At 40.8% G+C, this 64997-nt stretch overlaps 2 protein-coding genes and 1 long non-coding RNA gene across 7 annotated transcripts; 2 read left to right on the forward strand and 1 right to left on the reverse strand.

The window, feature by feature from the left end:
- Nucleotides 1–10867: 10867 nt before the first annotated feature.
- Nucleotides 10868–30830, forward strand: dnajb2 (DnaJ heat shock protein family (Hsp40) member B2). Of its 5 annotated transcripts, XM_057336282.1 has the most exons (12): nt 10975–11314; nt 11931–12017; nt 12489–12598; nt 12715–12768; nt 13221–13337; nt 17845–17937; nt 18351–18465; nt 18571–18641; nt 18757–19017; nt 26627–26691; nt 29702–29763; nt 30115–30830. In XM_057336282.1, the coding sequence occupies exons 2-11, from the start codon at nt 11953–11955 to the stop codon at nt 29741–29743; spliced, it is 993 nt and encodes a 330-aa protein (XP_057192265.1). In that variant the 5' UTR covers nt 10975–11314; nt 11931–11952; the 3' UTR covers nt 29744–29763; nt 30115–30830. The 5 variants fall into 5 exon arrangements, 4 of the variants coding, with proteins under 4 accessions (XP_057192264.1, XP_057192263.1, XP_057192265.1 ...); XM_057336283.1 differs by lacking the exon at nt 26627–26691 and having other exon boundaries at nt 10979–11314; nt 30115–30823; XR_008963142.1 differs by lacking the exon at nt 30115–30830 and having other exon boundaries at nt 10869–11314; nt 18757–26691; nt 29702–29759.
- Nucleotides 30831–30942: 112 nt separating this feature from the next.
- On the reverse strand, nt 30943–56741 carry ptprna (protein tyrosine phosphatase receptor type Na). Its single transcript, XM_057336279.1, is given in 23 exon segments — nt 30943–31952; nt 32036–32109; nt 32184–32248; nt 32342–32395; nt 37401–37567; nt 37667–37786; nt 38014–38091; nt 38234–38307; nt 38471–38618; nt 38990–39202; nt 39759–39968; nt 46428–46492; nt 46659–46738; nt 46854–46940; nt 47699–47979; nt 48265–48296; nt 48634–48759; nt 49047–49359; nt 50039–50192; nt 50338–50431; nt 51638–51748; nt 53973–54023; nt 56375–56741. Coding segments are annotated over 23 exon segments (2742 nt in total). The 5' UTR covers nt 56448–56741; the 3' UTR covers nt 30943–31880.
- On the forward strand, nt 33554–37385 carry LOC130555810 (uncharacterized). The gene is made up of 3 exons (XR_008963143.1): nt 33554–35007; nt 35493–35550; nt 35932–37385. It is a non-coding gene; the product is annotated as an uncharacterized LOC130555810 (long non-coding RNA).
- Nucleotides 56742–64997: the final 8256 nt, after the last annotated feature.

Raw genomic sequence — 64997 nt, forward strand, 5'->3', positions numbered from 1 at the left:
TTCGGTCTCTAGCGAAGGAATGCCGCCTTCTAGTAAAACGAGCCAATCGTCTTATCGTTAAGGACAAACATTCTATGAGGGGAGGTGCCCTGCACTGAGCAGCTGTGTCTCGTTTCGTAAGGCTGCGTCCTTGTGTCCTCCAGAGGTATCATCCTCGCTCACCTGTCAAATGAATTAAAATTATTTCTACATGATTTAAGAGGTAACAAGTTGGTTACTTTCTACCCTAAACAATGCCAAAAGAGTTAAACAAATATACAAATTTTGCCTTACTGTTTCAAAACGTTTAAAAATCACTAAACACTTGTAAACCTATTTACTACATATGCCTGCTAAGATTAAAAAACGTGACACAAATTGTAAACTGTTAACATTTAAACACCACATATTTGATTGCAGCTGTTGCCGTTTATTCAAATAACAGACGTTGGCCGGCGCAAAGAAATGTGGGATATCTCTAACAACGAAGGATACAGCTCATGTGTCCTCCGAATTCCTGTCAAAGAAGGTCGCATTTGAAGGGTGCCTCCGGAGAGTCCTACCTGATTTTATGAAACGAGACAGCCTTGATGACGTAGCAGGCTTCTAATGAGACCTCTGGAGGACGCAGCCTTACGAAATGAGACACAGCCACTGTTTACCAACATTTGCGCACGGGCAGTAGCTGGTGCCACCTGTAAAGGCGTTATTTTTTGACACAGTTTGAGCTTAAGAAAAATATGGTTCAGTTAAAGTCCTGTTTAATTGGCAGTAAAATTATTTATATATTAAGGTATCTGTCATCACACATGACAAGATTTAGTAGATTTGGTCTTGGGTTAAATAGTTACCCAGATGCGTTGCAAATATGGCCGCCGAGTGCGGGTGTTACAAAGGCCCTGTCCCAAATGGCGCACTCCGGTCTTGAGGACCTCCTCTGAGTCCACACTTGGTGACGTCAGGAAGTGCAGACCTATAGGCACTAGGCACGAGTCCATACGGGTACATGAGAGTGCATTTTGGGACAGACTTGAGGTCATCACACCGGAAAAAGCAAGCGGTGCTTTCTAATCACTCTCGTGGTACTTTGTTGTCATTCGCTGATCAGTCTGCGCAGCGCCGCGTGAAGTCGACCACTTGTTGTCCCACTGTTGTTATTTGGGACTGGAGCTGCCGGTTTTTATTGTTCTGTATTTCATATGTTTGTATTTCATATGTTGATATGCCACCCGAGCATTATGCAATAGATACTTATGTTTGTAATGCATTCATTTGTCATGACGTCATGAATGTATATTTATTAATTTGTTTACACTATACTTAATGTGCATAATGTGTTCTTAATATGCATATATGTTGTTATTTAATATTTCTCTATAATACAGAAGCTGTGTTGTTCAGCTTTACAGAGCCCAGAGACAACTAGATATGAATCTACAACAAAACATGGCTTATTACCTTAAGTAAGAAAATGCACTGCATTAAAAGTTTTTATTCTTAAATAGCTGGCTTAATAGAAAATAAATAAGCAATAATATGAATAAGTAACTAATTATTAAATTAATTTAGAATTTTATCAAAACATATATTTAAAAATGTATCCGTCATGTTTACGTATATGTCTGACATCAACGACACTCCTCCCATCCGTTCTGTGATTGGGCGTTCGCAAGGATTCCTGGGTAGGGGACTTCAGTGGAGTCTCACTCAATGCGGGCTTCGCCGAAGACCGCATCGAGGCCACAAAGGAGGCGCTCGCGAGCAGACTTCTGAGCGCTAAAAAGACAAATGGGACACTCTACAGACTCGTAGACTTTGCGAGAACGCGCAATTTAAGTCCACGAGACCGCAAGTGCGCCATTTGGGACAGGACCAAAATATTCTGTTACCCGTGATATTTTGTGACCGCAGTAGGCGCTATTGTCACTGCCGACAATTCTCTACGCAAAGAGCGTAAATTCGCGCGAGAATGCGCTTTGTGCTCCTGCGCAGCTTTGTGCTCCTGCGCAATAACGCGCTTTGTTCTCGTGCACGTTATCGTGAGCGGGCTATTGGGGGAAAGTCTGTTGAGAGTGCTGACGTGCTTCAGTGGCTGAACACGCCGATTGAACTTTACAAAGCAGGTTCATTTAATTCTTATACTGATTGCGTTTGGAATTATTGTGATTGCCATGGTAATTGTTTTATAGCCTATATGTAGGTATGTACTGTATGTATATGTATATATGTGTGTGTGTGTGTGTGTGTGTATTCACTTTTACCCTAATAATAGAACAGCAATCACGATAATTCTAAACATTGTCCATTTAAGAAAAATGAACATAAATGAGCTTTGTGTTATACATACATACATTATATATAATGTACATAATAACATTATATTATAAAATGATATGTTTATAATGTACCTTATAGTTGTACAGCAGGTCACCATATCTCATGATGCATCGTAACAGGCTAAAAAATATGTTACCCTCCTCTGTTTTACACAGAATAGCCTTATTGTTCTCCATATTCACTCTATCTAATGCCTTCTGTGTCTTATCCTGAAAAGCATTTAGGTGTGATGAGAACATTAACAGTCGTACACCAGTTTAACACATAACTTTTAGGATTAACTTGTTTGATATGATGTGAGTAGTGAAATACAGCAGTGTCACTAGATTTGTGCTATCTTGAGTTATTGTTATTATCATAAATATTTCATACTATTTTATATAGTTTAATGTCCTGTTCCGGGTTTTCTCGGGGTCTGTGACCTGTGGGGGAGTGTGCGTGTGTTTTGTTTTTGTCGGACACGTGGAGCGCCGTCTGACAGCTCTCCGCGTGCCTGGTGTCTGCATCATAAGCCCCGCCCCATGTTTCCCTACCAGGCTTTTCCCACTCACTGGGGTTCATCACTCTCACCTGTAGCTCCTTAGCTACTTAGTACTTACCACTGCTTTCTTATTACCCACGCCTGTAGCCAATTATTAGTTTGCTGTACTCCCTATTTATTCCCTCGTGTTCTCTTGTCTGTTGTCAGCTCGTTGTGTTCGCTTCGTTCCAGCCTGACTGTGGTGTGGTGTGGTGTGGTGTGGTGTGGCGTGGCGTGGCGTGGCGTGGCGTGGCGTGGCGTGGCGTGGCGTGGCGTGGCGTGGCGTGGCGTGTCGTGTCGTGTCGTGTCGTGTCGTGTCGTGTCGTGTCGTGTCGTGTCTTAGTTATTTCTAGCCTGTTCTTTTATAGTATTCCCAGTCTTAGTCAGAGTCTTAGTTTTGGTCCTGAACCCTTGTTCCTTTGGTTTCCTTTCCTTTATTTTTGCTCCAGAGTTTTGGCGTTCTATTTTTTTCCCTTTTTGTTTTGCCCTTTTAGTCCCCGTTGGCGCCCAGGACCTCTCTGCTTCTCTCGCCCAGTTCACACCCTCACCCGGACGGCACTCGGCAACACCTCACCTGCTTCGGTCCCGGACGGTCTACGAACTCTCACCCACCCCGGACGGGGAGGACCCTCCGGGGCGGAGGCGTGGCTTTCCCGTGGTATCGCCTGTTCTGGTCACTTACTCACGGACGCTTCCGGTTGGTCGAGACTGCTCAATAGGACTCTCACACTTCCAGGGTGGTGCTGCTGGTGTCAAGAACCGGATTTCTCCTCTCTGCCTGCATTCAATAAAGACTTTTGATTTACCCGCACTTGAATCCCCGCCTCCTCTCTAATAGCCATGACAGTTTAATAAATCTGAAAAGACAGTTTTGTTGGATTCAGCAGTTAAATTGGAGTTCAATTTAATTGATTATTTAGATATGTATACACTTCTGTATGGTATGCCTAATGATAAGCATATATACACCGGAATACAAGCATGCATAATTTCATTTTGCCTAACTAGTTTATTATTTTAAGCTATGAGGGTTTTATTTTACTTTTATCTGGTCAGCATAATTTGTGTTAAATTTATTTTATTTCTGTTCATTTCATTTCTGTATTGCACAAGTTACTTAGGCTACTGACGTTTAGCAGTTTTGACTAATTTTACCATTAGAAAATGTATAAATTAAATTTACTTAACTCTAGATAATTATTTTCAGTTACATGAAAAATCTTGTTTTTTTAGTATTTTACATAAGGGAACGTTCTGTATAAGTTATTTTTTAGTAATGTATAAGAACAAATACAGAACACAGAAAGCAGCTAGAATACAGAAATACCTCTATATACATAAAACAGCTGCCTGACAATATTTTGTTGTCCACATTTCCATACCTCATCACTGTATGTACATCATTTTACACAAATGTATATTATGTACTGTTTGGTCCCCACTGTGCCTTACAGTATTTAGTACTATATATACCTCCTGTATATATATATATATATTTATGTATATATATACAGTATATACCTCCTGTTATTATTCCACTCATATTACCATAATCAGGTTTTGAATTTGATTGAATCTTATTGGTAAAAGGTCAAGCATATTGTTTTTCCATACTTGATTCTGTAAATTGAAGTTGTTTCAAATAAAGAGAGGAATGGTACGGGAAACAAAAAACATTGTCCATGAGCATCCTCTACTTTCTGATAATGGTATGTGTAACGGTTTCAGCACCATCGGCCACGCCCCCCATGTCGTCACCGCCAGCTCGCGTCACCCGTTCCCTCTCCCCGGAGTTCTGAACTCAGTTTCCCAGCATGCACCGCACATCCACCATTTTTGATTAGTCCACACCTGCATCACATCATCAGGATTCTATTTAAGTTTGCACCTTTTTGTTCTTCCCTGTTCAGTCTTGTTGTCTTCACTGCAATGCTTTACCCCGATAAGTATACTTACCTGTTTTTGAAATACTTACCTGTTTTTGGATATTCCTGTTTTTGAAATACTTACCTGTTTTTGGATATACCTGTTTTTTAAATACTTACCTGTTTTTGGATATTCCTGTTTTTGAAATAAACTCCTTTTTCTTATCTACCTCCGTGGTGTGCTCTCCGTCTACCAGAACCCTGACAGTAGACTGAACCCCACACCATGACCACACCACAGACTTCTCCCGGTCCTTCACCTCCAGCTCCCTCTGATCCCCTCTCTGAACTGGTCACCCTACTCCGGAACCAACCCGCACCTGCACTCCTTCCGTCTAACCCACCATCGGCGTCTAGTCCCATGGCCCTACCCAACCGATATACTGGCTCCGTGGAGGAGTGTAGCGGGTTCTGTCTCCAATGTGAGCTCTACATACAGTTGCACCCCGGTCAATTCTCCACGGACAAATCCAAGGTAGCCTTCATCATCTCCCTCCTGAGCGGTAAGGCCCTGAACTGGGCATACGGGATTTGGCAGGCCGGAGGACCACTTACCACTAATCTGAAGTCTTTTCTTGAGCACTTTAAAGGGGTCTTTGGCCAAGCAATGGATTACCTTTCGGTGCACGATCTACTGCTGAGGCTTCGACAAGGACGCCTTTCAGTGGCGGATTATGCCCTCCAGTTCCGCACCCTTGCGGCGACCAGTGGATGGAATGAGCCGGCGCTTGTCTCGGTCTACCGCCAAGGGCTACAGAACTCGATCCGATTACACATGGCCATCTACGATGACTCGGTCGGTCTGGAGGCTCTCATACAACGATCCATTAGTATCGCCCAACGTCTGTCAGCCTGTTCGCCGTCATCACCCGGTACATTTCCTCCACGGGTTACGACCTCTGCTTCCCGGACTCCTTCAGACCCAGAACCCATGGATGTGGATCGTTTTCGACTATGTCCTGAGGAACGTACACGGAGGCGGAACCTTAACCTTTGTCTGTACTGTGGAGGGTCAGGTCATCGCCTAGCCGTCTGCCCCGTCCGTCCGGCTCGACCAGCGGTGAGTTCTATCCATACACCGGCCTCCTTACCTCACCTTGCTCTTACCCAAGTGGTCATTATTGCACCTAACTTCTCTGTTCCAGTCCACGCCCTGATTGACTCTGGAGCCGCCGGGAACTTCATTTCTCTGAATCTTCTTACTCAGTTGGGCTTCCCGCGCCTAAGGAACGAGAGGACCATGTTTGTGCAAGACATCCTAGGAAAACCGCTGGGCCGAGGTCGGATCACACACCATTCCCCACCCATCACCCTTCACATCTCTCCCAGGCATACGGAGAAGATCTCCTTCTGGGTACTGGAGGGGTCCACCTCCGATATCGTTCTGGGACGACCCTGGCTGATGGAACGTCAACCTATCGTGGACTGGCGCACTGGCATCATATCCGGATGGGCGGGTCGCCCCGCCAACACCAGGGTCCCGATCAAGGAGGAAACTTTCCTAAAACCGGTACTACCCATCCTAGCCACTACCGTCGAGAGTCCTGAGGTCCTCAACTCCGGGGAGGTTCCCGTAGATTATCGGTCGTTCCAGGACGTCTTCTCCAAGCTGAGGGCTACGGAGCTGCCTCCTCACCGGCCATGGGACTGCGCCATTGAGCTGCTGCCTGGGGCCACAATGCCCAAAGGAAAGATCTATTCCTTGTCCATCCCGGAGCAGAAGGCCATGGAGGAGTATATCGAGGAGGCATTACAACAAGGTTTCATCCGACCGTCTGTCTCCCCTGCCGCGTCAAGCTTCTTCTTCGTAGGGAAAAAGGATGGAGGTCTTCGTCCCTGCATAGACTATCGGGTTCTCAATCGTCACACCAAGCGCTTCGCCTATCCTCTTCCCCTGATACCTGCCGCCCTGGAACAGTTACGCCATGCCACATTGTTCACCAAGCTGGATCTAAGAAGCGCCTACAACCTGATTCGGATTCGCCCAGGTGACGAATGGAAAACGGCCTTTGTGACTCCCAACGGTCATTACGAATATAAGGTCATGCCCTTCGGCCTGGTGAACGCCCCAGCAGTGTTCCAGAGCTTCATGAATGAGATCTTCCGGGACCTGCTGGGGAAATTCGTTATAATTTACCTCGACGATATTCTTATTTACTCCCGCTCTCGACCCGCTCACATTACCCATGTCTCCATCGTCCTCCAACGACTACGCCAACATAAACTATACCTGAAACTCGAGAAATGCCAGTTTCACCAATCCACCATACAATTTCTGGGTTATATCATCTCTTTCAACCAAGTTACCATGGATCAGGGGAAGGTAGAGGCGGTCCAGAACTGGTCACAACCCCATACGGTGAGGGAGTTGCAGCAGTTTTTAGGAATTGCTAATTTCTACCGGCGCTTCATCGCTGGATTCAGCTCTATTGCAGCTCCCCTCACCGCCATGACTGGAAAAGGCTCGAGATCCCTGTCCTGGAATCCCGAAGCTCTCAAAGCTTTTGACCAGATGAAGCAAGCCTTCTGTACTGCTCCTACCCTACTTCTACCCGACCCAGACCTGCCTTTTCTCGTGGAAGTGGATGCCTCTTCGTCCGGGGTAGGAGCGGTGCTCTCTCAGCGGCAGGGGAAGCTTCCTAGACTCCATCCATGTGCCTACTTCTCCCGCAAGCTATCCCCGGCGGAGTTAAACTACGACATCGGGAATAAAGAGCTCCTAGCCATCAAACTGGCTCTGGAAGAATGGCGACACTGGCTGGAGGGCGCAAACTATCCCTTCACAGTGATCACCGATCACCATAACCTGGAGTACCTCAAAGAGGCCCGGAGGCTGAATTCTCATCAGGCCCGTTGGGCACTCTTCTTCTCACGGTTCGACTTCAAAGTGACTTACCGACCTGGATCGCAAAATGGCAAAGCTGATGCTCTCTCCAGACAACACTACGTCACCCCAGATTTAACCGAACCTGAACCAGTGCTTCCTCCAGCCCTGTTTGTCTGCCCCATCCAGTGGGCCCTCGACTTTATCACCGACCTGCCCCTGTCTGACACATTCACCTGTATCCTGGTGGCAGTGGATAGGTTCTCCAAAGCATGCAAGTTGATTCCCCTCACTCAGCTCCCCACTGCACTAGAGACGGCTGAGGCCCTGTTTACCCATGTGTTTTGCAATTACGGGCTTCCTGAAGACGTTGTGTCAGACAGGGGTCCCCAATTCATCTCCCGGGTCTGGAAGGCCTTCTTCGGAATACTGAACATCTCGGTGAGCTTGACCTCCGGATATCACCCTCAGGCAAACGGCCAGGCTGAGCGGAAGATACAGGACATCGGGAGGTACCTGAGATCATACTGCCATACTCACCAACACAGCTGGCATCGTTTCCTACCCTGGGCGGAGTACGCCCAAAACTCCCTTCGACAGACCTCAACCGGTCTCACCCCTTTTCAGTGTATCCTAGGATATCAACCTCCTCTGTTCCCCTGGTCTGGAGAACCCTCATCGGTGCCAGCTGTCGATCACTGGTTTCGGGAGAGCGAGAGGGTCTGGGACTCAGCTCACCACCACCTCCAGCAGGCTATCCGCAGGCAGAAGCTCCATGCGGACGCCCGAAGATCCCCAAACCCCCAGTATGCCCCAGGACAACGGGTCTGGTTGTCCACCAAGGACTTACGCCTGCGACAACCCTGCCGGAAGCTGAGTCCCAAATACATCGGACCATTCCTCATCACTCGACAGATCAATCCCGTCACCTTCCGCCTCCAGCTGCCCAAACACTACCGGATCTCCCCCTCTTTTCACGTTTCCCTTCTCAAACCCTTTATTACTCCTGTTTCCTCTACAGACCCTGCTGTAACAACTGATCTGCCTCCTCCTTCACCACCTCTGGACGCCGCCCAACAGATCTTCAAGGTAGAGGAGATCATGGACTCCAGGAGACGGGGAGGTCACCTCGAGTACCTAATCAACTGGGAGGGCTACGGACCTGAAGAACAATCCTGGGTACCACGGATTGACATTCTAGACCAAGCACTCCTACGAGAGTTCCACCAAACCCATCCTGAACGTCCGGGTCCTCGACTTCGAGGTCGACCCCGTCACCCTGGTAGGTCCGCTGGAGCGGACCATGGAGGAGGGGGTACTGTAATGGTTTCAGCACCACCGGCCACGCCCCCCATGTCGTCACTGCCAGCTCGCGTCACCCGTTCCCTCTCCCCGGAGTTCTGAACTCAGTTTCCCAGCATGCACCGCACATCCACCATTTTTGATTAGTCCACACCTGCATCACATCATCAGGATTCTATTTAAGTTTGCACCTTTTTGTTCTTCCCTGTTCAGTCTTGTTGTCTTCACTACAATGCTTTACCCCGATAAGTATACTTGCCTGTTTTTTGGATACTTGCCTGTTTTTTGGATACTTGCCTGTTTTTTGGATACTTGCCTGTTTTTTGGATACTTGCCTGTTTTTTGGATATTCCTGTTTTTGCATACTTACCTGTTTTTGAAATAAACTCCTTTTCCTTATCTACCTCAGTGGTGTGCTCTCCGTCTACCAGAACCCTGACAGTATGTTATATTGTCTGAGGCGTGTGTAACAACAGCTCAGTTGAAATCCATTTAAAACCTTTTATTTTGCGGTGCGTGGTCATAACACATTTTTTTAAATATGAATATTGAATTTAACAATTTAAATTGTAAATATTGTATTCCTGTATCAACCTGTGATTATAGTGCTTTTTATTATACTTAAGTATATGGGTCAGTGACGTGACGCTCATTTTTTGTGTTCATTTGATTTAATCAAATTCAAAAGGTTTAAAGATTCCAAATAAATTCAAAAATAAAATGAATGTGGAATAAAAGAGAAGCATTAGCGTGTTAATATGGTTTTTGACCATTTTTACAGGATTTGTCAAAGATTATTTAGGAAACAAAGGCGTTTTAGCATATGTCCCAATAAATGCTGCAATGTTAAAATTTATATGTTGAGAACTCAAAACAAATCTTTTGTGTGCTATTTCAATGTTTAAATTCCATGTAGGTGGATAAAATAGATAATGTATCTGATTTTTTTTGCAGTTACACCAAATTGACATTTTCAGATACCTTCAGTCTTAACTTTCATAAAAAGTGCTGCAAATGTTATTTTAATTACACAAAATCAACATAAACACACTAAGGACATTTTAAAATACCTGATGCATGCGTTTAAAACCACTTTTTAAAAGATTTATTGAATTTCTCATCTTACCAACCTTGTTTTGTCACTGACCCATATACAGGTTTATCTCAAAAAATTATATGAAAAATGTCAATATTTTTTGTCACTCATTTCAGAAAGTGAAACCCATATATTATATAGATTCATTACACATAGAGTGAAATATTTAAAGCCTTTATTTCTTGAAATTTTGATGATAATGGCTAACAGATAATGAAAACCCAAAATTCAGTGTCTGACAAAAGAGTGAATATGGAGAACAATAAGGCTATTCTGTGTAAAACAGAGGAGGGTAAGGGATTTTTTTAGCCTGTTAGGATGCATCGTGAGATATGGTGACCTGCTGTACGACTGGCACTGTTCTCATCACACCTAAATACTTTTCAGGATAAGACATAGAAGGCATTAGATATCAAAAGAGTGATCATGACGAACAATAAGGCTATTCTGTGTAAAACAGAGGAGGGTAACAGATTTTTTTAGCCTGTTACGATGCATCGTGAGATATGGTGACCTGCTGTACGACTATGAGGTACATTATAAACATATCATTTTATAATATAATGTTATTATGTACATTATATATAATGTATGTATGTATAGCACAAAGCTCATTTATGTTCATTTTTCTTAAATGGACAATGTTTAGAATTATCGTTATTGCTGTTCTATTATTAGGGTAAAAGTGAACACACACACACACGCACACACACACACACACACACATATATATATATATATATATATAGGCCTACATACCTACATATAGGCTATAAAACAATTACCATGGCAATCACAATAATTCCAAACGCAATCAATTAAATGAACCTGCTTTGAACAGTTCAATGGGCGTGTTCAGCCACTGAAGCACGTCAGCACCCTCAACAGACTTTCCCAAAAGCCCGCTCACGATAACGTGCACGAGAACAAAGCGCGTTATTGCGCACGAGCACAAAGCGCATTCTCGCGCGAATTTACGCTCTTTGCGTAGAGAATTGTCGGCAGTGACAATAGCGCCTATTGCGGTCTCAAAATATCACGGGTAACAGAATATTTTGTACCGGGACTTTCCTTCAAGGGACTTTGGCGTGACGCACCGCTTTCGCTGCAGAAGGGTGAAGCATTTACAGATGTAGAGGGCTAGATTACACACTGAAGTCATGAAGCCCAATATGTCAACGGTAAGCAGGGGATTCTAACGGAATTCCGCACTCACGCGTGCGTTAAAGAGCGTCAGTTCCAGCGATCAGCGTCTCGGGACACTCGTTCGCCAAAATATTTCAGTTCTGTTTACAGAGGCACGTCTCCAGGGTGAATACTTCTAAAAAAAGGTAAATGTCACGTTGACCGTAAAAACTCGCGTAACGTTATAATAACGAATGTGTTAAACGCCGTATTTGTATGGAGTTGTGTGAATGATCGACCGTAACAGCTCCGCAGCTGTCAGTGTACATATGGCCACACCAATCGCTTTTCAAGTTCGAGCTTTAAATAACATCACATTGTGTCCGGTTTCCAGTGACTTCCAGACACGGGCAAGCGAGACTCCAGGGGAATACCGGTCTATGTTTGTGATAAACTGTCGATATCAACAGTTTATTGAACTGTTGCTATCGATATGCGTTAGAACATTTGTTTATGGTTTGAAATCAGATCTGAGACTGAAAGAACTTTGTTTACATAGATGGTTTAGTATAAATAATCATCAAAATAAAATATTACAGTGCTGTGTAAAATGTTTCCCAAAGTCATAAATGTCCATGTTGCTTGGCATCTATGGCCTGTTATGTTTTGACATTATGGCAATTGATTTGAATAATTACATGTCCCTGTGTGACAATAACAGTGATTGATATGTACAAGTAGCATTTAAAAACAAAAGCATTTATTAACACATTGCCATTATTAATCACGATGTCATTTCACATACACACATGTGCGCAACAGGTGTGTTGAACTCAGGGGCGCAATGGTGGATTATTATGATGTCCTGGGAGTGTCACGGAATGCTTCTCAAGATGACATCAAGAAAGCGTAAGTTAAAAGTCCCTTTACTTAACAAAAAAGTGGCTTTTTGAGAAGTTTGGCTTTGGTACTGTTGAACAGTACTTAAATTGTCCAATAGAGGCATAAAGTATTCTGAGATTACTGTTTGTCTATATTTAATTATCATGTATGTCTCAATGGTCAAGTGGCTTGTGTTGCCTCACTAAAAAGTTTAAACATAACTTAACTTTGAAAGTATTTTATTATGTCTGTTATTAGTATGTTATTACGTTTTACTTCCAACTTTATGTCTAACTTTCTAGTTCTGCTATTTTCAGTAAAGCCCCATTGACAGACAGAATGACGAATCATTTATGTTATCAGTTTTTTCATTACTCTTGAGTCTTGATTACACTAGTAAATGACTAGCAATGTTTTCACTTTCGGTTTTGCCTAACACCATATTGAAATTGCACTCAAGATAAGTTTGCTTACATGTTTATTTATTTGTTTGTACAGTTACAGGAAACTGGCTTTACGCTGGCACCCTGACAAAAACCCAGACAACAAGGAGGAGGCAGAGAGAAAATTCAAAGAGATAGCAGAGGCTTATGAAGTTCTTTCAGACAGTAAAATATTCAACATTTTTACATGACTTTCACAATGCATGTTCAAAAAGTATTTCTTCTTTCTTCAATGTTTGGGTCTTACTTACATTGCACTGTTGTGTTTTCTCATTTCCAAGAAGGCAAACGGGAGGCTTTTGACAGATATGGTAGATCGGGCGTGCCAAGCTCAGGTAAGCAAAATTTGCTTGTCGTCCTTAAAATGACAAGCAACTCATTACAACCAATAGTTAAAATTTAAAGTTTACCTCACTCTAGCTGGTGTTAAAGAAATGACAGACGCTTTGACTAAGCGACTTACAGTGCATTCAAGACTTGCATGTTATCATTATGTTGATTATCTTTATATTGCTATTGCAATGCCGGACCAATTGAGCAATGGTAATCCCAATCATCATGCAGATTAAAACCCACAATGCCTTAAAGTGTATGTTTTTGTTGCATCTCCTGCTACCAGTAGAGAACATAGTAAACACTCCTGTTGGTCGTGTTTGATGGATGTGACAAACGGTCTAGACTGTTGTATGATGGGTTGAAGGATATGTTCTCAAAACCTCATGCCACTTTGTTTTTTCTTTGTTGTGTGTGTCAGTTTTTTACTCATTATCTTACATCTGTCTCTTAGGCTCTAGCAGCTCATCATTTCCTGACGACTTCCCAGGATTCACCTTCACATTTCGCAGCCCAGATGAGGTTTTTCGAGAGTTTTTTAGAGGGCAGGACCCATTTGCTGACTTCTTTGGTGGGTTCCCAGGGAGTTAGTATTTAGATCAGGGGTCTTCAACCGGGGGGTTCGGAACCGCAAGGGGTCCACTAATTACTGTTTACTCACAGGCAACTTTTTGTTAAAAATGTAAAGGCATGGGTACAGAAATATTACAACCAATGTTCTCTTTAAACTGCGCACGTGCGCAGCCGCGAGGACTCATTGAAGCTCCCGTGCATTGCAATTTTAACCTTCGTGCGTGCAGAGTAAAACATCCATTCAGGCAGCGGAAGCAAGCAGTTGAAGAAATGTTACATCTGCATCATAAAAACCGGTAGGGTTAGAATCAGTGCATTCTCTGTCTCCCTTCCGATAAAAGTACGCATGAAAGGAGTTGCGTGCAAATAAAGTGCATTCTCATATGTTTCTGAACGTCTGTTCAAATTTGTTAAAGCTGTAAAAATTTATAGTCAAATGACACCACACCGCTTCTGCATTGTAAACTATTACAGAACTATCGTACATGTTTAAAATCAATGAAACGCGCACCGTGTACTCGTTGGACGCGGACTCGTTGCATCATGTTGCTCTCCTTAGTCTGATATGGTGCTCTGCAGAAAAAACCTTGTGTTCATTTTCGTGTAACAATGCTGATCCACGAGAAAGACAACGGAGCTCAGAATTACAAAATAGTGGTGTATTCTGCGACACAGAGAAGCGGAAGAAAAAAAAGAGAATGACACTTAATAAAATGGCCTGATTTTACAACAGAATGCTTAAAATCTGCACTAATTTCTTTCGCATCCAGAGACAACCCCTATCTCCACTTGTCACGCGATTCTCGGGTACAGAAGGAATGTCACCACCACGGGTAAGGTTTGCAGGTTTAATAAATCCAAAGCCAGACACAGGCAAAAACAAAACGTAAATCCACAGGATAACAGATTCCTTTGTAAAACCGATAAGAAAACAAATGGTATAATCCAAACGGAAACAGGAATCAACGTATCCAAAAGTCCACAGAGATAGCGAAACCGAAAACAAGCGACATTTATAACTTAAGATCTTCGACGACATTAAACCTTAGACAACCTTAATAACAGACAACTGAATACAAACCAAGATGAAACTTAAATAGTGTCCAAATAATCAGTGAAAAGGGGAAACAGGTGCGGGTGAAATCAACAATGTCAGGTGTGCGTGCAGGGAATGGTGGGAATTGGAGTCCAGTGAGGAACGTGCAGACGGAGAGTGTTACACCACTAGAATAGTCTTTGTGCCATTAACCAGGGTCAGTCATCTCATTGAAGCCTTAATTGTCTTGATTGCGGTGTGGAGAACCCAGTAGCAGGCAGCGGTAGTACGGGAAAACAAAAGACTTTTATTTTAAAACACAAAACAAAGACCCGCGATGGGGTGTAAACAAGGTCACAAAATAATAATACAAACAACTACTAAGAACTAACTAATAGAACTAAACACTTACTAAGACTGACGGGAAGTAACAACAGGAACAGGAATCACGGAGAATACTTGAGGAACACAGTAACACCGAATACAGGGTACACAGTAGCACAGGCTACATCAAATACAATGCACGAGCACAAGACAATAGACACGAGGGCTTTTTAAAGGGAGACAAACAAATGATAGTTAACAAGGGAACAGGTGTGGGGGATGAAACACTGATGGAAAGCTAACGAGGAACGAGAGGGCGGGAACAGAGACGTGGACCGGAGAGAGAGTATATAAGGCCGAAAGGGTCAAAATCTCTCTCCCCACATATAACCTAAGGCTTTGCCATGACTCTGCCTCAAGACCAAGAATTGACATGACATGATGAGGCAGAATCATGACATTAATAAAAACTAAGGTTCAAATAAATGTTTAATTTTCCATCTCACAGTAAAATGAAAATGTATGATGTTGCAAATCCCTTAAAATAATCAAACAATCTATATTAAAGACAAAAATAATACACAGAAAAGCCTATGTGCAACAATAACATAATAGTGTCTGTGCATAAGACTAATGTCTTAACATAATATTGCTGTGACAATAGGGTTGTTTCTATTTAAATAGCTCCGTTTACACATTTAGTATAAGGGGTTCCCTGCTCCATGCATTCGAAAAATGTTGAAGGCCCCTGATTTAGATGATTCAGAATGTTCTTTCTGTACTTCATTTGTGCTTTTTCTTGATTTTCTTCACTACTGGTCAAAAGTTGTTGGTTACTTGATTAAAAGGGTTCGTGTGGTCTTCAAATTCTTTTAATCTGAACGCGTAAAGGAGTAGTTCGCCTTCATTTACTCACCCTCTTGTCATTTCAAACCTGTATGACTTTCTTTCTTCCGTAGAACACAAAAGAAGATATTTTGAAGAATTTTGTTAACTGCCCCCCATTCACTTGCATTGGTTACAATAGAAGTGAACGGCGGGCTGTGCTGTTCTGTTACCAACATTTTTCAAAATATCTTCTTTTGTGACAGAATTTTAATTTTGAAGGTCAACTACTCCTTTAAATGTTTGAAATTTATTTTGTAGAGAAAATTTTAATTGTGCTAACATATTAATTTATTTAGTTACATTTTTTAATGCGTGACTTGGACTGAATAATGAAGAAAAGTAGCCAAAAAAAGCATAAATGAGAAATCCCATGTTGAGACATCAAGAAGCTTGATGATAAAATGCTGATAGGACACACATTTATGCAAATTCTAGGCAAAGGCTGGCTACATTAAACATGACGAAATATAATTTGCTTTATTATTATAGTCACACAAAATTACGCAGTTACAGTACATTTGTGTTACTGAAAGTTTACTATTATTCAAAAATATGCAAAACAATAAACTGTTGAACTGTAGTATGCAGTATACTAATTACAAAACCATAGTAAAAACAAACCATAAGTAAACCCAAAGTTATCTTTTTGGTTCTTCAGAACATAATTAAATAAGAATAAATAAGCAAATAGCAATATAAATTAAGAGAAATAAGTAAAAACACAAATGCAGTTTGTGTTTTTCAGAAATATAAGTAGGGATGCACCGAATGTTCGGAAGTGGCCGAATAAATTTTACCGAACATGACTCGTGATACGATCAAGCAGCAACCAGCGCAGAGAGAGAGAGAGAGAGAGAGAGAGACACACAGAGAGAGAGACACGCATGCGCTTTATTACTGCTGCAAACATTTTGGCAGTGCGTGTGTGGAGCATTTTAAAGTGTCGAGAAAGACACTTGCCGCACGGAAGTAAATTTCCAAATGAAAGCGTCTTTACCGGTCGGTAACTTTACTTCAGACGGAAGCGGGCGGTCTGACAGTAGCCCCGCCGCTCGCGACATCCTTTGACATCATACAGTGGTCACGTGCACACAGTTCCCTGTACTAAACAACTTGTCAAAGTATGTTCGGTGCACCTTCTGAGAGAACAGTCAGCTTTTGTAGGCGGAGTTTGGAGGAGAGACGTGAACTGAAATGGTTGTCAGTCAGTATCAGTCAGAATTGCTTGCATTGGATGTTTTTTTTTCTCAAATCATTTTGCAATGTAGCCTATAATAATCCAACAGTTTTAGTTTATTCATATTTTTATTTTATAGGCCTAATGTGGAATGACACTTTTTAATGAAGTGTTTTGTTGTAGGGGTACAGAATAACTTACATTACATTCTTTTAGAAGTCAGTTATAGGCCTAATTAATATAGGCTATTCACAGGCTCAATTTTTTGTTTGAATTTACTTTGTTTTGCTCAATTTTATATTAAGCTGTATTGTATTTTATTGAAAAACAATACAAATTATAAAAGTACATTTTGACTATTCAGTTTGTGCAATAGTGAAAAAAATGGCTTAATAAATAGAAGAAATGCAAAAAACTATGTTCGGTGTTCGGTATTATTCGGCCTTCGACCAAGTGTTTCGAACATCATGTTCAGCTTCGGCCAAGAATTTTCGTTTCGGTGCATCCCTAAATATAAGCATTGTACCGAATGCACAGGCATAATGCAAAGATCCAATATTTGGATACATGCATTTTCTGCCTCTCTGTTTACATTGACCTACAGTGTTCTTACATTAATACTTACAAAAACATGTATTGGTCTGCATTATTGGGTGACCTTAACAGAGCATGTGCACACGTAAAAAGCTTTCATGACACAAGATTTATTGTTAAAGTTACAGTACAAGTACATTTGCATTGAAAATGTTTCTCTTCAGGATTATACGTCCAGTTGTACTCTAAATGTAGCCAATTATATAAAATGAGATATTTATATATTTACAGAACGATATGTAATTTAGAAAGGTGATCTCTCGCAATAGGTTAATCATATTTAGGGTCCTTGGCTGGCATCATAAAGTCCCTGGAATAAATCATTTTAATTTAAATATCGACCTGGTAATATAATCATTTTAGGATTTTCCTCATCCACTCACAGTTCTCACCAGCTCACCACATTCCATTGCAATTACTGCCGTAGTATTTTGCTGGCCTTACCCTCTTTAACTGTCTGTCATTCTCTACCCACTCTCACATTAGATGATTTCCCGTTTGGTGGGATGCACAGTGGATTTCACAGCTCCTCCTCCAGGCTTGGACCCAGTCGCTTCTTCTCCTTCCCCTCAGCAAATGGTTTGTATTTTTCACGCATAATAGATTGCATACTCCTTCTGCACAGTGCATACACCCAGATTAATACTTCATTTAGATGAATTTTGCTTCAATACATTTGGTTACATCAAAGGGATAGTTTACCCAGAAAATAAATATTCTGTCATTTGATCAACCTCAATCATTCCAAACCTATATATGACTCTTTCTTCTGTGAAACACAAAAGAAGATATTTTGAGAAATTTTGTGTCCATACAATGGTTGTGAAAGGGGGACAGTGTTGTTTGGTTATCAATAATCTTCAAAATATCTTATTTTGTATTCTTCAAAAGAAGTCATACAGGTTTAGATTGACACAAGGGTGGGTAAATGATGAAATTAAATTGTTAAAAATGAAAAGCTGCATTTGTGTTTATTTTTCTGATGCCAACAGTTGATTTTACATCCTTCTCCTCAATGGGAGGCATGGGCAGTATGGGAGGGGCAAACTTCAAGTCTGTTTCCACTTCAACCCGCATTGTCAATGGAAAACGTATCTCTACAAAAAAGTCAGTTTGCATCTTTGCAAACTATTGCAAACTACTCACGATTTATATGACAGCACATATTATATGATCAAATTCCTTGTAATAAAAATTCAATTTCCACCACAGGATCAATGAAAACGGGCAGGAGAGAACGGAGGTCGAGGAGGACGGGGTTCTAAAAACTGTCCTCATCAATGGTAATCTTTAATAACAACATGAAACTAGATTTGCCTCATTATTTTGCATGCTTTCTTTATTTTATATGTGTTCATGTAGATCCGATTTGACGTTCAGCTGTGTTTGTGTGTGCAGGTGTGGAGGATGAGATGGCGCTGGCTTTAGAACTGAGCCGTAGAGAAGAGTCCGGACAGCCTTCTGGACAACCCCAACAGCCACGACTCCACCGCTCTCACAACACCCCTACAAACCCCGCCATGCGCTCTTTTAGCGCCGCCCCTTTATATCATCGCCCCGAAGCCAGTGAAGATGAGGAGGACGAAGACCTGCAGATGGCGCTGGCCTACAGCTTATCAGAGATGGAGGCCCAACAGCAAGCGGAGGACATGATATCAGGTGCCGGGGGGACACAACCAGGGGCTGGTGGGGGTGGGAATAGGAGGGATGCCCCTCAGAAAACCAAATCTGAGAGTCAAAAGACAGATGATTCAACAGGCAGCACCTCCCCATCTTTAGACGATAGAGAAACAAGGCCGGTTCACGGTTCAGAAAACATGCACCAGGAGAATGTTGTTGTGAAAGAAAAGGAGAATGTGAAAAGTATGGCCAATGGGACCGATGCGGTAAAAAAGAGGAGGAAGTGTCAGTGTGTGGTCTGTTAGTACGTTTGCGGGGAATAATCGTGCGTGTGACGTGTGTTTGATCTTAGTGAAGTTTTGGACTGTGCCTTGACTTGTAGCTCTTTCTATGTGTTATGGCAGGGCTTATGACAAAGCACAAGGATGATGGTACTATTTTTATATATTATCTTGCCTGGAGGTTTAAATAACAGGTGCCAAATATGTGTTTATTTACCACATAGAAATCTTCCCATACAACAGCTAACAATACAGTAATATATACTAAATTTGAGAAATTATAGATTCTGTGAGCATTTTTAGGCTTTAAAAACATAGGTAGCCCTAAAATAGGTATTTTGAGATATGTTTTTGGAGGGCTTTTGCAGCAAAGTAATGAAATGGCAAAATGGTGAAAGTTAGCAATATGGCTAAATTTGCGTTTAGCACCTTAAATCCAGCATTCAATTTAAAAAGTTTTAGCTCATAATATATATGCTGGTTTAGATTATTTCCCGCCAAAATGAACATTCTTTAATAATTTATTCACTATCATGCCATCTCACAAACACAAACATATTTTCTTTTTTTAATGAAAAATGTCTCTCTTTATGACTATAGCTTCCAACTTGTTAAAGCCCCAAAAAGTGCAAACACCATAAAAGTAACTCAAACGGCTTCATTGGGTTTATAAATGTCTTCTGAAGCAAATTCATATATTGTGTGAGAAAATTATTAAGATTTTAAGATCATTTAGCCTAGCTGAAACCCATGAAAAAGTGCTAAATTCAAACACGTCGATAATCTGACTGGTTCTCCTGTGTCTCATGAATGGTTGTTATATGACACTTCGTCACAAGACACACATGTACCAATGATATTTCAAGTTTTAAACATGTCACCATATTGCCCCGGTTTCACAGACAAGGTTTAAGATTAGTGCCAGACTAAAATTAATTTTGAGCTGTCTAAACTGAAAATAACTGGCCCTGACGTATCTTAAAATATGTCAGTGCCATTGTTTTGTTTCAAGATGGACATCAGTAATGTTTTTTTCTACGGCATTTTAATAAAAGCGACTTAAATAGCCTAAATTAACTAAGGCATAGTCCTGGTTTAGGCTAAACCTGAAACCGGGCCATTAGATTTGAACACTCTTACGGGTTTGTTTGATTTCAGTTTCACTAAAGATATGAATATCCTAAGCAAAAGGATGGCTGCAGTCTAAAGAAACACAACGAGACTGTCAGTGTTTCAGCTGATGCCAGTGTTGTAGTCGAGACCAGCTCATTCGAGTCCGAGTCAAGACCGAGACCAGAGAGGGTTGAGTCCGAGTCAAGACCGAGACCAGAGAGCAGGCCCGGATTAAGAATTCAGGGGCCCCTGGGCACAAGACCTCCATCCCCCCCCCCATACGCACGGGCGCACAATAAAGTTTTGAAATAGCCTATAGGGCACTACGTGTACCTCTATTTTATACAGGATTACATTGCCAAGTTACAAACTATGATCACAACCTGAAGGACAATATCAACACCTGTACACATCCTCCATCATACAAGATTTACACCACATGATTGCAATGCTTTTCTGGACCAGCAGCAACAATATCAAGACATTTCCCTACATACTGTAACTCACTGGCATTTGTAAGCACACACTGCCTCACCTCTACCTATTAATTCAGTTCTATCAGATTCTTCCATAATTCACACACAAACACGCCGGATTCACAAAACTGTTCTTAAGAGAAAATATAAGAACTTTATTAAGATAAATTATAGGACGTTCTTAAGAATATTCTTAAATGTAATTCTCAAATATTTTCTTATAAACATTTTAATTTTTCTAAGAATAAAAGGGTAGACTTTGTCATTGATTATACTATAAGAGTAATTTGTCCTTTGGTTAAACTTTATTTGTGTACCAAGCACCTGGCGACTCACGTTCTTATATAAGCGTGTAATGTGTTAAACGGCATTAACGAATATTATAGGTATACTTACACGAGTCTGTGTAAGTAAACATTTTGCAATGTATGTAAAAGCACTCTGGATTTTCTAATAACGAAGGCTAAAAATCGGTAAAGTATAAGGCAGTTAGACCTGACCAACATTATATCAAAATTCATTATTGGACAAGAAACACCACCAAATACATGTAAAAAACTCTTACCTTTTGAGATTTTAAAGACAACCAATATTCTAGCCTATAGATTATATTTACATCAATAAAGCCGTTTTCATTGACATATTTTCAGTTTCTTGACTTAGTGACTTAGCGCGACATCTAACAAATCACCATAAAAAGCGGCGATTCAGTCTATATTCTTTCACACAGACTCTGTCTATAACCATGTGCGTATTTAGGCTACAGACGAAATGTGTTCATGTTTATAAATTCAAACAGTGGATAACAGTGACATGTTGTTGGAAACGCTGTTTTGTACTCATTTCATTCGGGAGTCACCTGTGGAATGTGCTGCTTCTTTCTGCCGCTCACTGAGACGATCCCTGCGCGGGGAAAAAGAGACCTTGCGCTCGCGGGACAGCACTGGTGACATTTTCCAACTGAATTAAAACTTTATCGGAAGGTCGCTGGATATTTCGCTTTGTGCTTCTCCTGAACAAAAGCTGCTAAAGGGCTTGTAAAAGTTACTAAATCAAGAGACAGACTTGGGTATGTTAGAAACACTGTTTGTGTGCGCACTTGCGTGTGTGCGGCCAGAGAGACGCACGGCAGAATGAATATAGCGAAAACATGGTTATGTTAAATTTTTTCCCCCTTTCTTGGGCCCCAAGCGCGCATGGGCCCCTGGGCCGGTGCCCATAATGCCCATTGGATAATCCGGCCCTGCCAGAGAGGGTTGAGTCCGAGTCAAGTCCGAGTCCACATAAGGACCTAAAAATGTTTGGTGGAAACCAATGTTAAATGTTTGGTGGAAACCACCATGGCATGTACACTGTGTTTTATTTGCTCAAACTGATATTAGCTGAGGGTAAAAAAGGCCACATAGTAAGTGGTGTAAAGGTAATTTTATTACAATTATGAATTAAGTGCTCCACATAACATTATGGTACCACTACATAAGTCCACATAACATTACTTTCCCCCTATACAGTATAAGTCCACATAACATTACTTTCCCCCTACACAAGTCCACTCCACATAACAATTCTAGGCCATATAACATACTATCTCAATTTTTAAGTCCACATAACATTACTTTCCCCCTATACAGTATAAGTCCACAACATTTCCAGTGCAAATAACATTACTGAACCACTAACTGTAACAACTTTTAACCTTAGTTAATGACTGCTGATATGCACATATCCTTACAATGTCTTGCATTATGTGCAGTTATAGAAGTTTTGAAAATTACACATGGGCATAATTACTTTTCAAAAATATAAGGGAGGAGACCATCCTGTTACCCAAACGAGCACAATGTGGTCTCATGATTATTCCACCCCGACTAAAAATTCTCTCTACTGGTGCAGAGGACGCGGGGACTGACAACAGTTTCACTGCTAGTGCATGCAGTTGGGGATATCTGTCCTTGTTTTTGGACCAGAAGGCAAGTGCTGTGTCAGTACATGGATCCTGAATGTCACTGAAGTATTTACTTATCTGGTCAGAGATACTGGCATCCACCGTAAGGTTATGCTGGCTTTTGTGGGCTTTGTAGCGAGTTACTAGCCGTGGCAATTTGGATGGTGGAGAACTATTTGATGAGAAATCTTCTGCATTCAGCTGCTCAGAACTTTCACCAACAGCCACACTCTCAACAGTCGAGATCAAGTTATCTTAAAAGACAGCACAATACAATATTGCATTAGTATAACAAAGTTTTTTTTACTAAATCACTAAGGTCATCAATGAGAGAAAAATGTTGACATCATATTGACCATCATAATCATATCGACATTAATGGCAATTTAAAGATGTAATTTAAAGGCTGCAATTTATTTGTGACACTGTCTGTGACTAAAGTCTAATAATCTAATTATAAGATTCTGAAAATTTAACAGAATGTTCTTTACGTAAGATGACTTTACATAGAAAACAGTAAATTCCCTCCCCCCAAAAGTTATATTAGCAGGGCTTTCCTAGGCAGGGTCACAAATAAAAGTTATATATTAAAATATATATGTTATAGTTGAATTAAAATACAGTGGAATGGGGAAAAATACTAACTTGTCAGAGTCCTCTTTACATCTTCTCTGAACTTCTTTAGTGATGAAGGCGAAGCATCATTGTTGCATGGATTAAAGTTCTCCGTCGCTACGACGGATTTCCGTTAATTGCAGCGAGTCTACGACGGATTTCCGTCAATTGCAGGGTTCCCGCCTGTCCTTAATGTCATAAATTCACTTTTCATGATTTTAACCCCTTGACGCGTACGATCACACCGGTGTGATTAGAACATTCAACGCTTTGACTGGCACTGAGCCAGAGACCGACTCAATCCTGCTACCTATCACAACCAGGCTCGAGAGAAGAGAGAATTTTACTTGCCCGACCGGACAAGTAACTTGAAAAAAGTAACACTGTGCGACATAGAATAATAAGAATATGTGCATTAGACAGAGCTACGTGCTTGTGTGACGTTCGTTTGTCGTTGTGCTTGTTTGTGTGTGACATTAATCAATATCGCATCGCTCGCCGACAATGAATCATGTTATTTAATTATGTCATCTGGCTGTGTGTCTGAGGGAATGAAGTGCACAATTTAACATACTACACAAGTGTTGGTCTAGGATTTGTCTGCGTCTGCACTATATGAGGATATGAACACATGAACTTCATCTCCACAGTTGCTAAGAGTTTATTTTACCAGCATTGTACTGTTTGAGTGAAGCTATCGTCAAAAACATTAACTCGGGCGCCGTCTTTCCGACAAGTCGTCAAAATAAAAGTCCCGTTAAACTGAACACTCAGACGAAAAAATACTGTAGTGTACTATAGTATGTGCTATGGAAAATTGTAGTACCCTTGTAGTAAATTGATAAACTAGAGTAAATGCATAGTATACTTTAATAAAGTTAAAAAACACTAGTATCTAGGAATTTTACTGCAGTTTACTATAGTAAATACTGTAATATACTACAGTAATTAATGTGGACAAATATACCACTATTGTATAGTAAAAAATTAAAAACACAGTAACGTTACTTAGAAATATTAAATCAAATTTAGGTAAACAAAAGATTATATGGCCTTAATTTATCCATATGTAACATTAATGTCATTTGTCAGTTACCTGCCTATTCATGTGATGAACTGCACTTGCACATTTTTTAATGATGACAACAAACGTTTTATACTTGTGCTACGACTAGTGTTGTAGTACTCGAGACCGGTCTTGGTCTCTCGAGTCCGGTCTCAACCATTTTGTGATGGTCTTGTCTCGGTCTCAGATTTAGTGGTCTCTGGTTTTTTTTCAAGACCACAACTGTGGGAATTACAATAAAATGATGGTGCATTGTCTGATTTAAGTGTTAACATTATTAATGTGATTGGATGTAAAACTTTAATGTCCGGTTCACACACAAGGCTTAAGACTATAGTCCCAGACTAAAATAAAAGTTTGAGCTGTCTTAACTGGAAATAAATATCCCTGACATATCTTAAAATATGTCGTTGCCATTGTTTTGTCTCAAGATGCACACCAGCAGTATTTTTATCCAAGGCATTTTATTAAAAGTGACTTAAATATCCTAATTTAACTAAGGCATAGTCCTGGCTTAAGTTAAGCCTTGACTGTTGTGCCAGATGATTGGGGGAATGTCCTAGAAGAAATCTGTCAACAAAATGAATACAAAGGTCCACAATATCCAAGATGTGATTGCAAAAAAGGTACTTGTATTAGATCTTGTTTCTTTATATTATAAAGTCTGACGTGATCTGAAAACGTGATATTTTGCTACTGAATAATAGATAAGAACGCTTAGAATGCATGATTCTGTAATTATGACTTTTTAATGTGGATCTTTTAGAATTTTAGAGAGTACTAGTCTTTGTCTTGACTCGGCCTGCCTTGGCCTTGTCTTGGTCTCGGCCATTCAACATCTTGGTCATGTTTTGGTCTCGACACCCTCTGGTCTTGGTCTTGTCTTGGTCTCGGTTTAGGTGGTCTCGATTACAACACTAGCTACGACTGTTTGGCCTGTGCTACAAAACCTCTGTAACACCAGTGCTGTGTAAAAGTTAACGTACAGCCCTGCCACTAATAATATTTACTGCTTGCCTTTGTTCTATAGCAATCACGGAGAGTATAACCAACTTCAGACACTAGGTAAAACGCTTAGAAGCAAACATGAGCACTCAGAATCCGAAACAATTATACTGACACTTCATATGAAGTTTTTTTTATGTTCGTACAAGTAGGCTAATTTTTGTACTCGGACAAGTGAATGACAAATGTACTTGTCCGAAGGACAACCACATGACAACGCGTAATGTCAAGCCCCGAAAAACGTGCCCTGAAGTTATGTAGATGGTTGATTATTTGTCAATGTAAGTATAATGTTTTCATAGATTAAAAATAGCTTTTAAAATACGCAAACTGGCAATATGAAAGCGATTTAAAACATCTCCCCTTAAAATACTATATTGGTCTTGACTATTTAAATAAAGTGTCGGTTAAAGGAATATGACTTGGCCTTATAAGAAATTCAGTCAGAAGACATTTTTTCACTTTAATCCATGTTGTTGGTAACATCCAAGTCAACCCAGTTGAGACCAAATTGCGGATCAAGCATTGCAGAAAGAAAGTACACGTCTTGGTAAAAAGGCATGGGTTCTTCACACTCTGTGGCCATTTTAGCTTTCACAAATACTCCTAAAAATCTTCTTTGTGGAGAGCTGTGAAGGGCCCTAATTAAAGGCTGGCACTGGCTTCTTGTCGCACCCATTTTCAGAAGATGTGTATTTAGGTCTAAAACAGACTTTTCACCTTGTGTTAGGTCCGTTGCCTCTGAAAATGGTCCAAGAATTGCACTCAGCTCCTGAAGCTGGTTCCATTCACAGAGTGTAAACACCACATTTTCAAATTCTTTACCACAGACCTCTGCCAGATTTTTGTAGTCAAGACTTGTGATGGCTTGCACCTGCTTGAACGTTGAATTCCAACGAGTAACAGTCGCCACTGGTATTGATTTTCCACTGCCAAAAGTAGTTTCGAAGAGGTTCTTGAAAGTAGTGCTGCTATGCAGTAGAGAAGTGAGCTTTGATGCTTTTGCTATGGCCAGGGATATGCATTTGGCTTCCTTCAGTCCATCACCAATAACCAGCTGAAGAGAGTGGGCAAAGCATGACAATCGCTGTCTTGACCTGGCCATGTCTAACAAGGTTTCTTGGTAGTTGTCTAAATCCTCCCACAGCTCCCCATCATCCAAGTTGTCAATTTCTTCCTCATTGTCATCTGCAGGGTCAACAGATTGCTGAGGTAACTTCACTTTAAAAGCACATTTCATGTTTGCCGCGTTATCTGTTATGATGTAATCAATCTTGCTCGTAATCCAATACTACTCTGTTATGTCATCAAAGGCCATTGAAATGTTTTCACCAGTGTGTCTACCTGGAAACTGTTTACAATCCAAAAGAAAAGAGTCCAGCTTGTAAACATTCTCACTAGTATTGTAAGCATGTGCAGTAATTCCAAGGAATGAGCGCATGGTTCGGTCTGACCATATATCTACAGTTACTGAGATGGAGCTGTGTTTCTGCAAGGTTTCACAAATATGCATCTTAACCTTTCCAACTAAATCTGGAATGCATTTCTCAGCAATTGTTGCTCTTGAAATGGGCACATACCTCATATCCAGTGTGTGACGAAAGTGTCGGAAGTGTTCATTCTCAATTATAGATAAAGGTAAGGTACAGCCAATAATCAAGTCATTAATAATTGCTTGACTGATTGCTCTTTGGCGACTTGAGTCAGGACTGTAATGCTGAGCAGTGCAAAATGATGATTCTATACTTTGTGCAGTTTGTGGTGCACATCTGTTTGATTCTGTGTGAATCCCTCTCTTGTACTCAGCAAGCCTTGAAAGAAAAAAAACAGTATTATGATACACAGTTAACAAGATACATGTACATAAAGCTATTGCTAATAAGCCATAACAAGTATGCAAGTATGATGATCACCATAATAATTTCAGAAAATCAAGAAAAAATAGATAATACAGAAAAAAATGTAGGCATTAGGCAATATTTACAGCTATATTTTTCCTGCCGATTGTTTACTGTTAGAGTTCTTAGTGCGGCCACTCTGTGTTTTAGCGCCATCTTCTGTGATTTTGTGAAGCGGTAGTTAATCTAAAATGCTTAAAATCTTACTGGACGCCTACGTTTTATTGCGGGGTAATAATGAAATTAAAATCAACACACTAGTCGAAAAACCTTTTTTAGCAAACTAGTGTTTGAGCTGAGCTCACAGGATTAAATAGAACTGTGGAACAAACACAAACAAGCAAAAACACAAGAACTTAAATTGATTAACTTTTTAGTCACTCATACAGGGGAGATGACAATGGCAAGTGGAGGTGCGCACAAGATCCGACTGACTGTGCATAAAAGTGTAATACTTCATACTGCATTTGATTTTAATCCAAAAGTGCGAATGCGCCGAGGGAGTGACTTTTGTCAGACATTTTTGTGGGGAGATGCATAGTGTCATTGGCCATCATATTTGTATTCATATTTTCATTTTATTAAACGATATTTGGTTTTCTTTGAGACACCTTTGTCCTGCTGTGTAAAAGGCAAAAATATTACAATAATCCAGTTAAGACAAATAATATAGCAACGCGACTTTCTGGAAAGTGGGATCCCTAACGTACAGGAGTGGGATAGAATCTGGCGGGGGTGGGCGGCATTCAAAATGTAACGTTACGTTAGTCCAGTGCAGGCCTCTACAGTAAACAATGCATCCACGGTCTGAAATTTAATTAATAAATTGTTTGAAAAGTCTTTGATCTTACCTTTCTTTGTGCTTTCGCTCAAATTCCGAACATGTTCGAGTACGAGTCAAGACCGAGTCAAAATGCACACGAGTCCATGACAAGACCAAGACCAGTAAAATACGGTCTCGAGACCGAGTTCAAGACCGAGTCCGAGTCTCGAGACTACAACACTGGCTGATGCCACTCATTCCTAAATTATTATTATTAATTATCACAATAGAAGTTTTCTATACGAGATCAGAGGTTTTTTTTGCAAAAAGTTGGTTATTTTGACCCTAAACAGATACATATGTAGACTTATAAGGGATGCTTTAGATAGGAGGTTTTTGTGGATTCTCTTTGTGGATGCTTTGTCCTGCTTTTTTATTCTGTTAGAAGTTCCTTTTAAATGTGATGTGCAATTTTTTAAATAATTTGTTTTAGACGACAGTGTTATGAAAGAATCCCCTCATGACTCTTTAAAGAGTTATAAACTTTTGCACAAAAAGACTTGAGATAATCAGTGTCTCCAAGGGCTCATGTTTAGTTACCCCATCGTGAATGCACTGCATCATATTGACTAATGGTGTGAATAAGTATTGGAAAGTACTTTGGATAAACAATTTACTCAGTTTATGAGGATGTGCCAAATAACTGTAAAATAGTGACTGTAATGTTGTATTCATCATCAGTATTATTCAGTGTTGATATTTGTTTGGGCCTTTTTTGTTAGGTTTGAAATGCATGGCTGTGGTTACCAATGGCATTATTTATGTGCCGGCTTGTGTACGGTAACCAAAAAAGTGAATCAATATCCTGTCTAGTTTCTTTCATATTAACCAGCACCTGTGTGATATGAAATAAACAAAAACAAATCAATAATGAACATTTGACTTGAACACTAGATAAAGCACAGACAGTTGAATGTCATGATATGTGAATGTTTATGAACAAGTTATTTTGTGTAATTTTATCAAATGTCAAGAGAGATCAAAGTCATTTATTTACCAAAAAGAGCTTTTTGTGTTTAAAAATGTAATGCTCAGAAACATTGCTGCCTCTATTGTAAAATAAATCATAATTTAGGATACAGTTTGACACTACACGATATTTAAATTAATAAATGAATCAAGTTATTAAATGATGTTTCAGTCATTGTTGATAATAATATTAAGAACAATAAACTCTATTAAATCAGTTTTGGTCACAAGCATTTATTTTAATGGACCAGGTTTTTTTGTACAATTGCTTTTTCCATTGTATTTATTTTTATTTCATTTTTTACCGAGAGGCTCTGTCCCATGCATGCTGTGCATGTATTATTTACTGAAAGATTAAAATGGGCTCCAAACAGTTAAATCCCTTGCCTCCATTTAAAAAAACGTACTTCTACAACTTTGACCTTTCCTTGTGTTTCTCTATGCATCAATTCGTTCTTCATTAACCGCACATACTGCATTTGCATGTAATATGGTTATGATTTTACCTGACTCGTTCTCCCTACCGTTACAGAGTCCGACTTCCAGGCCTTCACAGGCTGACCTGTGGCTGTGATCCCCCTCTTAACCCCAGAGGTAAAATGTAGTGTAGACCTCTTTTAATGACTTAGCTTAGTTCTCAGACCTTCCTCCCAACCTCCTATTGTAATAATGAGCTCAGTTCATTAAAAATCTAGTTGTGTAATTACAAGTGTTGCCTCCGAGAACATGCAGTGTTCCTGTAAGGAAAATATCAAATTCTGCATGATAAGAGTTTATTTTAACTCGTGCAAAAGAAGTATTACGAGGCACTGCTGTTGTAGACTCAAAATTACAAACAATTCTCAGTGTCTTTAGTGTGTCTATGTGTGTGGATTTAACTCACCAAACGTAACAGAAAGAACTATGAGGTGACTAATTTTAGATTCATCCATCTGCCCCTAACAGGTGAAGTTTTCCTTGGTGTGCTGCTCACTCTTTTTGCTTCACTGTCTCTCTCGCTGCCTGGCACACCTGCTGCTCAGACCCTTTTCAAAGTTTTATTTGGAACAAACCCCAGGCAACGCTACATAAAGGTCAATAACGTACGTGCTGTATGTGTGTACTGTGTGCTCAGCCTTACAGAGAGAAGACTGGATCTTTTTATATATATCAATTATTTACAACCTGCACTGATCATAACTTTAAGATAATGTAAAAAAAAAGTGTTATATGGACAAACCAGTTGTTGCACTTTTTACATGCTATATTTGAGAATTTAAAATCTTCATAACTTATCTGTATCAAGGGTTTTCTCTGTGTTTTATTTTAAATCTTAGCATTTCATAACCTACAGTGTAATATGCAGGTCTTCAAAAAAATTTAATTAAGGTAAACAATCATTGTAGTATCTACATATTACAGATCTATCAAGTATTTTGATACCACTGGTGGCACAAAAGAATTGCAAAGATAATACATGTTTTATAACAGGTTTTTCCAAACACTACCTTCAGTTGGTTGGTCCAGCAGATTCAAACTATTGCCATTGGTTGAGCCAATATTGCTGTGTTTGGCTGGCTGAGATACAACAACGAAATGTTTTCATATAGCGCCACATTCACAATACTAAAGGAGAATAAAATTTAAAAAATCCAACATAAATGAAATACATTAAAATGATATGCTTAGCATTTGTAATTTTTTGTGATGAACGTCAACAGTTTCTGAGATTTCTGTCTGCATGGTCATAATATAGCAGAGAGACCAGTATGAAAAGAGCCACACACATCAATCAATGCTGCTACACAGATTCACATTTATTTTATAACGATTTAAAAATGATATTCATATATTTCTCTCTTTTTTGATTATTTTCATAAACACAGGAATAGACAAACATAGCTCTGTGAATTATTTACAACGATCACACAAAGAAAAGCTACACTAGACATTTACAGTAAGATGTGAAAGCGTTGAATGAAATCTTACAGGAACTGTACGACATTACAGGTGTTTTTCGGATGATGCACACTTGTGTACAGACGTGTGCATAAATAGAAAGTACCCACGCTCACCTGCATGAGACTGCATTGTGTTTTTTTGTCATTTTTATATGTGTTACGTTGAGTTGCATTTTTTGGCCATTCCAAGGTAAAGCATTTGAGGAACATGAATGTTATTGTAAAGACTGCTTTGCAACATCAAAGTATATATATATTTATATAAAAAACAACATTATACTGTTAGTCATCAGAAATTTAGATCACTTAAAATTACTGTCATTTGTGTGAAGCTTGTTTGAAATAATGATGTCTGTTCTCCCTGAAACTCTATAAGGCCCATGTAAAATGTCTCTTGCATACACAAATCTTTCAGTCTTTTACAAACCGAGTGAAGTTTAAAGACCCCAGAAAATCAACTGGTGTTTTGACGATGTCTGTTAGCTTTGACTTAAACTTTATACTTAAAGTTAAAAACATAATTTGCAGATATTTGATTTCAAACGTACATTTAGAACAAAATTATTAGTCATCTTCACTACACAGATTTAGGGGATGCATTCTTTCATACGCCCAACCAAACCTCCAGTTTCAACAGAAATACATCAACACAAGACAGATAACTACACTCATCAAGCGACTTCATGGGGTCTTTGCATTTCTGTCTTAAAACGAGGTGCGGAGGATAGAAGTACATGAGCAGAAATAATGGAATAGAGACACTGTGAAGGCTCACTGAGGAAGGGCTTTCAGAATGGCATTGACTTCTTCTGCCACAGCTGTCAGGGCAAACTCGAACTGATCCTGAGGAGAAAAAAAATGTATCTCCATCATACACCCTCCCTTGTAAGAGGCCCATGTAGCGAAATTGTGCACTTTGTACATACCTTAGTGCGTACCATACTTGGTCTCTGATCACGAATATGCTCCAGCGTTGCAGCGATATCAATCTCCTTCACACCTAAAACATACAGGCAATGAGTAAAATGAAATGAAACTCTAATTTAATTTGAACAAGTATAAACATGCGTTTACCTTTTGCCATGCGGTTGAGTACCATGTCGATAAGAATGTAGGTGCCAGTTCTGCCAGTTCCATCACTGTTTGAAATATAAAAAACAATTAAAATGTTATTCAATTCCAATTATAAACTCTAAAAACAGCCATATTCCACCCATCCCTAAGATGTTTACCTGCAGTGCACAATTATTGGGCAAGAACGTCCTCTGTAGCACTTGTTTACTTTTCTGAAAAAAAGATGCATAAAGCAAAATCAAAGATTAGAAAAGGTGTTGAAAGAGAGAGAAACTGTGCATGTTATAATAAGCCTAATTGTCAAGAACTGCGATTCATTATTCTGTCAACAAGAGAAGATGAAAGATCAGCCTTGTTTGGAGGACTGGGGAAGAGGATGATGGAGCATCTGTCTTCACCCATGCTGCACTCACACCTACCAATGATCATTTTTGTGACTATGCAACTGGACCCAGACTACTAGCTGCAAATCACAAAAATGACACTGGGAGGTGTGCTACGTCCAGGGACCCACTGATCTCCATCAGAGACCAAAGAGACACTTGGAAGGAGAAGAGTGAGGTAAGAAGGTAAAGCAGGAGCGGAGAAGCTCCAAGACACTGAACGGAGAGGAGCTCAGGGGAGCGATCTTTAAGGTTTGATAAACATTCACAGATATTTAGGGAACTCGAGGCATGTAAACCGAGGCTTATATCAGGGTCAGGAAGAAACAGCAGGGAAGATGTAGAATTTGTAAGAATCAGACAGTTACTGTGTGTGTATGGTGGAAGTGTAATATACTGTGAGAGTGTAAAGTTTCACCTCTGAATTTGGGTTTGTTTTTTAAAGGGACACTCCACCCAAAAATGAAAATTCTGTCATTATTTACTTACCCTCAAGTTCAAGTTGTTCCAAACCTGTATGAATTTCTTGTATGAAATATATTTGGAAAAATGTTAGCAACTGTCATTTCTGGGACATCACTGACAACCATATATATATATTTTTTTTTTCTTCTGTTGAACACAGATATTTTGAAGAATTTTTTAGTTTTAGTTAAGTTTTTTAGTAATTTAATTCTTTAGTTTTTGGGTGGAGTATCCCTTTAAGAACTGTTCAATTTATATTTTGTTTATCTATAATGCAGTTTATCAGGTAAATGTAGACCTACAGTATGTAGAAAACATTCACATTTATTTAAACTAAACTTAAACTTATTTTACTTAATTTTACTTAAAACAGTTCTTAAAGTATCCCTTTAAGAACTGTTCAATTTATATTTTGTTTATCTATAATGCAGTTTATCAGGTAAATGTAGACCTACAGTATGTAGAAAACATTCACATTTATTTAAACTAAACTTAAACTTATTTTACTTAATTAAACTAACCATTTGTTAAACTAAACTTTTTTACGTTTCTTATGTTAAAGCTGCAATGTGTAACTTTGGGGTTAATAATAAACAAAAATCAGTCATTGAGGAAGGAAATAAAAGTCGGTATTAAAGTATCCTTATCCCGTTTCTAATGATAATGATTTACAATTTGAGCTAAAAGTCAGGTATACTTAAGGAAATGTCAGCTTGACTTCAACTCACAAAGATAAGTATGTAGAGCAACCTGGAATTTTATGTTTCAAACAGAGATGTCAATAGACTGATTTCACTCCGCTGCTATGTTGAAATCAAAAACAAGGCAGAGGTGGGAAGAAAACCAGAAGGACAGGTAGACTACAATGGTTTGAACTACCATCGGGTGTCTGTTACATGAAAAAACAAATGATGTGTTTTAAAACAACGTTAGATTGGCTGTGTGCGCGAATGAAACCCGTTTATGGCAGTTTAAACAGTCACTAATATGTGATACAGCTTAAGGGGTCAAGTAAAACAGCTCGTGTGACATGCATCCTATACTTATATTGTCACATTTATGATCATAATCGTTTTAATAACTCCTGGTTGGTTGTCCAAACCATTCCAGTCAATCTGTCTTTCCGGTTTTCTTCCCACCTCTGCCTCACTTTCGATTTCAACATGGCGGGGGGGAAATCGGTCTATACGGAGGCAAACGTTACAAAAAAATGAAAATACAGTAATATTATTTTATGTTGTTCATCTACACTCTTAAAAAGATGCTACAAAAGCGATTCTTTTCAACAATGCCATTAAACAACCACTTTTGGTTCCCTAAAGAATCATTCAGTCAAAGGTTCTGACTAAAAGAGTCAAAAGGACCTCTACAAAGAATTTCGTTTTATGGCATCACCTTTATTTTTAGTAGTGTATTATGGTTGTTGAGTGGTTGCTAAACTAAAATCATTTAATTTCAAGTTCATTTTCAGTTTGTTTTGATTCAGACGGTCTAACAGGGCTGAAGTCTGCCTGCGTGAGTTTCTCCTTTTGAAATGAATCTACACTGTAAAAAATTCCTGTTAATTTACATGGAAATTTAACAGCAAAATGCTGTTTTCGTTTAATAGCAGTATGTTACTGTTTTATACAGTGCATTGTGGGAAGACTTGTTCACTTCAGGTTAGTGGTCGAACAACCACAGTATGTCACTGTTATTTAACAGCATTATACCATATTTTCCTATCTGCGCCATTTGGATTATCAGCATGAGGTACGTCTGCACCTTTATCTATGGTTGTAATATCTTTAAATTAAATGTTAGATCTTAAATATCCAGTGAAGTTTTTATTATTTAATAACATTTCCTGTTTTAATCAGGCAAAGTATTTCTGAAAACAACGCTAAGATACTGTATGCTGGTTAGCGGAAAACTTCTGAAACAGTGACTGGGTAGCGTTAGCTTAAACAGGAGATTCAAATGCTTGTGACTAAAAGGTAAGAATTACCCTAAATTTAATCCAACCTGTACGTTTTACTAATATCTGTGTAAAAGATGAATCGGGAACGATAATTATTGTTTTTGTGTAGTTACACTTTTAATGTGCGTTTTCTGACCATGTAGGTGAGAAGTATTTTATATTGTCTGCAAATTCGCCTGATTTTTCGTGTTATCTTAAAATCCACTTAATATAGTATGTTACCCACTGATTTATTATAGATCAGTGATGCTATCAAGTATGTCTAAAAATACCGCTAAATTATAAAGATTCGGTCAAGCTTGTAATACATGATGCTTTCCGTGTGCATGCATTGATGGTAAGATACATTAAACAGTTAGTTTATTAAATATTTATGTTTTGGTAACTGGGTAGGCCTATATAAGTAAAATCCCGAATTATTGTCTGATTACTGTGTCAATTTCAAAACCACTGCTGGCTTGATTGCCACCTATGTGACCAAAATATATATTTCTTTCCAAGGAGAAAGTCTAATGGCTCACTTTGCAGAGAAGCAAGAAAAAATGATTCTTAAAAAAATGTAAGTTTTTCTTTAAATTAATTGTGGTTGTTAGTTCTTATATGAACAAGTGTGTAGGAATGCTTCAATCAAATATGACATATTTATTACTCATATGATTCGTATGTCCATAATTCTAAATTTTATTTTAATGGAGTTTAATACCTTAAAACTCTAAAAAGGACACAAGGTTAAGATTTTTTTTGGTCCAAAAGCAGTCTGATTCCATTTACAGAGGTGGCCAAAATTATAAGAACACTAGTTTTTTTACCAGCTAAAAATGGTTTTAAATCAGTTATTTCTATATTTCGCTGTAGTCTGTCAGTAGGAAATATCAGTTTACTAAAAGTATTAATTTTGCCATTAATTGTAATAATCCAGTGAGATTTTTGTTTGCATAAGGAGTCTGACAACAGCCAGTGCTCCACATAGAGATCTGATCTTATCATCATCATCATCAGTCTGTTTGAAATGACATGAAGAACCAGAACAAACTGAGACAAAGTAAATCCAGAAGACCTGTGGCAATGTCTCCAAGATGCTTCAAGAAACCTACCTTTTAACTGTTGTTTAACCGGCTTGTATGTTGTAAACCGTGTTTTCATTTGTTTGTTAAAGTGAGAGTTCACCCAAAAATGAAGATTCTGTCATCATTTACTCACCCTCTTGTCATTGTAAACCTGTATAACTTTCTTTTTTTCTGCAGAACACACAGGAAGACATTTTGAATAATGTTGGTAACCGGCCCCCATTCACTTGCATTGGTTTTGTGTCCATACAATTGATGTGATTGGGTGTCGGCGCTGTTCGGTTACCAACTTTCTTCAAAATATCTTCTTTTGTGTTCTACAGAAGAAAGAAAGTCATAAAAGTTTGAAATAACCAGAGGGTGAGCTAATGATGACAGAATTAATTTTTTTTGGCGAACTATCACTTTAAACCTTTTTATTTTTTAATTGAATGATTTTTTTATTAACCTGTTTTCGTTTTAGGTTAGTGACATTGATTTGAAGCTACATTTGTATTTTATGTTAAGGCATTTATAATGCCTTATTGTGTCTTATTTGTTTTTGTTTAGTTGCTTTACGAAAGCCATTTTTGTATTTTTATACATTACGGGTGCTTTTTTGTTGCACCATAGTTTGTGCATTAAATATTATAATGATGGCTTGTATTTTTGCCAATTTTATGGCGTAACAAACAAAGCATATAAAATCTGATGTTGAATAGGAATAAAGAAAAGATGAAAAAAGAATAAGTTGGCTTCATTTGTTTTTTATCCACAAATATAAAATACAGGGTATAATTGCATTTTAATTAAAATAAGTTGACTAGTATGTAAATTAACAGCTGTATGCTGCTAAGTAACATTAGTATGCTGTTCTTAAAACAGTATCATGCTGTTAATTCAAATAACAGTAACCCGCTGTTATTTAACAGTATAAAGCTGGCAACCACAGCTGCCAGTAGATTACCGTTTTTTTACAGGATCATTTTTTACAGTGTACCACGTTCCAACAGTTTGACTTGTTCAAGCCAATGTAAAGAAAAGATTGTGAATATAATAGGCGAGCATTATTGCAATGGAATGATAATCAGCCAATCAAAGTGCAATGGAGGCACTGTCTCTTTTCACGTAAATGTTCTCTTTATCTCACTCCCACCACCTACATTTAATCCCCACTATATGAGAACCCTAATGAGAACACAAGCTCTTTGTTTGCTTCATTTCTGTATTGTTTCTTATCCAAATCTTGAATGGGGGTGCTGCTTCCATTACCTCCTGTGAGCAAATGCCGCTGTATGTGTAGTCATATCACAGTGCGTGTTAATATTTCAGCAGTATTGACCGCATGCAGCTGTGGCAGTACCTGCGGAAGTCCAGCAGGGGACGGGTGGAGGAGGGAATGCCGCTCGCAGGCCAGCTTAGCAAGTGGAACTGGGTGAGGGTGCGCGTCTCCTGAGTCTGAACGTTCTTCAGGTAGAAACTACGAACCAAGAAGTCTTTGCACCAAATGTGTTCAGACACAAGATTCACCTACATGGTACACAGAAAGAGAAAGGCACTAATAGACTCAAACAGATGAAAAGCCACAGGAGAAATGAAGGCGAACTGAAAGTGAATGACGTCTCTCACCTCATAGATATTGTACAGAGACGACCCTTCGTCAGGCCAGTAGCGTTCACACTGTTTTTCTCCATCCTCCACCAGAGCTGTCATCATAACTATTACAGTACATCCATTCTCCCACACCATCTATCACACACCAAATCACAGCATTAGTACAAGACGAACCATTTATCTCTGATACATATTACTTTTATACTTTTAACGGTATTTATGCACGCTATTTTATTTGATAAGCCTTATACAAATTCAGAGACAAATATATAAATACATTCATAGATATATAATACAAAACAAACATATATATCGGAAACTAGATACAAACATTTTAGTTTGAATCTTTAAATGTGTTTTACCTGCCAGAAATCAGCAATAGTGTGTGGCAAAGGTCCTTGAGTTGCAATATATGCAGGCAGACGTGGATCGTGATCAATCTTATGAGGTAGAGAACAATGTAAATAAGACATTTACATGTGACATCATCACATTGGCAAATTCAAGTGTATTGCATTAACAATTCTTTACTTCTCCAGCACACATAACAGCACTGAGGATTTGATATGTTATATATCTTACTATGGTGCTGGCATTTATGTAGTCCTCTTTGGAGGGGTTGGTCTCTGCCTTTAGTTTTACACGTGAATGGTCATCTAAAACACAGACCCCAACATTTGAACAGGATTAGAGTTATATAGAAAATGACAAAATACTGAACTAATTATTGAATAATTTACAGTTGCTTTATATAATATTTAGCAAGAACACTGTGAATAAGATCACTGCAATAAATATTTTCTCATAAAAAGCTCTTACAGGGCACAAAGTCAGGATAGCGATTCTTCTCCATGTTGCTTTCAGACTGGCCGATTGAGACGGAGCTCGGCTCAGCCTGGTACAAGCACAGAGCCTCCCACTCTTTCTGCAAACGGTCCTTATTCTTCAGATGGTCCTCCATATAAGCCTGAATAACAGAAGTGGACTTAAACATTAGCTGAATGCCATGACCAGTCTAATCATTCTCTATCATTTCTAAAGCATTTAAGGACACCTCATATAACTAAAACACAACATGAAACCATTTAATAGTTTCCCCTTTAAATTATTCTTAAAGTTTTAATATGGAGTCATATTGTGCAAGTGAAAGTCTATTAACTAGATGTATAGTGCTGAACAGCTATATAAGTCTATAGTTAGTGTATAGTATAGTATATATAGTAAGTATATAGTTAATTTTGTTAACTTATGTTTGATGCCACTTTAAGCGCACAAACACACAAGCAAAATGTGCAGTTGTCTGAATTAGAATTTTTATAAGTGTGTGCATGTGTGTACCAGTATCATGTGTCCAGTTGAGATGTCCATGTTGGACTGGGCAGGCTCTTCACTCCAGGACGGTGTGCTGCTGTGAGAGCTAGGGCTGTGCTGCGGCCCGTCACTGAACTGAGACGACACACTGCTGACTCGAGAGGTGTCAGTCCCCCGTCGACCACCGGGCTCCGGACGGGTGAACGATGTCTTTGCTGCCATGTGTTGGCGACACAGTTCCTGAGAGACAGGGAGGAACAATTACTGATGAGCGTTTAACATTATTTCAAATTAGCATGCAATTATACGGGTTTATTGGTAACAACAACATATTTTAATGTTTACTATAGTCATCTAAATATCTTTTTTCTAAAACGTTTTTTAAGAAAGGACTTCAATTTTACATTTATTGTAATGTGTGATTTGCTTGGTTCTTTTCTCTCTCTAATATTTTCTAGTACTATCGAAAGTAAAAAAAAATCCTGGACACAATACAACATTTTTAAAATTGCTATAGAAATGATCTTGACTTTATAGGTTTTTATCTTAAACCTGTTAAAATGTGGGAAATAGAGTTAAACATTATTTTTATCCTTGTGTTTGATTATTCCCTTTATTCATATTTAATAATGATACTTTATTTTTGCTACTGTGAGGAATACTACAAAAATATTTGATATAATAACATTCTTTGCTTTTTGTCATGTGTGATGTGTTTTCTTTATTTAATCACACACCCTCTCCCTGTGTCCCTTCCTTTCTGTGTTTAAGCTTCTGTGTTTGTTTAACAGTGTACCTGATAATCAAAGTGAGTTTCTGCGCCGGCTTCTGGTCCCAGACCCAGTTTGCCGGAGGCTAACTGACGGGCGTGGTGGCGAAGACAGGCAATCGCCAGGGCAACTAACAACACCGTGCCAACACAAGCCATAGCGACCATTGTCAGTACGACTCTGCGTGAACCCTCCCCTACCCGTGTGGCCTGGGGCAGGCCACGCCCCTCGCTCCTCTGTGATGGAGAGAAAAAGAAAAATATTGTAAATGTCAAAACACTGCAAATGAGACACGTAAGCATTTCCAGAGCACAATAAATGGCAGACAATTTCATAATACAACATATTTTTTTTTACATATAACAAGTTAATATATCTCCACACGTCATAATACCACAAGAAATAGAAAAATTAAACAGAAATTGTTTTTGTGTTCCTAAATAGCATTGAGATGGAATGGAAACTTGAATGAACTTGCTTCCTCTAGAGATTTAAAAGAGATCTCGACAATGTCTCAAACGCTGTTCAGATTTGCCAAGAATCAAAATACTAAGATTGAAGTCTAGGATCAAAAATAACTCCAGTATTTCGCATTACAATCGTCCAAAACCAACAACCTGAAAATATACACAAATTCATCAGGTCATTCTATCATCCAACTGCATTTCTAACATTTTCTCATTTGTGCTCATTACGTCGTCTATTTTTAATGTTAAACAAAACATAATTGAGCTATGAAAGCTATTAGAACCCCACCTCTGAGGTGGTTTCTCTTGCACAAAACAGTGTCCACCCTACTCTCTTCATCCCTCTCTCTCTGTTTGTGTAAACAAGTTGGTTGTCATCATCAGCGACTAATTACCCTGGCAACTCACACACAATCTCATACACACGCGGCGACACGTGCCAGCCCTACTCAACTCCCTGAAACAATTAGAGAAAGTCACCGACCCGCCCGCCCCACTGAATAATTACCAGCGAGTAAACAATTAAGGAAATCCCCCACACAATGCAAGGTCAGTCACTCTGAGGGTCTCTCTTGCTCACTTTCATTTATTTTTATTCAATTGATCTATCTCTCTCATTCGCTCTCCTCTCCACACTATTCTCCTGGTGCATCAATGAAAACGGAACGAACGCAATGATTTGCAACGATTGTTGATGTCATGCACCCGCCTTCCCGGCCCTCTGCCCCCGTGTCTCCAACCCCTGCCTGTTGGTGTTGCCATGGTGTCTGGGAGCCTCAGCAGGGGAGAACAGGCCATAGCGCTACCATGGCAACAACAGAATGCTCAATGTAATCCATGGCCATCACGGTGAGGAAAGGAAATGACGGAGAAGAGGAGATATGATGTTATCAGAATGCCTAAATCATTCAAATGCAAATTACAATTTAAATACAGTAGCTTAGTAGCTACACATCTTTTTAATTTGGTCATTCTAATTAATTTTTTATTGTTTCGGTACGCGTGAGAGCTTAGAGAAAACTACATAACTCTATTGTAAATAATATTTTTTTTAATTGTTAAAAGCAAAATAATCACTAAAAAGAAATGACTCACAGCAAGGCAGTGAAGGGATTAAAAATGTCACACCAATTTAATTTATTTATTCATATTCTTATTTAATACATATGTATTTTATTACATATATTATTGCTTGTTATATTAAATCATTAATTACATTTAAAAAATAATATCAGCCTCAAAATATGTAAAGGACGACAAGCAAACAAAGCAGAAACAACAGTCATTTAAACTAGATCACAAACTGCTACCTATATCAATCAAATAAAAACACTGCATGAATTGATTTAATTAATTAATTTTATTTTTCTTCATTGAATCATTCGATTAAACAATATGATCTGTTGATCTGAATGGTCTTATTTGCCTCTCTATCGCCATCTCAGTTTGAAACACTTAACATATACAGTAATGTAAGGAGGAAGTTTTCAACACTGATTGTTTATGTACTTGCTCAATAACTGATTTTTAAACGTAAAAGTACAAATTGCTGCTTTAATCAAAGCCCCCGCAAAACTCTATAAATAGCCGCAACAAACACTCTAAACAACTTGCTCTTACAATAGATGTCATTTTCACACCTATTTTTTTCCTAAGCCATGTGCAATGAGTGGAACAGACCTTTAGGTTGAAACCTCACCACCATCTAAACAGGTTCTGCAGAATACAGCCGACCGTTAAGGCTGAGCTAGCAAAAGAAAAAGAGTGAGTGAATGAGCAGTTAAGTCCTGTCACAAAGAGGTCAAGACGCCCCCCTCCCTTTTTCCATCTCTGTCCTCCTCGTACCAACTCCCTCGTTTCTCTCCTTCTTCGTTCCTCGCACGTTTCATTACGTCCCTCTTGTTCCCACTCAAATTCGACCCTTTCGCCTGAAAAGCTAGAAGAATGTGCCGGAGAGGAGATTGAAGGAGTGGCAGGGGGGCGGCGTTGAAGCAAGGGTGCGCGACTGGACTGAAGGACAATGGGGAAGCAGATAAGGGGTGTGGGGCGCCTCACCTGCTACTCCGGAGGGGCCCCGAAAGGAAGAGTGACAGGCTTTTAGAATGGAGCACAGGGGCAGGCAGGAAAAATGAGCTGCTTTAGGACAAGAGGACAAAGGCCCCCCAAGGTCTGAGAGGGGCAGGCGAAGAAACGAGGAGAAAAAGCGGGAGAGGAGGCAACTGATCAGATGGGTTGGAAGGAAAGAGAGCACGGTTACAGGGTTCGAGAGAGAAAACTCTGTGAAGGAGGGGTAAAGGAGGGTAATGCACGAGAATATATTTGAGAAAAACCTCACAAGAGAGGTCATATACTAATACAGCATTTCTGTAAGGAAGAACACAAAACACACACTCATATGCATATACAACCAAAACAACGTGCATTTGAATCACAATAAGCTGTTGGGCAAGGAAGCATAATTCAAACATCTGCTCCTCAAGAAGCAGGAAAATCGGATTCAGGGTCCCAGGACCCCTTCGCCATTCCCCGTGACCCCTCCGACCTCCACCGAGCTCTTTGACCCCATCCGCAGAAAAAAGAGATACCCTCACACAAACGCGCGGCTGTGTGCGTGCGCTTGTTTGTTTTGGAAGCTCTCGGGGGCAAAGATCACCAGGAGCTTCGCGCTCTGAATCACAATGGGCAATTCAGGGACGGGCGAGATGTCAGAAACGAAGTGCAGACCATCTCTGAGACTCTCGGTGATCTAAGATTTCATCAGCCTGTCTGTCCCATTATGTATCTTCTGCGCCATTCACTCCCTGTGAATTGATTTTACAATTCAGCAGGAGCACGGTTATCTGATAGAAGCGTTCAGACTATGACTCGTCGAAATTCACATCGCCGCTGTGGCGTCTCTGCTTTTATATCACACAGCAGAGGGTGTGCAGTAAATTTCAGTTTTTCATTAAGTTCGCTCTATAAACCTTTGGAAAGTTGTTTATAATGGAAGATTTTTTTGCCTTTTCTTTCACCTTTCGAGCAACAGACGTTCATACCAGCTGTTTTTGTCTGCAATGTATTTAAAATAGAAGAGGCAGAAGAAAACAGTTATCATTCTCCTTTATACTCTTTAAAGGGAAACTTTGCAATATTAATATGATTAAATCAATTTTTGTAAATATAAGATTTTATGTCAAGATAGTGTGAAAAATAACATCCACTTTATTCCAGTCATTTTTCCTTAATATAATGCCTTTGATGATTTAAGACATGAAACCGTGAGTAATAGTGTGAACTTAGTTGCACTTGCAATGGCTACAAATGGATTACATCATCTCACTCATCCTGCCTGCTCTGCCCTGTTACCACAGCAACCAGTTCACCTGACATCACTTTTCAACATAGCACACAATTCTTAAAAACAAGGTTAACAAAATTTTTCATCGAGCTCAGTACACAATGACACACACACAGGCATACTATACACGCACACATCTGTATGCCATGCTGCATACTTCCATGAAACTGAGATCAAAAACATAATTGTTGTTTTATATTTATGGTGATTTTTATTCTCATACTTTTCTAAATATTTTCATGTCCCTATATACCTATATAAAATTATTTTATTATGACAACATTCTGTAATGTAACAGAAGAGGCAAAAATATAATCGTCTATCTGAACTTGGGCTTTCTGAAAAATTGTTGCATCGTGAAGTTTATGAATACAATCTAATAAATTGAGAGTAATTATAATTTATTGCAACCCGGTAGAATGAGAGAAACAGAAGCAGATCTTTGGATATCTTTTTTATACATTTCGTCTTATAAGTTTTAGTGTTAGAAGTAAGTTGTTTAAGCTGGTTTATGTTAAACATATTTTAGAATTCTTGAAAAACATTTACAGAACATATTTATCTTCTTATGTTTTAATAAAAACTGAGTTTTAAATAATAAATATCCACATTTAGTTCATTTTATATTTCATTTTTCAAAGAGTTTATGAGTAAAGAAAAAAGAAGTGTTTCAGCAACAAGTACATTTAATGCAATCTAGCCTACAAAAAAGATCCCAAAAACTGTTTACAAAATGTCATCACAAGAGTTGATTAAATTATGTTTGAATTATGAAACCAGGACAATAAATTACATTTGTACCGTACGTCTATCGAATAAAAGCGCCTACTGTATATCTATATCTACAGTATATGCAGACACATTTTTGGCATTATTAAAAAAGGCACAATTTTTGAATCTCAGGAATCTGAATAAAGAAGAATATGACTTTGAAATACAACTAGAATGAAACATAATCATCAGCTGAACACAAATCAGCAAAATATGGAATCAGCATCACCATAGACCTACAGCATCAGTGAGGAGGAGGATTAGTATTGGAAGAGAACTCACCCACACACATCTTGCTCAGACCGCAAACCTCTTTACATCACACGTGCCGCAAAAAACGCAGGACCGTCTCACACATTCGAGCGCCCTCAAACTCCAAGCATCCCGGTCGGACCGATAAAGCTTCAGCTACGTCGCGTTTTTAACGTTACAGTCGTGAGAAAGCAAAGTGGAGGAAAGATTGCCATGCGAGTTGTGCCTGAGCGAAAAGGTAAATGAGTGAAAAGAAATGGGAAGAACAAAAAAGGGAGGGGAGAGCGAGAATGTGCCTCCCCGAGAGCTGTGTCCGACTCGTATGAAGGCCTCGCTGCCTCTCAGCCCCATTCAACCAATGCCGCCACTTGTCACATCAAACGGCGTTGCCGTAGCGACAGCTCCACATGTTGCTGATGGTGAAATGGTGGGGTGAGGGGTGGCAGTGATGCCCTGGATAGTCCGTCCGTATGAGAGAGAGAGAAAGAGAGAGAGGCAGGAAGAAAAAAACTCAACAGGAGCAGGAGGGGGTACAACGAATAGGGTGTAAAAAAGTGCCATGGGCCCAAAAAGGGATTGTAAGTAATATGGTTTGGCAAGGACATAAATCTTGAGGCTTCACATCTGGAATAATCGTACCAAAGAAGATATATGAGAATGCAGAGGCCGTGGAGAATATAGGAAATGATTCATGCCAACAGATGATTTATAGAATAATAAGTGTTTAGCGTGTGAGAAAAAAACAAATATGTTTTAAGTTTATGTTTGTTCATTTTAAGCTTAAAAACATCCAATAAATATACACGTCCAAGATTTCAAAAAGTATCCTCATCGATCTCAGTGGGAGCACCAAAGGGACACTACTGTGTATGTCACCGTGGGAGGGAAAAACTCGAATGCATTAAAGAAAAGCGAAGAAAGAGACTGACAAACGGAGAAAGCAGCAGAAAGCGTAAAAAGCGAGAAAAAACAGCCTGCGCAGAAAAGCATTTGTCCCCAATACAAGAGGGACAAAAACCAGTCAGGTGCAAGCAGGTCTCATTACTGAGGCAGAGAGAGAAAATTATAAGATAAAGGACGGAGACGCACAAGCTCACTCGCACATGCACCGTGCACTTCACGGCAAAGAAAGTGTCACGGCCCACAAAGGCGCAAGAAAGAATAATTAAAAATATGAGCAGCCGGATGCAACAAAAGACATTATTCCGCATTCAAGGGCCCGCAACAGCTGTACAAAGTGAAAGGGAGCCGGTGAGGGAGAGCGCAACGCCTCAATATGCGCCGAGCACAAAAGCCACCCAAGAAAGTGGGGGAGCGAGGCAGAAGGGGACGAGGAGGGGTCGAAGACAGAGGTAACAAAAAGAACCCAAAGAATGGCCGAGGGGAGAATGGCATGAGATGCATATAGAGAAAGAATGAGTCAGGGAGAGAAATGAGGCACGGCGGGGGGCAAAAACGTGGAGGACTTGAGACGGCACAACTGTACAGTAGGGACAGTTAGAGATGAACGGTGAAGATTTCAAAAAACATTTCGTTTGAAATGCCCTCCTTGTTCGGCGCGGCATTAAACGCCAAAGTGATTCATGAGAACGACAAATTATATCTCGGTACGTGATCTGTGCATAATAGATGGACAAACTGTAGAATCTATGAATTTCAATGAGAACGGTCCGTGTTTGGTTGATGAGGGCTGTTATGTGGAGAATAATTACTTGTATGGGCAATTTTGGTGCTGACTGACAAGAAAAGAGTGGCTCATTATACCAACCAGTTAACATACTCACTAATCCATAAACCTGCTGATCACAGTGAATGTGGGGGGTTTGCGGTTAGGGCACATGGGAAAAAAAGAGAGAGTTTCATACCTCCCCAACTCCAGTCTGGATGATTTTCAAACCCGTCTCACCCTCCAGGAAATTCTTCTCGGCAACTGCAATGGTAAAACAATGAGGCAAAGACGTTTGTGTGTGTGTGCTATGAATTATATAATCAATAAGCGTCTGCCCAGTTTCTCAGTTAATGAGCAGATGAGATATGAATGAAAATACACCTTTTCACGCAGCCTAACTGCCCGAATGAGAAGGCTTGTCACTCACCTGCTTTATTGGCCACGTCCTCTGCGGTGAGATTGAGAGAGTTCTGTCTGATCCTAAACGTCAGGGCTGGACCCACCACGCTGCAGACATGAGCAGAGACATGAGCTGCTTTGATTTTCTCTCTGTATTCACTGATCTTTCAGTTTTTCCCTGTCCAGCAGAGCAAATACGCACACACACAAACACACGCTTCACCTTATGTTGATGAAACTGCTCGTGGAGAAATGAATCTTCTCTGCCAGCAGCTCTAGGAGCTTCACCCCATCATACAGACTTAAGGGACTGGAGTAAAATCACAGGAAGATACATCACAGACTACATACATTTTAAGAAACATTCAGCATTTCAGAGAATCATGACACTGAAGGAGGGAAAGCTGATCTGGAAAGTTTTAGACTTTCAAATTTTTGAAAATCATATAATATGTAAAGGGGGACAAGTAAATATAAATTCAAGGAACTATTAATTGAATTGAATTGTGTCAATTCAATTGTTGATTCAATTTAATGTACTCCCATTGAATATATCTCATAATTAAAGATAACTTTTGTTCATTTTATTGCAATAAAATGTGAATATTTAAATATTGAACATTTTGAATTTTTGAAATATTTATTTATAGAGACTGAATTCACAAAAGACAGGGCTAAATAAACTAGAAAAGGTCAAAAATAACTATCTAGACAATTTCCTAATTTGTCTAATTTCCTAAGAAACTACTAATATCATGACAGTTTAAAAATGTCCTGATATTTCCAGATTTTTGGATATCGACATTTATATAACATCATTGTAGATACATGTTATATCATTCCTATTAGCTTGTTATTATATTCATTACATTCATTACTTTTAAAGCAAAAAGAAAGAAAAAGTCTAATCAGTTGTTTAACCAACATATAGAAGGAGGACATGGCACTTCACTAATGCATAAAGTGCTATGTCTATAAAGCTTCGGAACAAATTTAAATGCCTCCAACAGAGAAAATTTCAGGTGAAGTTAATCATACAGGATTAAAACAGAAAACAGTGCCTTGTACCTCTGATTAGTCACTATGTAGCCATATTCCTCCCTGCTGTTTGTCCCGTCTTTACCGGCTTTCAGGACATTAGCTGTTTTCTCTTTCAAACCCAAGTCTTTTGGTGACAGCGTGGGCGCCAATGTGCTTTTACTGACTTCCTTAGGCACCGTTGCAGGGGCTGGTGTGGATGGGGGCTGAGTGGGGCTCCGCTGGTATGTTGGGGTAGAGGGCAGAGCTGAGACAGGTGAGGGGGGTTTGACTCCTTTCTGTGTCACTTTGTCGTTACCTTCTACAATTGTCTGTCAAGAAAACAAACCACATTATGCTGTTTTATAAAGCCATTATTAATGTTAAACAGAAAACACGAAAGTAACATGCAATCAACTTGAAACTGCACAGCCCATTCATTGCTCCCTTGAGCTTTTAAAGCTATTTGATAAGCAGAAGTGTTGTTAGATGACTCATTCAATTATGCATTAAAAGCAATGTTAATAAACACATCCCGGGGAGCATGCTGATCAAGCATTTACACTGAAATATGACCAAAAAATCTGTAAAATGTTAAACTGGCAAACTGTGCCTACCTCTTTTACTGTGGCTGTCCCTGGGGATTGATCTGAGAAGGAATAAGACAAAAATTAAACAGTGCTTTTCCCCCACTATTATACTGTACAAGTTATTTTAGATTAAAAACTGAGTTTTGCATGCATAAAGAGAAAGCTAATCCAAAAAACAATAACATTTGTCTGATCTTTTCTATTGATTTATCATCTGCCTGATTCCTTTATGAACTGGATGTAGATTTTTGCCTCACAAACAAATCAAGTAGAGCTACTCTGGATCCTGTCAAATTTGTGTGTTTGTGGGTCGCAGACATTTAAGTGCAGTAAACATTTAAGTGCAAATACTACAGGTATATGTGCGCTTGTGCATGATTCAGGGTTATGCCATACCTGTGTTCTCCAGATTTTGTAGGAGCTGCAACAGTAGCATGAGTCTTTTTATCTGCTGAGGGCTTAGGTCTCGTGGGTCCACCCCAAAACCCTCTGACAGACGGCCCAGCTGTGCCAATGTTTCATCTATAACACACAGGCAATGTACAAACGCATGACTGAGAATCAGACAACATAACTAAAAATCTTGATTTGCATTGGATCAAATTCTATTCTAATAACTATCCTAACCATAACTACAGTAATTCTGTAAGTAATCCAATGACAAATGAGGTTAAAATGATTTTTATTTTATTCCAGTTTAATCTGTATAGGGCACATACAGACTTACAAGACTTACTATGACAAGCTTTAAGGGGGCACAAGCTATACACCTATAGAGCAAACGCACACGGCACCAGACTGGAACTCACCGTCGAGTCCGGCGAGAGAGCTGTAGTCATGAGGAACTTTCTTGTTGGTGTGCTGGGATGAGCTGGGTTACTCCTGTAGGGTGTAGTCCTCACCATAGTCCAATGGGAAGTCTAGATCTTCATAGTATGGGGCGGCAGGGAGGGCTGCTGCCCCCCTGTGGCGGAAAGAGGGTTGTGAGGAGGAGAGGTAAAGAGACATAGCATCTTCCAGAAGCTGACGGTCTCTGTCTCTTTGCTGAGATCCGTCTCGGGAGGAGGGTCGCTGGTATCCCCCCACACCAGTGTGAGGATGGAGAGAATGGGTCATGTCATCCTGGTAGGGAACAATGAGAACAATGAGTTTCAAAGGCATTGGGGACGCTTAGTAAATCTGGGCTTGGTTTTTCATGCTGCTTTCCAGGAACAATTGCACATCACTTCTCTTTATAGCAGGAGAGACCGGGGCTATAGTTGACACACGGGAAATATCTGAGTAATATATTTGGTTTTGATAAAATTCAATTATAAAATTGATGTTGGTTTTGAATACCTTGTTCAAGACTCTTCTAAATTCTAATAATTTGTGTGAATAATGTCCTTAAACTAAAGTATAATTCAAAAACAATAATACCACACTGTAAGACATTAAGGCAAAGGCAGACAATATAAGTTATCTGAAAGTTAAATTGTGTGAACAGGTATTTTATAAATATCAAGTTGTCACATTTTTCATTATTTTACTTTATATCATTATTCAACAATATTTGTTGTCCAAAACAATTGTGTGATTTGTTTGTACTGCATGTTACTTTTTGATGAATTGTTTTGTCTTTAATGTGTAAATGATGTTGTTTTGATCATATTGTTGGAAATAACAGCTTTTTGTAGCCAACACTTTATAGTATTGCTCATACAATAATTAACTTTCAAGAATAGACCCACCCTGAGAAATATTCACTTGTGTATAAAAATGTAACAAACTCGCCCCGTTCCCTATATCACCTCAGTTGTACCTGTAGGTATGAGTATGGGTCCATAGGCAGGGCTTGCATCCGAAGTGAGGAGGACTGGCGGGGGTCTAAGATCAGATAGTCCATATAGCTCTGAGCTGGTCCAGGCTCAGAGTTAGAGCTGGAATAGCCCTTCTTAGCTGCAGGCTGGGGTGACCTACAAAAACCAGGCAATTACACAAAATCTACAAGATCTAGCTATTTTGTAATTGAGATGAACACTTAAACTAAAATCATTCATGGAAATGATATGTCCATTATGTGCATTATCATTCTATTGTTTTGACAATACTAATACTCACTGTGCATTCTGGGTTTTTTGTGTGCGTGTGTGAGGGATACGGCTCAGCTCCTTAGCAATGATGTGCTGGGTGATGTCATCCTGCCAGGAGAATCCTGCATTGACACAGAACCAAACACAAACATTTTAAATAACACTGTACATAATATTAATGAATCATTGTGTATTATAGATGTCTGTGGGTGTGCGTTGCAGCTTGAAAACAAGTATGAAACCTTAGATGCTAAATCATGCATGTATGATCGATAACAGCTTGACACTGAGATGTTAATGTAATGGCTTTTTTGTCAGTTATTACTTTAGATTTTGTTTGTGAAACACATACTCCATCAGATATGGACACAAATGACAGTACCTAAAAAAATGGTGGTAGTAAAGAAAACAATGAAGAGGCAAATATTAGGAGCAGTCTCTGAAAAGTTTTGTTTAGATTAACATTTATGCATTTGGCATCCAAGGCATTTTCTTGGAATTAAACACTTGGCATTACTAGCACAACGCTCTGCCAGTTAAGCTACAGATTTAGCTGTCAGTTCTACCATCAACAAGACAATCTTCAATATTTCCTCATCTCAACACGACAGCAATATTTATTTAAGTCAATCTTTTATATAAGTAAATTGTTATATGATTTATTAGTTAAATAAGTAATAAAATTTACATTTTGTTTTTTGTTTATTTTATTTTCATTTTGTTTACAAGTTAATACAAAATTGTGGTTGTTTACAACATTTTAATGTTAACTTTTTCAAATGGTAAAATTAACACTCTTTATTAGTGAAATTAAAACCTTTTATTAGGTTGCAAAATTACTTTCTTAAATAATAATTAATGACAGATATCATGTGTGAAAGAAAATGTTATTTTAATACTACTACAATACAATGCTTTTGTGTACAATTTTAATTCAGTTCCTACTCCTTATTAGGTTGAATAGAGCTGTGGTGGCTCTAATTATTTGCTCTTAAGGCAAAATGTTGAATGCTCCCTCATTTGTAAGTCATACATATGTTTATTCATAAATATGAATAAAGTACATAAAAATGTGATAAATTTAAAATAAATGTAAATGTTACTCCAGCTCCAGAAAAACACAAGTTATTGTAGTTTTTTAACAACGCTACTGTCTGAAATTATAACCACTAATGTTTACAGATATACATTTTTTATGTTCAGTATATAAAAATAAAATTCTGTAATTATGCTTACATAAAAAAATTATGAAACTGAAAGAAAACAAAATTAATTAAATGTGTTATTGTGAGGTTTGCTGTGTAAATGTGTGTGCGTGATTTACATACCCTGAATCATCAACTGTTTGAGAACTTCCTGCAGTCTCTGAAGAACAGGAACAGAGACCTGGTACTGAACCTGCTCATGTCTGGAGCTCCGACACTGCCCAAAGAGCCTGTCTATAACACAAACACACACATCAGTCACACTCAACAGCTATCAAACACCAGATTAGAGAAAACATCTGAAAATTATTCTTCACAAAATACTTTACTGATATTTTGTCCAAACAATTACAAAAATACATTTTCTGACTAGCCTATGAACTAAATCATGTTGAAATGTTATTGTCATCAGAAATAAAAAATAAAAAATATGAAAAGCAAAATATCATCTTGACAGTAGGGGGACCATAAATGCATCAAAATGCTGCAACCAAAATATCTCATAAATGAAAAATGAGCCACTTGACTAACAAACACCCATAGCATCTTCAGCCCCCACTCTCACACTCATATACACTCGCTTCCTACACACATACCACTGACTCATCTCTGACTAAACCTCCAGTTGTGTGGTTTATAAAAAGACCTAAAGGACGGTGCTGATCCCATAACGCAGATGAGCTCCAAGCGTGAACCAGGTCTATCCATGAACATGACTCAATGCTATTTATAGCACAGATGGAGATGTGAGTGCAATATGGAGGAGATATATCAGTTGCCCTGGGGCCTGGAAATACACAGTGGATTATTACATTGTAATAGCAGTGACCCAAGAGAGCTGATGTCACTGCCTCGCTTCCGTGAAATAATTACATAAATGAGAGAGTAACTTACACGGTGCGCACAGACTGAATGTATTATGTATACACGATCTCTCAGACTGTAAACATAAGGAATCATAACAAACGTATTTCACATGTTCACATGATACACATGATTAGTAAACATACAGTGGGCAGACACACACACATTAATACATATAGTATACATAACTAATAAATGTTTTGTAAGGATCTGTTTAATGGCTCTAACCTGTAACATCAGTTATTTAATTATTTCCATTATTTATTTAGGACATCTAACTAAAGTCTATAAAGCTTTTTTGGCCAAAAACTTAAACAGTTAAAAAGGCATTAAGCACTTTGTGTCTATTCTTTATTTATTTGTTTAGCATACATATACAGTATGTTTTTGATATGTACTGTATGCAGGTAAAAAGGCACATACAGTCCATTTAAACACCTGTGTTTCATCATTTTATGACCATGGAAACACAAAAGCCATATAACCATCATTGTGTTTTCTAAACCAGCCTTTGAAATGAATTTGAAAGGGACCTTTGGGGTTTGTGTAAACTCTTTTAATCGGCAGGTTACCGTGTGGATATATATATATATACGTGAGCATGTGTGCATACGAGTGCGTTTGGATGCGCAGCAGAGACGCGGTTCTGTGCGTAAGCAGTGGGTAGTGAGTCATCAGTGATTGTGGGGGCGTACACCCAGCATCCATGGGCTTGATGATGTCACCGTTACCAAGGGGACACAAAGCAGGAGTGGGCGGGGCTTGATGGTGAGAGAGAAGAGCAGGTGACAGAATACTAGTGGCTTGTGTAATACACTCTCAGGTGAATCCCAGAGAGGAATACAAATCACAGATGGGATAGGTGAGAGTGTGATACTAGTCTGGCATTTTCAAATTTTTCCTTTTTTTTCATTGCACTAGTACAAGGAGAAAAACTACAGTACATGCATGAAATGTTTATTTAGAACTGAAATTGTGGGGTTTTAGATATATTGTTATCAAAATGTCTTCAAGGTTGACATTAAAATAAAAGAATGTTTTGCATTTAAATCCAAAAATTAAAGAACAAATATCCAGTAATAACATCAATAATACAAAAGTAAGATTCAACACGGTTTCTGTTTCTTTTTTGTGAGATTGACATTGCAGAGGGATGACAGATAAATAAAATAAAATTCATTCTTTTTGCAGATGATATAATTGGTCGTGAAATGTTTGCATTCAATAAGAAAAGAAGGCAAAATATTTTTTGACGTTTTAGACCCCACATCATCTCCATGTGGACATCTATTGCACATGAAGTATTAACGCAAATCGAAAGCATTCCCTTTCACAACACAGCATTCATTACTGTTGACTAATATGAACTGTTTGGTGTGAAACTTCCTGGAGTGTAAATGATTTAGCCGTGTGTGTAACGTCTGTGTCTTAGCGCTTTCTGTGTAGCAGAGCTGTTGAATCAAGCCATCATCCAGAAATTGTGATGAAATAAAGAGGCAGAACACACATCGTCCGGCCCACATCCATGTTTCAGAGATTTACAGTATCTATGAGCAGCATGCATGCAATGCCGCTTTCCTAGTGTGATACTCACCATCAGAGCAGAACTGTTCCCTGGAGCACAGCCTCTTCTCAAACAAACAGCCTGTATGCGAGAGAAAGAGAGAGAGTGAGCGGGAGAGTGAAAAAGAGAGAAAAATAAGATGGATTAAATGAAATCCATTTTAGACTGTTTAGTCTGAACTAGACTCATGGTGTCTATGTGACTTTTCCTCCACAACACATCCTCATCTCATCAATGGGACGATAACAAAACTTGTCATGTCTGTCTTTCCTGCTTACACTGTCTCTGGTATGAGATTCACATAATCAGATTATAACCTAAAACAATTATGAATCAATATTGGACTATGACAAGAAATGTATATCTATAATGACCAATAACTTCGATGCAGAACTGCTGCGTAGGTTGATGAAATGACAAGGAAAGCTCTGTGCATGTGTTGAAAACAGCTGATCAAATAAAAAAGGCGACATAACGGCCAGTGAGCATGACCTGACTATGCTTGACTGTGTATACTGGTTTGTTTGTGTGTATGTATGTTTGTGGGATCTGTGTGTGTGTCTGTGTGGGAAACACCAGACTGGCCAGCAGCACTGCTGTCAGGGGAACGGAGCAGGACAAACATAGATAAAACGTCAGGCTGATAAAACTTGGGAAAAATAAAGCCAGAACTGGCTTAATGTGGATGCATTACATACAGGACATAAGGCGATTATAAGTGGGACATACCTATCAAAATTCTGATAAACAAAATAAGACACGTTTTCTAATTAGATCAAAAGATTAGACTGATCTGATGATACCACCAGTCTCAAATCGTAAACATCATAGAGATTATAGATAAACAGAATGTTACGGAGCTGTAAACCTCACATTTCCATATCTGTGATTCTTGAGTCACCACGTTAGTGAAAATCAAGAGACAGCTTAGCTGTACTGTTAAACTCACCCAGCATCAAACACAAAGTGCAAATCCATACTTCTTCTAAAACATTATATTTGACTCAGTCTTCACAATGTACCACTTAGCCTTTTTCTTTAAAGTAAATGAATATTCTGCATATTTCTATTGAGATGTTGGTATGTTACACACTATAACCTGTAACCCTAATCTTTTTTGTGACTGCACTTGGTAACACAGTCTGTATATATGTTTTTATAGCACACTCTCATTCCAGCAGTGGCAGACCTATTGAGTCACTACTACTCCCCAAAACAAGTAATAGTATGAGTCATAAATTCAGAGACAGCCGCACCGGAATAAAAGAGTGGATAGCAAACATACTGCCTTTTGACATCAAAACCAGTCCTCGAAAATGACAACGTAAAAACATCAAACCCTAAAACCTACTACCTGAAGATGTCTGGACCTAAAACAGTAAGTGAGAATTCTGCTCATAAATGACAGCAACCCAAAGAAAACCATACTGCGGCTCTTAAATTTTTATTAAACATTGGGAGCTGCACCCGAGAGATCAATAACAAATTAGAACATTTAATTTAATTCCAGTCAAATTAATTTTTATAGGTTTTTCATTTTTTTCTAATTTTGCTTTGTTGCAATGCAGCTTTTCTATAGATACATAATTAAACAAGAAATGTGTAAATATATTGAACATGTGTATTATTGCATATTTCATAGGATGTGCATTAGCAATACTAACTGAAAATAATTGTCTGCAGGTTTACAACATTTAGATTTTTAAGACTCAAGTGAGAGAAAGATTTTTCAGAAGCATTTTTTCAAAGGGGATCATTGTTCCCGACGTGTCGCCACGGATACAGAGAACATGATGCTGTTTCTATTGACAAGAGAAAGGATGGGGAGTAATGAATATTGTTTTGTTGTTAACATGATAATGCTTTAATTAAGGGGAAAGGGACTTGTGGAGATGTAGGCTAGCTTAAAATGACACATGAGATGGATGAATGTTTTGAAAACAACCAGATGTAAAGCTCGCCCCTCTCCGTGGTGCTGAAATGACTGCCTGTCTCTAAGCGCTTCATCCCCACCAGTTGCGTTATAGTTCGCTTTATCGTTTAAGTCTATAGAACTTCTTTTGCATGTTCAGGGCAAAATGGTCACACTGCAATACAGTTCTCAGGTTAACACTAAACGAACCACCCAAACAACTAAAGGGAATATGAATGAACTCTCGTTTTAAAAGAATAACACATGACTACACCTAACGCATCCCACATAACGTAACAAAAATACCCTCGAGCAGACGCAATTCGCTGCATTTGCTCAACACACCTACAAAGAGGCAAAATTATAAACATCCACCCAAATAATTGTCATAGGCCTTAAAAACCACACCAGTGTCTGTCTCAAGTAACGCTTTACATGGAATAAAAAAATATGTCAATTAATTTAAGCATCTTTTATTACATTTCTCTAACACTTTCTCTGTTACTATCACGTAGCCTACCGTATTTGCCCGCCATCCCCAGCTGGTAGAATACTGTCATGAAAAACAGGGCTCTCCATACTCGCGGATGCATCGTAATAATTATCCAGAACACTGAATTCAGCAAGGGTTATTTTTCGCCCTCCGTCGGGTATTTAAATCCACATTTTGCCCGTCGTTGCCGCAGGCTCGTGCTAAACGGTTGTAGCACAAGTGATGGGCGCGTCAGGTAAAACAAATTAATGGTGGGCTTTCGTTTTAGGCAATCATAAACATACGAGACATTTGCGGATGGTCAGAATTTATGGCGCGGATCCGGAGCGGGAGTGTGTGGCGGAAACCCGCAATTGCGTCATAGCGAGGCCGAGAGATTTGTGAAGTGTCTTATGTAGAGGCAAAGGTAGAATGTGAGGTCTCACATAGCTATAATCTACGGTGACCGGGAGGGGACGTGCTCGTTTCATATAGTTTTGTTGTGGCCACGAGATATTACCTCTTGGGAACGTGATAATATGTTGTGGCCACGAGATATTACCTCGTGGGAACGCGATATTATATTGTGGCCACGAGATCAGCTTGTTAAGGTAACGACATCCTTATGTTGTGGCCACGCCATGTGAAGTCGTTCCCTCAAGATCCTATGGTGAGGGAATGACATCCTTATCTCGTGGCCACGACCTGAATGCGTTAACAGCCTGCATGTCTATTAGCGCCTTGAAATAGATAGGAATATAATATTTATTTTTAATTAAGATATAGGCTGGAATTAATAAATTATTATATTAACATATTGCCTGTTATATTGTGCGTGTGATGGTGCCTATACAGTGATTGTAATAATAATATACTGTACAAATATGAAATAAAAATAAACGATTAGTGAATGGATGGAAAAAACAGTTTGGTGCAATAGATAAAATATGTTCCCTTTCTGTCGGTCTCTCGACGTTGTGTCGAACCGACAGATGGGGTTCGTCCCTGAGAACCAATCGCTTCCGACTTCTTAGAAAAGGCCAATGAAAAATTGGCAAATGAAATTTGCATGCCAGACTCCGCCCCCGGATATCCGGGTATAAAAGGGAGACGGCGTGCCTCATTCATTCACCTTTTGTTCTTCGGAGCCTTCGCTCATGATCAATAGACTTCGTTACAAGACTGCCGGCTCTACGACGTGGTGCAGCGGACTGTCCCTTCCTGCAGCGACTTCCCCTGGGCGTCTTGGAGGTTCCAGAAGTGTTCGAGTTTTTTCTCTAAAAGAGCAAATTTCTCCAGCGTGGCATGTCCCGCTGTTCTCGTGGGTGCAACACACTCATCGAGGAGGGGGACGGACACGATGTCTGCTTCCAGTACGCTGGGGCAGATGTTGTGGATACGTCCTGCCCGCACTGCGGGCGGTTGACGATTCAGACGTTGCGTCACGGGTGGCTGTGTTCCCACGGGACTCAGCCACCACCTCGTCTGCTTCCCGTTCCGTGACGGCAGGACTACAGCCCTGCCGCCCGCTACGGCGAGCAGCGAGGGTGATATGAGGATTACTGTGAGCGCTAATCCGTCAGCCACTGGCTCGCGGACAGTTCGCACCTCGTCTTGCTCGTCTGATCGTTCCCCATGAGACGGTCCACCGTCTTATTCCTCAATCACGTATCGGACACGGTACGTGATGATGAGATGTCTGTTGCAGCATCGGAGGGTGACTTACTGCCATCAGACTCCGATGATTCCTTGAAGCTCCCTCCCTTTCCCTCCCGCACTCGCCCCCAGTGCCGTGTTCCCCCGGAAGTGCATGAGGAACCTAGTACAACCTGGAACGCCCCCTTCGGCGCGTACACGTCAACTAGTTCCATCACCCTTTCTTCCCTCGATGGTGGGGCAGCTAGAGGATATGTCGATGTCCCCCAGGGGCTCGACCTAGACTCCCGTCCAAAGCACGTAGGCTTTACGGCATCTGAGGTGTCGAGAGCTTACTCTGCTGCGGGCCAAGCTGTCCCCTCTCTCCACGCTATGGCCTTCCTGCAGGCCAATGCACGGAGAGAGCTCCACGTGGGTAAGACCAACCCAGCGCTTATGCAGGAACTCCGCGGCTTCACCGACCTCGCTCTCGGGCGACCAAGGTGATCGCGCGGGCCCTAGGTCGGGCGATGTCCACACTTGTGGTCCAGGAGAGACACCTCTGGCTGAACCTTGCACAGGTGAGTAACACTGAGAAAGTCCGCTTTCTCGATGCACCCATCTCGCAAGGGGGGGCTGTTTTTTAGGGAGCAGACAGAGGATATCAAGTATGTCCTCCCCAGCCGCGACTCGACCGCCCTCTGGCCGCCGAGATCCCGTGCACCGTCTGCTTCCCAGCAGCCCTGGTCCTCTTCGAGACATCGAAGAGGAGACCACCACCCCGTCAGCAGCCACAGCGAAAGCCAAAGCGGCCCTCATAGGAAGACCCCAGGGAGATCGAGAATACCTTCGGGCCCGACCGCAGCCATTCCATTGCTGGTGGTCAATCCGGGACGGTTCCTGCCCCGTCCCAAAAGCCCATTTCTAAAAGTTTTCTCCCTCTCTGGGCGTTTATCACAGCCGCTCTCACCCTCTACACGATGGTGTTCGGCAACTCGACGTTGCGTCACGGCGAGACCCAATGTCGAGGATAATCAGCAGCCTAAGCACTCTCAATCGACGGTGCGTTGTGCCACATCATTGTCTGGGTATTATCACAGCCACTCTCACCCTCTACACGACGGTGTTCGGCAACTAGACGTTGCGGCAAGACCCAATGTCGAGGATAATCATCAGCCTAAGCACTCTCATTCGATGGTGCGTTGTGCTACATCATCGCCAGGCAGGTAAAACTGCAGAGCAGATCTCCTCTCTGGGGGTCCCCCCCACGGCGAGGGATCCGCACTGCCAGCCATCGAACCACCCCCGGGAGGTCAATGAAGCAGAACGTACCCCTAGCCTCCCTGTCTCGGTCCCTGGGAGCCTGAGAAGAGCTTCCCAAACCGTCACGGTGACTACGGGATACGTTCCGTCTCGGCTACGCGATCCAACTCCACGGAAGCCCGCCCAAGTTTCGGGGCATCCTCTTAACCTCAGCAGAGGCAAGGATGCCCCGTGCTTCGGGCCGAGGTCGCCACCCCTCTGGTGAGGAAGCGATCGTGCTCGTCCCTCTAGCCGAGATGTTCAACGGGTTTTACAGCCCGTACTTCATCATCCCCAAAAGAGCGGGGGTCGCTAGATCTGCGTACCCTGAACAGGCACCTACTTTCAATTCAATTCAATTCAATTTAATTTATATAGCGCTTTTCACAATGTGCATTGTTCCAAAGCAGCTTTACAGGAGCAAATAAGAAAAACACAGAAAGGTAAAACACAGCACAGTGCATGGTGTTTATAGACCAAGCAAGATCATTATAATAAATAATATCAAATAAACAAATAAATAAATAAATGCAGTCTCCCGGTGAGCAAGCCAACACTGCACTGCTCTGCTGTGGTGAGGAACCCAAACTCCAATGATGAATAATGGAGAAAAAAAAACCTCGGGAGAAACCAGGCTCAGCCGGGAGGGCCAGATCTCCTCTGACGTGTCATAGCTGCAATCAGTGACCCCGACCAAAGCCACCGAGCAACGTCCACGAAGAACAGGGAGAGCCCACGAGCCGCGACCCAGGAAGCCCCACCCGCCGAAACCGTGCAGGTCCAACCCGGTCCCATACCGCGATCAACAACAGACAACAGAGGAACAACCAGGGAAAAGTAGTAATGGCATAATTAACTTTATTCCTCTGTTGTCCGACATCGACCACAAAACAAGACCAACCAGACCAGACCCACACAGTCCCAACAAATGAAACGCCCCGAACCACAACCAACAAGCCCCCCCACTCCCTACAACACCCACCCAGCTACCTCCAATCAAAGTCACTGAGTGCAGCCATAACTTCAAACTGCTGTCATGTGATGTAAGTTTAGCATTAAATACCAAGTATTGTAAATTTAGCATTTATGTGACAGGTAGTCCGTCTTTGCTCTCGGTTGGGGATGGAATTGCCTTGGATGGAGCTTGACCTACTCAAGCTGCCGTTCAGGATGCTCACGCAGAAGCGCATCCTGGCATCTATCAGAGGTCAAGATGGATTCATGGCAATCGACCTGAAGGACGCTTACTCTCATGTCTCAATTCTCCCTCGCCATCGCCCGTTCCTACGGTTCGCTTTCGAGGGTCAGGCATATTAGTACAGAGTCCTCCCCTTCGGTCTGTCCCTGTCCCCACGAGTCTTCACGAAGATCGTGGAAGCCGCCCTCACTCCCCTCAGGGAGAGAGGTGTGCGGGTACTAAACTATCTCGACGACTGGCTCATTTGACACACTCGTGAGATCTGTTATGTACACACAGGGACCTAGTGCTTCGGCACCTAGATCGATTGGGACCACAGGTCAACTGAAAAAGAGCAAGCTGTCCTCTGTGCAGAGCATCCTCTTTTTTGGTATGGAACTCAACTCTGTCTCCATTACAGCGCGACTCCACTCAGTCAGTGTTGAACTGCCTGGAATATTTCACAGGGAACAGGCTCCTGGGCACATGGCATCCTCGACGGTGGTGATACCCCTCAGGTTGATGCACATGAGACCGCTCCAACACTGGCTACAGAGTCGAGTTCCCTGGAGAGCGTGGCACACCGGCAGCAGGCGGATGGTGATTACGCTTTTCTGCCGACACACCCTAACCCCTTGGTCTTCAATGACCTTTCTACGGACGGGGGTCCCTCTCAGGCAGGTCGAGACGCGTCAGGGTCGACAGACGCCTCCCTGCAGGGTTGGGGTGCCATGTGCAACGGGCACGCAGTGTCAGGGCGATGGATGGGCCCCCGCCTGCGCAGGCATATCAACTGCCTAGAGTTGTTGGATGTGCTACCCGCACTGAAGGGGTTACAACCTCTCGTGCAGAACAAGCACGTGCTGGTCCAGTCTGACAGCACAACTGCCGTAGCGTATTTAACCGCCAGATTGGCGTTCGCTTATGGCAGCTAACACGACTCGCCCGACGCCTCCTCCTGTGGAGTCCGCAGGTGAGCAGATCCCCGCTAGCCACACATATCCCAGGCGACCTGAACCAGACAGCCGATGTGCTCTCTTGTCAGTTGATGCCTCACGGAGAGTGGCGACTCCACCCCCGCGCAGCCAGCTCATTGGGTACAGTCCGGGTGGGCTCACATAGACCCCTTCACCTCCCTGGACACCACCCATTGCCCGCTAAGGTACTCCCTGCCCGAGGACCCCCTCGGCACGGATGCTCTAGCGCACAGCTGGCCATGGGACAAGCGGAAGTACGTCTTGCCCTCAGTGAGCCTCATTGCACAGACCCTGTGCAAGGTCAGGGAAGAGGAGCATCAAGTGTACTAGTTGCACCATACTGGCCCAACCGGACTTGTTTCTCGGAGCTAATGCTCTTGACGACAGCTCCCCCCTGGCCGATTCCCCTGACGAAGGACCTGTTTTCCCAGGGGAAGGGCACGTTATGGCATCACGGGCTAGACCTCTGGAACCTCCATGTCTGGCCCCTGGACGGAACGAGGAGATCCTGAGTGGCCTACCCCCTGCGGCGGTTAAGACCACTACTCAGGCTAGGGCCCTGGCCACTAGGCGACTATACGCCTATTGTGGTGCCTCTTCTCATCCTGGTGCTCTTCTCGAAGAGAAGACCCGCGGAGTTGCTTGATCAACTGGCTGCGGTCCTTCCAGAGACTCGAGAATAATCTCTCCCCTTCCACACTGAACATGTATGTAGCCGCTGTTGCCACTCATCACGACCCAGTTGCTGGTAGTCTCTAGGACAGCACAACCTGATCATTTGGTTCCTAAGGGGCGCGGGAAGGCTACCACCTCACCCACGCTCCGTACCCTCTTATGACCTTGATGCGGTCCAGTACGCGCATTGCGCCTCTGCTTGGACCGCACGCAGAGCCGCAGAAGCTCTGAGCAGCTCTTTGTCTGTTTTGGAGATCAGCAGGGAGGGCTGTCTCAAACAGAGATTGGCGCACTGGATCATGGACGCCGTCAATATGGCGTACCTGTCCTAAGATCGCCTACGCCCACTGGGTGAGAGCTCTCTCCACACGGAGTACAGCCTCCTCATGGGCACTGGCTCGAAGCGCCTCTCTGGCAGACATCTGCAGAGCTGCGGGTTGGGCTACACCCATCACCTTCGCGAGGTCCTACAGCCTCTGCGTAAAACTGGTATCGGCTCGAGTCTTGCGGGCATCAGGCAAGACTGGCGGCCGGTAGGGTGTACGCCTATGACAGTACCTTCCCCCCTTTTTCGTAAGGGGGTCAGCGTACTAACTAGCCTCCCTTCTTCCCCCACTGGGTGAAGAACGGGCACCTCCTGCGGGCGGGCTGGGCAGAGCAGCCCTGCCCCTTAGGCCAGGTATCTCCGGAGTTATTCGCAACATAGCTCTAACCGGACCTAGTGCTACCAGACGTTGCAACCCCCCAGTTGGGCGGTTCCGTCTGATGTATCCTCATGCTGGTTCCCACCTTGGTAACCCATGACCTCCTTAGGTGGACCTCCACCTCGCGGTTAACTCCTTCAGTCCGCACTTCTTCCCATGAGCTCTCCCCTATCGGTGAGACCATGTTGGTATCTCCACTAGACTCCTCCCTGCGGTAGGAAGTGGTCTCTGTAGCGCATCCCCCGTTTGAGGAAGTAGCGCTTACCCAGTGGCCTTACGGTACCGGGCGGCTTCTCGCTGTTAGAGAAACAAGGCTGCCGCCTGTGAGGCCGAAGGGAGGGTCCTTCCCTCCTTTCAAGAAAGCTCTGGGACCCCCTACCTACCCACTGGTAGGTTACTATTTTGCGGTAGCGCTCATGGCTGACACACCCAGGCCAGTCACCGTCGCTTCATTAGAGATTGTGACAGGGCACAGTGTTATGGCGTTTTCCACAGGAACCCCATCTGTCGGTTCGACACAATGTCGAGAGACCGACAGAAAGGGAACGTCTCGGTTACGGATGTAACCTCGGTTCCCTGATGGAGGGAACGAGACGTTGTGTCCTCCTTGCCACAACACGTGCTGTCCACTGCAGCAGTCGTGAGAGGTCTCAGGCTCCTCAGAACTAAGGTGAATGAATGAGGTACGTGTGGTGTTGTCACATTAATGCACCACTAGATGGCACTCAAGCTTCTGAGTTGTGTGTATATATAGGAAGAAGAAGTAGAGTACGGGGCATGTGCCTGCATGTTATGCGATAGTGTGAATAAAAGTTACTGAAAGGAATCCACGGTCTCCAGCTTCTTGTCTGCATTAAGACACAACAAATTGGCGACGAGGACGTTTTTTTGTACAAGATTTTCTGAGGATGGCTTCAGTAAGTGCTCCATTTCCCAATCCTTTTTTGCCTTGTCCTGGTGAGCCTGCTATACTGCTAGTCACATGGCTGAAAATGTTCCGGAACTACATGCTAGTCATCAATGCTACTGGGGATTTATGGTCAGAAGCCAGAAAACGTGCTTTGCTTCTCCACTGCCTCGGAACCGAAGGTCAGAGATTGTTTTATACACTGCCCAATACCGGTGACGATCTAGCTGATGCTATTACGGCTTTGGAACAACACTTCGTTCCGAAAAGAAATGTGGTCGTGGAAAGACATGCTTTCAGGAAACGCATACAGAGGATAGATGAAACGGTAGTACAATACATTGCTGCATTAAGAGATTTAGCGACTACTTGTGAATTTGCTGACAATCTTGACGATATGTTGCGTGATCAACTTGTTGAAAATATTGCTAACCCTCGCATTCGTGAAAGATTATTAGTGGAATCTAAATTGACACTGGAGACTGCAATTACAATTGCCACACAGCTAGAGACCGCTGATGCTCAGGCGAAATCGCTGGCTACGAGTAACTTCGCTCCAGTTCAAGCTGTACATGCCACTCCTGCTTCTGGACAACAGCGTCCTAAGGCCAAATTCAAAGCACGTACCTCATCAAAACCACCTGCTTCTGCTCCGTCAGCTCGAACATGCTTTCGCTGTGGCTCTGCTGGACATCTTGCAAACGCACAGAACTTCCCCGCTGCATCTGCTAAATGTAAGAATTGCAATAAGTTTGGACATTTTGCACGAGTGTTCCGTTCTGCTTCTACTCATTCAGTGCATTCAGTTGAATTGCCAGAGGTCTGTATTCTCCATCTGCCTGCGACTGACCGTCTGATGTGTGAAGTGACCGTACATGCCTCACCTGCTGCTACCCCTGTCTCTCTTCAACTTACTGTGGACTCTGGTTCGTCTGTGTCCATCCTACCGAAACAACTGTATGAACAGCATTTTCGCACTGTGCCGTTGCAAGCCCCTGCTGCCCGTTTAGTTACTTACTTACAAGAGCCGATTTCAGTACTAGGATGTTAATCTGCTACAGTCACTAAATATGGCATTACCTGTCCTGCACACTTCTTCGTTGTCGACACTGGCACTGCTTTGCTATGCATGGATCTGATTAAGGGACTTCAGCTGCAATTTACTGGACACACTGTGCTGCCGTCGGCACAATCCGCTCCAGTCTGTGCTCTCTCCACTTCTCCATCACAGCGTGCTGCATTAGGCTGTGTGAACAACTTCACGCACAAGGTGAACATTTCTGACTCTGTACCA

The sequence above is a fragment of the Triplophysa rosa genome, linkage group LG6 (genome assembly GCF_024868665.1).
Source record: "Triplophysa rosa linkage group LG6, Trosa_1v2, whole genome shotgun sequence".
Taxonomy (NCBI): Eukaryota; Metazoa; Chordata; class Actinopteri; order Cypriniformes; family Nemacheilidae; genus Triplophysa; species Triplophysa rosa.

Bases quoted from the DNA above. Each gene is read 5' to 3' on its own strand.
- dnajb2 (XM_057336281.1), top strand. From the start codon at position 11,953: ATGGTGGATTATTATGATGTCCTGGGAGTGTCACGGAATGCTTCTCAA. The intron at 12,018-12,488 runs GTAAGTTAAAAG...TTGTTTGTACAG, and splicing joins CAAGATGACATCAAGAAAGC to TTACAGGAAACTGGCTTTAC. The intron at 12,769-13,220 runs GTAAGCAAAATT...TCTGTCTCTTAG, and splicing joins ATCGGGCGTGCCAAGCTCAG to GCTCTAGCAGCTCATCATTT.